Here is a 60,948-nt window from a genome sequence, read left to right on the forward strand (position 1 = left end):
AGCAGGGATTAGAGGAGGGAGGGGGAGAGGAGCAAACTGAGCATGCTCAAGCCCTGCCCTGGAGGTTTAAGGTGAAAAAAGGAAGTCTGATACAGAAGCCCATGTGTACACAATAAAAGGAAAGAAATGCTGTGTTTCTTTTGACAGAGGACTCAGAGCAGCATTACTTTGAGGGTTTACTGGTGTATTTATATAGACCTTTCTGATAAAGCTTACTTACTTTTAACCTTTACTTCTCCTTTAAGTGTAGCAAGATCATAATCAAATGAATGCCTTTGGGAGCAGAGAAAGTAATTATAGGTGTGGTAGGTTTGGTATACACTACAGGTAGGATTGTGATGGGTAGTTGGTATAGCTGCTTGTGAATAAGGGCCAGAAGAACTGGGGGGTAAACAGCAAAGGCAGCAGTCTAGGGAGCACTGGAGAATTCCATTGGAGAGACTGAGTGGATGGCACGGGTGTGTGTTTCAGTACATGACTGGTGGGGAAGAGATAGTGAGTGGAGGGTGCCTGGCAAGGATTCTTTATGGTAGAAGGTCTACACAGAATAGTATTGACTTGGGCAATTAATAAACATCCCAAAAATCAACATCAACCCGCCATTTCCTTACTGGCCCCAACAACAGTTACCCAGACAGCTTGCAAAACAATCCCTTGAGTCATATGTTGTTAATAGTTTGAATTCAGTCAGTCTCAGACTGGGGTGTTCGGGGCCCACTGGGCTGCAACCTTGGGGCCCCCACCCCAGTCACAAAGTCCTCCATCCACCAGCTGCCTCCTCCTCCACCACAACCCTCCCCCCCAAAACTGGCGCGTCAGCTGTGTAGAATTCAGCCAAGGAGAATCGAGATTGTCTTAATCCCATACCAAATCCTTTATTTGGTGCACCCCAGTGCCTAGCCTGGAAGGTATGCAAACCATTTAGGAGCACATCGTTTCTGCCAAAATCACCTTGCAGTTGGTGCTTAGGGAGGTTCTTCCCTTCAGTAGAAAAGTATAGACTACTTTAATGTGTTCAGCCCCAAGAAGGTTTATAATCTCCATAATAAGATTCCCATCAGCAGTAAGTTCACTTTTCAATGCAGTATACTGTAGGTCTGTGTGACAGATGGAACAAAAACAATGATGAGATACAACAAAGTCCTTGGTACATGGGGGGGGGAATGTAAAATTGGCAGTGGAGGGTCACACCCTCTTAAGGGGTATTAACTTACACGTCTCTCACAGAAGCTGCAAAGTCACAAGCAGAAGATCACTTGATTAAATGAAGGCCAAGTCTGTATTGATACTTCAGGCCTTATTACATTTTCTGCACATTTGCTCAAGAGCCTCAATATATTAAAAGCATAATAGAGGCGCTTTCTCCATCTAAAGTGTTTTCCCAGATTGAATTCATCCAATCCCTAAAACTCATGTGATCATGGCAATGATGCAAACTGGGAGCGACATGAAGTCAAATATGCAAAAGCAGATTGTTATTATAAGTCTCACCAAGGTCAGTTCCATAGCTGGACATGCTTAATTATGCAAGAGCACAATAAATCTGCTCTCTCAGTGAGAGATAGTCAATAATTACCTTACATTGTCCCCAGATTGGCCCTTAACCAAGCCCTGTGGGTAGGAACCTTAGACCCCTGAGTAGAAATACAGTTCCACTTTATGGACACATAGCTATAAAGTTATTTGCTGCATACCTGACATTTGAATATTCTTCTCTCTGCTTAGTGCTGATAACCCCTCAGTTGCTGGAATCTAGCACTTTCAGCATAATATAAGCTCCTGGTGGAAAATTGTTGCCCAAGGCCAGTGCATCACATAAGTCTTTATGTGAGAAACCATAAAATGATGTTTTCTAGTGGAACTGAATCAAAATCAGCAAATTTTCCTGATACCTGGTCACTGGAACATATTTTCATTCTGTGGATGTAATCACGTGGATACTACTAAGTTAGCAGGTCCCTCCACACAGGGGTCCTAATTATACTGCTGTTACTACAGTTCCTATAATTTACAGGAAAGTGTCACTATTATCTTAAAATAAAGAAACCTGCTCATTGTTTCACATCCAATGGAGCCTCTAAAATTGTTATTTAGGTCATCCAAGGAAGTTTTTTAATAATTCTAGTAATTCTGCCCAGGGGAGTAAATAACAACAATTTAAATGTGTTTATTTTTTATAAAAGTGTGATTTGTTGAAAAAGAGCCTTTACAATGGCATAGTTAGTTTGTACAAGTTAATCTACATGCTACTGAATCTGGTAAATGTGAACAAGCAAAGCGGTAACATTTTTGGTTTGTTGTAACTTAAAATGGGCTAAAGATGTAGATCAACTAGACGGCTATTTAGGAGGATGCCACTCATCCACACTGCATGAACCACAGAACATCTCTTACACCTACACATCTCCACTGCATTAGCCATGACAAGTTGACAACCTCTGCTTCATATGTAGAATGGTCCAGGGGACATTGATTCTGTCATGTCATTTTGGGTTTGCCTCTATATCATTTGGGTAGAAGTGGTATATTTTAATGAGCAAAGTTTGTTTTACCAAAAATTTGGTGACAAAATAGTCCCTGGTATTCAGCACATCCAGGTGCACTGTTCTACACAAGAAAAAGCAATACTACTCTTTTGGAATCTGCACACATCACCTGCCCTTGTATGATAAAAAATCTAATAAAGAATGAGAACTTCCCCTGCGGCTGTCAGGACACATTTGCTAAAATATATGGACTGCTCACTTCACCGGTTTCACTCTCCCTCCCCCCAACTCCTGTCCACTTCTGTCTTTTCCCCCTCTGTTCTAACAGCAAAATTGTTTACTGATACACATACTGTATCCACTGCATGTGACTGGCAGTTTCTTTTGCAAATAGCGGTTACAGATAATCTGTGTAGACTACAATGGTTTCCAGGTCTAACACAGGAAAATAAACAGGGATTACATGTCAGTCATTGCTCTTTATAGAACTAAAGTAAGCAACTAGAATCACTGGGAGGTGACTAACAATTTGGTGCCCTGCAATTATTCCACCTTTCCTTGGGGCAGACGAGCAGATTCGGGGAGATTTAGTCGCCTGGTGACTATTCACCTCTTCTGCGTGGTGACAATCTCTCTGAACTGCCTTCCGTCTGCCTTCCGTATGCTTGAATGATGAATCGCCTGTGCTAATGCAATCGCGGCTCTTTGATTTTAAAAGTCGCCAGAAAAACTTTGGGCAACTTTGGAAATCGAATCGCTGTGAGTGGTCAAATTATCAGCAAAATGGTGCAAAGGGTGCCTGCTTTAAAGGGACACACAGTTAAACAGAGCAAACAGGGAAATTGTAGCTACTCTATGTTTAGTCCTTCCGAGGCAGATAATTAGAAAAATATACATCCCTCAGCCCCTCACTCCTCTGTTGTGACTGTCTTAGCTTACAGATAAACAGAAGTCCATTATGCAGGGGGATTATCTGTGCACCATTAATTTTAGTATCATCTATCATACTAATAATACTTTCTTGGGCACACTATACCATTTACATTGAGCACTGGTGCTCACAATGCCTAAATGCATCTCTGAACCAAAGCCCACTACACCTCAAAAAGGACAGTGGCACCCAATGGGTCAAACAGAGCCCTACAAGTTTTATTAGTTGAGTTCAAGGAAAACACACAAGCCTATGGGGAAGACTTCTTCATCAGATGTACAGAGTGAAATTAACCACATTTGCATTTCACAATGAAATATCCTTCTTTAGACAGTTATTGCATTGCAAATTTTAACTGCACATAGCTCCCTTTTAAGATGTACTCGAGGTGGCATACTCTTATGGCACAAAAATAACTTTTTCAGTAAAAAGTTATTATTTATTTATGTACAAATTTAAAATGTGCAATTTTAGTGCATAAATACATATTGTGTGTGCACTGAAAGATCCTGCAATTTTGTAATTGAGCACCTATGTTTGTAAATCAGCTCCATAGTGTATTATTCCTTTTATATTCTTTCCAAAATATGATTTGAAAGGTCATACAAATATATTGCCCAAATGAATTTGCAGATATCGGTTAAACAAATTCACAATTCATTAAAGGTATGGTTCACTAAAGTATGTTATAGAGTGTCTAAGTCTAAGCAACTGTTCAATTGGCCTTTATTTTTTTCTTTGTTATAGCTTTTGAACGATATGCCTTCTTCTTCTGACCCCATCATGCTCTGTAAGGCTACAAATGTATTGTTATTGCTACTTTTTATTATTCATGTTTCTATTCAGGACCTCTATTTATATTCCAGTCTTACATTCAAACCAGTGCATGGTTGCTAGGGTAATTTGGACTATAGCAACCAGATTACTGAAATTGCAAATTGGAAAGCTGCTGAAAAAGAGATAATTAACTCAAAAACCACAAATAAAAAAATGAAAACCAATTGCAAATTGTAGAGAATATCATTCTCTACATAAGTGATCCCCAACCAGTAGCTCGTGAGCAACATGTTGCTCTCCAACCCCTTGGATGTTGTTCCCAGTGGCCTCAAAGCAGGAGCTTATTTTTGAATTCCAGACTAGAAAGCAAGTTTTGGTTGCATAAAACCAGGTGTACTACCAAAAAAAGCCTCAGTGTATGTTGACAATCCTCATAAGGGCTACCAAATGGCCAATCACAGCCCTTATTTGGCACCCCAGGAACATTTTTCATGCTTGTGTTGCTCCCCAACTCCTTTTACTTCTGAATGTTGCTCACAAGTTCAAAAGGTTGGGGATCCCTGCCCTACATCATACTAAAAGTTAATTTAAAGGTGAACAACCCATTTACTAAATCATGCATATATAAAATGCATGCATTAAAGTACAAGTAAACACACCTTTTCACACTTTCAAATTCCTTATTTTTATAAAGTATGTTTGAGCCCAACCCAAACCAGGTTAGAGAAAATCCTTTTTATTTTTCCTTTCTATTTTCCAATTATTAACACTAAATTTGTAGCATATTGTGACATTTTCTACAGGAGAGGCAAAGGACAAAGTTGCCTAAACTGATAACAAATGGCACTGTGGTCCCTGCTTGGAAGTCAGTTTATAATCTCTGTTATGTTAATGCTAATCATAAAATCAATATTTACTATAGAAAGTCACCAAGACATTTTTTGTGTTACATGGTTGAATGGTACAATCAGTGGAGATATGAAAGAACTATTTTATTGTTGTTTCACATGCTCAGTTTATGTTCCTGGAATAATACAGTAAGTACAGTAGCCCTAATGTCTGGAAAGAATGTTAAAGTGTTTCTGGTCAAACCTTAAAATGGTTACTTATATCTCCAAATGGCTCATTTACGTAGTGCAGTTGAGTGAGCAAAAAAACAGATGCAACCTCCCTTTTTTTGCACTTTGCACCCAGCACCTTATTTAGTCCATTCTGGAGCACTGTGCCTCTCCAATGAATACAGCACTGCCTATGTTCAGCAGCACTGCATTCATAAGGGGTATGCTGGGGATGTAATGCTTGTTGCCTTGGGCACCCCTAGCTTGTTAAGTACAGGGATGTGCTGCACTCTTGGCACTGCACTTTGAAAGTGTAAGGTATAAGGTGTAAGGGTATAAATTCCCCCACCATTTGTGAATTTGTGATGCATTAATATTCATTAAGGTGCAGAATTTTGCTCCAGCATTTGTGGCAGGGTTTTTTTTTTTTTATAAATGAGACCTTAAATATTCTCCTAAACTACACTGGACTCCCTCAAAAGCAGAAATACTTAAAATGAAGGACAGCGTCCCCACAATAGAGCAGTGGATAGAGCAGGGGTGCCCAAAAGGTAGATCGGGATCTACCATTAGACCTTTAGCTGGTATTCAGTAGATCTCAAGATACTTGTCAACAAACAGTTTGTCTATATCACCCTCCTGTTTCATGCTTTTCATGCAGATATTTTTAATGGTAAGGTTACATAACAAATAGATGTTTGAATATAACACTGTACATTTTCTCATACATCAATATTTAAGTAATATTTTTCATGGAACAGAATGCTTACTATGCTTTTATGGCTGTAGATGATAATGGCACAACATCACTAAAAGAAGACCTGGCATTAGTAAAGTATGGGCACTCCTGGGATAGAGGGTCCAGCCTAAAAGGCAAGAGGTGAGAATAAGCCCCAATGCTGGGATTATCTTTCTTCTTTGCCTCCACTCGGATCCATTGGATACATAGACCCAGTGGTGGAGCTTCCAGGGGTGTAGGGGGTGCACCAGGTCCCACAGGCCGAGAGCAGCTTGCATGTGGCATTAGCCTAATTGCTTGGTAACTATAGTTGCAAAAAAACATATTCATGTATATTCTAGAACACGACGTGTGCCTTTACAGTAGTGAATGAACTTTACTCTTAAATATTGATTTGCAGCCTTTTGTTTGTTTGCTCTAACCAGCCCATGGCTGACCAATGACTTCATGATACAAATGTAGGTTGCTAACTGAACAAAGCCTTATCTACATTGTCTCTAAGCAAAAAAATACCTAAAGTCACTGTGCAGAAAAGATAGTATTGTCTGACTGAGCAGTAAGAACAATGCCTTTGTTTAGAAAACCAAGTGATTCAGGTTGATGTGAGGAGCATATTCAACATCCCTACTATTATAGCAGTGACACACACTCAGATTCGCAGAGATTTAGTTGATCAGCGATAAATCGCCTCTTCTTCGGGGCGACTAATCTCTCAGAAATGCCTCCCACTGGCTAGAATCTAAATCGTCTGCGGATGGCACTCGGAGCACTTGGTTTTCCGAAGTCGCCCAAAGTTGTCACCTTTTTCTGGAAAAACATACCAGCTTTCCTATATTATTTTATTTGTTCCCTATTTATAATATTGGCATCGAGCATCATTTTTACTGACCTGCCCTGTAAAATAATGGCCAGATGGCAACCCTACTTTCTATTACGTCATATATCTTATATAAATTTGAGCAATTGCTACATTTCAAGAAATGCCTGATCAAGTCCAGCTAATTCCACATAAACCCCCAATTTCTGGTAAGGCATTGTCATAGCTATCTGCAATTCAGAACTGCTGATAACACTTTCTCTTCACTTATACTTTACCAGCCACCAAATCACATCAAGGTAAACCCCCATATGTTGTGTCATACTTACCTCCGACTATAAATATCATTCACCTCTGAAAGCTGCAGTGGGTGAGGATCAGTTGGTATGACCAATGCTTCAGTTACAAGAGACACCTTCCTGGGAAATGCAATCTTGCATGGGGATTCCAGCATATGAAAAATATGACCAGAATTCCATATTTAGCAAAAAAAAAAAATACCTAAAGTCACTTACCTAAAGCATTTGAAAATAAATTATTGTCAGGGGCTCCTAAGGTGTTTAATCATGTGCTGGGGGTGCTGTGTTATCCACAGAGGATGAGGAGGCATATGGATTAAGGTGAAGTCTTAATATGAAAACTTTTTTCACATATGAGTGATAAGTGATATCCCTGCAGTGAGCACCAACCATTTGTTTTTTTGGTGTGCTGACACAATTAATGTGGACATGATCTTGTGGTAACATGGGTGTGGTTTAAAGTGGATGTGGTTTAAAAACAGGGAGTTGTCAACACTGGCTTCCATTATCGGCCCTCCACTATGTAGGCCGGAACATTTTTGACCCTCTGTACCACAGAAGTTAGACAGCACAGCATTGATGAATTTCTCTCTGTGCTAAAATATATACAGTATTTAGCAGATGTTTGACAATGCTACACCCAAGTGGTGGCTAAAGGCAAATACATTTTACATACTAAAACATTAAGTTTATTTAATTCCTAAACATAGTTTTTCAGGGTGGGGCAAAAACCATAAACCAAAAATGACCTGTATTTGAAGACCAGTCACATGGTACATTCTTTATGTATTGAATATCAATAACAGAAAAGCATAAAATAATAATTATGTAATTTGGGAAGAAAAGGCCACTTCTTATGCCACAATCCTGTTATTCATGGGGACCTATAGCAGGTCCTTCAGAGTTCATCTAATTTTCCTGTACTTATGGCACCAGCACTTAGGGTGTTAGCTCTGTGGGTGTAACTCACTGTATATGAAAGTGCCATCAGCATTATATACACATTATAGCACAGATGGGAGAAAAAGCACAGCACTTGCCTTTGGTCTTTACTCGGGTAAGTTTCCTCTTGAAATGTTGCATCACTTGCCCTTGTTTCTGACAGTAAATGGGTCTGAATATTTATATAATTAAGAATCAGTTATTTTTATGGGATCCTTTCCTATATAATCCAGGTATGCTTACATAATCATCTTCATACTTCATTATAGGGGATACAATTTATTAAAGGCATAATTCACCTTCAAATTAACATTTGATATTATGTAGACTGTGATATTCTCAGACAATTTACATTTGTTATTGTGGAATTGGGTTGGAATTTTAACTGTTGTCTAGCTACTAGGATTTAATCACCAGAGCAAAAAAAGGCAGCACTGCAATAGTTAGTCTGAACAGAAAATAAAATCAATAAATAAATAAGTATGTCGATGTCTCTGAGTCAGTCTGTAGTTGCTAGGATCAATAGCATTTCAGTTCTAAGCCAAAAATGGCAGAATAAGAAGGTTAATCATTAAAAATCCTACATAATAAAGGCCAGTTGTAAATTTGCTTAGAAAAGGTCCATCTAGAGAAGCTGTGCAAACTCCTCGAATCAATCACTTATCCATTAGGTGAGGGAGGGGTTGAATGATTCAACCTAGATAGGGAATTCCTCCCTGTGAGTCAGAGGCAGTCCATCATGTATGCTGTGGGGGGATGTATTTTTTTCCCTTTAAAATTGCCCAGTATTGGAGATCTACCTCTGATGATCTGAACCTTGTCATAACTGAGACCCCAATTGTTTTATGAATATCCATCAGACCCAGACTAACAGTGTGTAGATTATGGCAAATGCGGTGGCTGCTGTAAAATGCCATCGAAAGTTACTATTTATTGGGACTTTTTATATGCAACGCTAACTTGGGCTATACAGGCCAAAAGGAGTTAATGTCCGGCTAGTGCTTAGAGCATGGGTTACATGTGACTCAAACACTTCAGGCTAGGGCCTTCACTAAGTGGAAGATTTAGGTGTGGTGTAGTGTATCTACAACTCTCACAGGCTACTGTGCAATAAAACAGGAAAAGAATGGGCGCCAGGAGGTTCTTGCAGTCAAACAGAATAAACTTTTATTTGTCAGAGACAAATGATCCACAGGGTACTTACATCAGTACAGAGGCATTTGCAGAATATATAGCACACACATAGCTCACACAGAGCTGGAAGGGCTCACAAAGTGCTTCAGGTAGATGCAGGTGCATTCCATGAGGATGTAGACAAGGCAGTACAGCACCTCCAGGCAGAAATACCCCACACGTGGTCTGGATCCCACCCTTCACTGTATGCAAATCTTAAAGCCTGGGATGCCATGCTGAGAAAGTGTTGGAAGATGAACCATCCCTTAAAAGGAAAGTAATTTTTACTTGGGGTGACAAAAGTTAGGCACCCCCAAGTGGTTATATTTACTTATCTGACACCTCGTGCCGATGCTCCTATCAGCAGAAAACTGCACCGACCCAGGATTCAGGGCAATATGCAGCGATCGTCTTCCTGCTTCCTTATTCTTCAAATTTCCCAGGTCAGACACATGTGCAGTAAAATGAAATAGCCGGTTTTTTCATTAAAGTTTGGCTTTTCACTCTACTGTGTATGCGCACCCCTGAGAGGAAAGAATAAGCCGGAAGTGGAGTGATCCGTGGTGTTCACTACAGTTTTCTGCCGACAGGAGGACAGACACAGAGGGGCAAATTCACTAAGCGCCGAAGCGCCGAACGCTAGCGTTGGGCATTTTCGTAACTTCACAAATTCACTAACGAACGCTGGCGTAGATTTGCTAGTGTTACTTCGCACCCTTACATCTGGCGAATTTTCATACGGACGTAACTACACAAATTCACTAATGCGCGCAGTGTACTGAACGCTACCTTTTACGCTAGACTTCCTTCGCCACCTCAGACCAGGCGAAGCGCAATAGAGTAGATAGGGATTGCTTCAAAAAAAGTCAAAATTTTTTCTAAGTCCCAAAAAACGCTGGCGTATTTTCTACATTATGGGTGATAGGCTGAAAAAGATCGAAAAAATTTTTAGGGCTCCCCTCCTTCCCCCTACATTTCCTGACTCATGGCAACTTACCTATAGAGTGGGCACATGTGTAGGGCAAAATAAAAATTTTATTTGATGTTTTGAAGGTTTTCTAGGCATTTATAGTGCTGATACGTATTCCTCCATTGAAATTTGAATTTGGCGCCGTATGCAAATTAACCATAGCTAGCGTAACTTCGCTTCGCTTGGCGAATCAACGCTAGCGCAACTTTGCAACCTTACGCTACCCCTGTGCGCAACTTCGGATTTTAGTGAATTTGCGGAGTGCTGGCGAATCCACGCCTGGCGAAGTGCGGCGAAGCGCGGCGAAGTTGCGCCTGGCGCAACTTCGAATCTTAGTGATTTTGCCCCAGAGTGTCAGGTAAGCAAATATAACCACTTGGGCGTGCCTAACATTTGGCACCCCCATACACAAAAAAAAAACTTTTCTTCTCCTTTAACAGTTTTTTAAATAGGACCCAGATTGATTGAGAATCTTTACTAAAGTTCTAATTTCTCCTGTTAAAATATACAAATGTGTGCCAATGCTAAAATGATACAGTATGTCAAAACGTATCGTAGTTATATTTTAGTAAATTGCCAGTGTCATTGCAAATTTCCTATTTTAGCAAAATACACTGAGGCATATTTATCAATCCAAATATTTTAATAAAAAAAGTCCGACCATTTAATCACAATTTAATCAGATCGAAGACAAAAGAAAAAAAAACAAGTGAAAATCTGAATCTTTATTTTTTTTTTTAATTTGGATTTTTGCCTGAAAAGTCAGAATAGTCGGATTTTCGGGCTAAATCCAGTGGAGACCACATAAACTTCCTAAAAGCATAGGGACCTCTCCCATTGACTTATATACAACCAGGGTCGCCATCAGGGGGGGTACAAGTGTCCTGGGTCCGGGCCTGAAGGGGGGCCTGGCAGTGCTGCATTTTTGAAAGAGCCAGGCCCCCCTAAGAGCGCCCAAGCCGTGCAGCCATTTCTCAGGTTGCCAAATGCGAAAGTGCCGAAAAGCCAAACAGCCGAAGTCGAAGTCCTGAAGCGACGAAAAGACCCAAAGTCAAGAAAGGAGCCGAAATTAATGTCCTGAAGCGGCGAAAAGACCCGAAGTCAAGAAAGGAGCCGAAATTAAAGTCCTGAAGCGGCGAAAAGACCCGAAGTCACAAAAGGAGACGAAGTTGAAGTCCTGAAGCCTTGAGTTCAATTCTACTGAACAGCAATTTGTGTTTTTAATCCCCTGGCCACCAATGTATTATTTTAATATTCTATAGGGCCCTGCCACCAATGTTTTTGTTTTTTTTAAAAAATTTGGGAGGCCCCAATTTTTTTTTACTTGTAAGGGGGGGCCCTGGCACCAATTGTTTTGAAAAAAAATTTTTGGGGCCCCAATTATTTTGTAATTTGTAAGGGGGGCCCTGGCACCAACATTTACTTGTAAGGGCGGCCCTGGCACCAAGTTTTTTTTAAAAAAAAAATTTTGGGCCCCAATTTTTTTTAACTTGTAAGGGGGCCCCTGCCGCCAATGTTTATTTTTTGTTTTTAATTTTTGAAAAAAAAATGTGAAAATTTTTTGGGGGGCCCAATTTTTTTAAACTTGTAAGGGGCCCTTGCCATCAATGTTTTTTGTTTTTTTTTTAAATTTTTTACAATTTTTTTTTTATAACTTATGTGTGTGGGGGGTTACTTTTTTAGGCGCTGATGTCTGTGTGGTCTTTTAACTGTGATGTGTAGTGGGCGGTATATGGGGTGGGCTTGGGCGTGAGGGTGGGCATCACCCGGCCGGGCCCAGGGGACCCCAAAAATGTTGTTGTACACGGACCAATGATTTCTAATTGCAGCCCTGTATACAACCTTGGTAGGTCTGAGATGCTGGATTTTCGGATTCAGACTTTTTCTATCTTTGGGGTATAATAAATCTCTAAAGATTTGAGTTTTTTTCACTAAAATTTTACAGTAAAAACAAGTTTCAAGTTTTTGGCATTTGGAATTTAATAAATAACCCCCTGAATATTAAATTTTGCCCTTTAGTAAATATTGTGTCATCTTTCCTTCAGGACCCAAAACTGGGTGTGAAAAATGTGACCATAAAATCCAAATTTTTTTTTATTATACCCTGAGGAAGAACAGACAGGCCAAGGTTGTATATAAATCAATGGGAGAGGGCCTTATCCGATTTGGAAGTTTCTGTGGTCTGCGCTGGAATTAGCCTGAAAATCTGACTATTTCTGGGCAAAAATCCAAAAGAAATCATACTTTTCAGGGAAAAACTCAGAAAAAAAATCGGATTTTTGCTTCATTTTATATAGTTTTTCCCCAATCCAACTAAATTGTGCTTTTTTTATGAATAAATAAGATCAAAACAAGAATCAGATAAATTCAGATTCTGATAAATAACTCCCTGAGTGTAGAATTAATTATCTCCTTTGAATTACTATCCACACAAGTGGACCCAACCCAAATTTGACCCATGAATTAAGAAACACACAATATACAGGGTATCAGCTGGGAATAACAGAGCAAAGGAGTTGTTATGGCAGGGTTTCCCTGGGTTAGGCCATTTGGGAAGTTCCCAGAGTCTGTTTAAGCTGAAAAGCAGAAGTAAATGAGCAGAAGAAGCAGAGGAGAGAGGAGGAGTTACACACAATGCTTATTGCTGGGAGGAAGAGGAAGGCTCAGAGTTTCAGAGGAGTGCGGGTGTGAGCAGGTCAGTACTGTGACAGTCACATTTGTATCGCTTGTAACAACCATTTATACTAACATTTTCCCCTTTATCATGGCATTGTATTTAAACAGGAGTTGTGTATAGATTGTGCTAAAATCACTGCGACCCCGATATCTTTTTAATTTGTTTTAACATTTGTTCTTAGGAACATGCTTCACAAGTAACTTGTTGTGAATAAAAGCATCCCATTGTTTCCTATGGGCAGTGTCAGAGCAGCCGTCTGCAGTGTGACTGGCTCAGCAATAAGTCTCTGGTGTGGATATTTTAGGAAATGTTGGTGTGTATGTATTCATTAGATCGTTTACAGTTATGTACTAAACATTACAGATCATGTTGAATTGAAATACAGCCCGTAATATGCATTTATTTATTTAAAATGTCTCTGATTTTTGTGATCTGGTAGCTCCTGTATCTATTAACTTCTGTTATTATCACTAGGAGCTGTCCTATTGTCTATGTGTTGCTTATGGATTATTCATAAAGACCTGTTAGATCTGTTAATATGAACAGTACGATCTTCACTTGTTGCTTTATATGTTTTATTTATAATGTCACTGTGTTCAGAAATCAATGAGATTAAAGGGGTGGTTTACCTTTATGTTAACTTTTAGTATGTTATAGAGTGGCTAATGTTAAGTAATTCTTCAATTGGTCTTCATTTTATAGTTTTTGAATTATTTGCCTTCTTTTTCTGACTCTGACCCCCATTTAAAAAACAAATGCTCTGTAAGGCTACAAATGTATTGTTATTGCTACTTTTTATTACTCCTATTTTATTCAGGTCCTCTCCTATTCATATTCCAGTATCCTATTTAAATCAATGTGTGGTTGCTATGGTCATTTGGACCCTAGCAACCAGATTGCTGAAACTGCAAACTGGAGAGCTGCTGAATAAAAAGCTACAAATAATAAAACATCAGAGTCGGACTGGACATGGGGGGGCACCGGGTTACTAATTCTGGCCCCTGTGCAGCCTGAGATCTCCCAGAGGGGTCCAGGATCCTAGCAAGAGAGTGCAATGGTGATCTCTTTGCTAGAAAAGACAACGTTCTGGTTTTAAAAACTGAAATTTGTCTCTTAAAGTTAACAGAAGATGCATTATTGCTGCCACTGGTAACCAGTGGAGCGCTGCTACCTGAGACAAGTTTCTCCACTCTCTCTCATTGGCGCAGCGCCCCTGATGTGCTGCAATTGGGGACAGTCCCACTTTTGACAGCTCAAACCGCAGTCCAGCATTAGTACTGGAAAGTCCCGATTTAGCTGCACTGAAGAGAAAGGTATCTATTTCTCTGCACTGAAGGGGAAAGTCCCTATTTCTCTGCACTGAACAGCCAAAAGAGATACAATGTTTCTAACTTAATTGTCTCTTGGCAAAGAGCTCAGAATAGATATTTGATACATTTGTAACAGTTTTGCCCATTAGGAGAAGTTAGACTCACAGCTTAAAGGGCAATTCACCTTCACTAGTAAAACTATAATAAAACATAAAAACTACAGAAATGTGTTTCATAAACTGGCAAATTTTGTAAAATGGGCATGGTAATTAGGGGGTGCTGGTGCACTCAGACCCTCTCTGCAGCAGACTTAATTTTTTAACCACAGCGTAACTTTTTTTTAGATTTATTATACCCCAAAGCTGCTAAAAATCTGAAAATACTGCAGCTAAAATCTGTTGCGGTCATGTAGAAGTCAATGGCAGATGTCTGTTTTATAATTTGAAGATGTTTCTTGACATTGTGATCAGCGCTGGTTTTTGTACAATAATCAAAAAAAGTTGAGGTTATTGGGCGACAACTTGAGAAAGTCTTACAATTTGAACGCCAAATTAGAAAAAGCAGAATGATTCGAATTTTGTAGAGACTTTTCCCGCACCGACTTTTTCCATCTTATTGTTTGATAAGTTAGGTAAATTCATGGAGGGGAGTTAGGTCAACTTTGTTTTAATTATAAATGGGAAAATTTTAGGTTTTAGTAAATACACCCCCAAGTTTCACCAATGCAGTTACCCATAGCATCCAATTAGATCTTTGCTTTCTTTTTCAGTCTGATGATGTTAATTGATTCCTAAGGATAAATCCACTTTTTGTTTTAGCCCCTATGCTTTGCAGTTGCTCTTCTAAAGTTTTTGACAGGAGCTGCTAAATTTGACTGTAAGATAAATACATATAATATCTGCTCCTAATAATGTTGATACCCTGTGCACATGACACAGTCGGCCAAGGGGGTGGCTATTTGGTGCAGTTATATATCAGTGTGTTTACAGATTTATAGTGCCTATAGTATATCTCCTGCAGAGCTCTAGACCAAGCATGGGCAAGATGGAAGCTTTTTTTAAACCTCCAGCATCCCATCAAAAGTCTTGGACTGGAATGTTGGAAGCTGTATTGAATAAGAAAATACCCTCAGCACAAATCTGTGCTAGAATAAATATTGCTGCCCTCATCCTCTCACTCCAGTTGCATGTGTATTGTAAACATCATCAGCAATAAGTATCCAGTGACATATAGTTGTACTCTAGGACAGTGCTGTCCAATTTCTATGGTACAGAGGGCCGGAATTTTTCTAATCTACATAGTGAAGGGGCAAAAACGGAAGCCAGTGTTAGCCATGCCCTGTTTTTAGACCACACCCACTTTAAACTACACCCATGTTACCGCAAGACCATGTCCATATTAATAGCACACCAAAAAACCAAATGGTTGGTGTTCACTGCAGGGATCAGGGCTGGAACTAGGGGTAGGCAGAGTAGGCAGCTGTCTAGGACACCATCATTGAGGGGTGCACTTTTTTTTCGTTTTTTAATTTAATTTTTTTCAAGTGTTTATTTAATAATTTGTTTCAGTAATCATGGTCACCCAGTTGGGTGGAATCCATCTCCTTCCCCTTCTCCCTCTTGCCGGCAAGTAATAGCTCCTTCTGTGCGGTGTAGCGCGACGTGCGTACATGCGTCAATTACGTCACTGATGTGTTGGGTGACAGAGAGAGGCAGAGAGCTGGCGGCCTGCTTGGTGTGGCTCGCTCTCGCTGCTATCCAAGAAAACACTGGCACTCAAAGGCAAGCAAAAGCAGGGTTATACCCATGCGTATTTATTCTGCAAACGTTTGCAGAATAAATACGCAAGGGTATAAACCTGCTTTTGCTTGCCTTTGAGTGCCAGTGTTTTCTTGGATAGTTTGCTGAGGAGGGTGCCGATCCCCCCAACACCGTGCACCAGGCGCTGAACTGCCGAAGGCCAAGGTGTGCGAGCGGGCTACAACACATTGCATCGCTCTCGCTTCTCTCAGCCTTGCACAGTTGCAATGAACTGAAGACATTCTTTCTATTACTGTAAAGTGTGAAGCTTCCTGCTGGCACAGCCAGGTACAGATTTGGGGGCCATATGTTTGCTGTTGCTGCTGGGCTGGGCGCTGGCACAGGTACATAAATACTTGGGGGCAATATGATGTGATCAGATTTATTTTTGGCTGCTGCTGGCACAGGTAACAATTGGGGGCAATATGATGGCTGCTGTGCTGCTGTATGATGGATGGCTGCTGAGCTTGCTGGTACAGGTATAGGGGGCAGTAATATAAATGAAAAAGTGTTGTACACTTTCTTGCTCTCTTTATTTAAAAATCATCATGATTATGAGGGAAATGGTAATGCAGGACAGGGGGGCACTGATTGAAGCTCTTGACTAGGGTGCCAACTACCTTGTGCCTGCCCTTGCAAGGATGTCACTCATATGTGAAAAAAGCTAAGTCATATAAGACATACCCTTAAATCCATATGCCTCCTCCTCCCCTGTGTATAATACAGTAGCCCAGCATATGAATAATAAACACCTTAGGGGCCGCTAATAGTAATTGCTAACAAACCCCCAGAACAAATACCAAAGTATGACAAACACAGGGAGCATAGGGAAGGCAGAACAGAGTAGGAGACAGGAATCAGGTCTAATATGTACGACATACAGTGACACAGTGCTGGTGCTCCATTAGCATTTTGAATAAAGTGTGAACAGGAGAACAATGTGGCAGTTTCAGTCTGGGTCTCAGGTGGAACAGTACAGGGCTTTAGGATGTGAACAAAAGAGGTGTCACAAGTGTGAACAATACAGGGGATTACAGTGTGAATTTGAGGTTTAAACAATGCAGGGGCCAGTTAATCTCTGTAGTGATACCTTTTAAATTTTACATATGGTAAACAGACACAGCAGGCAGACTTTGATGTGGAGGGCCATATAAAGGGGGGTCGCGGGCCGCCAGTTGGACAGCCCTGCTCTAGGACATAACATAATGACAGAGAACTAAAGCACAGGCAAGGGTCTGAGAAGGAGCAAATGACTTTTGATTTACACCAACATTTGCTGATTTGTATTCATCAATGATGTCATGCAGGGCCGGAATTAGGGGTAGGCAGAGTAGGCATGTGCCTAGGGCGCAAAGCTGGGGGGGCGCCAGGCACGTACCTGCTCTGACGCCTACCCCATTGTCCGGTCCGTCGCTCCCCGACTGCCACACGCATGTGCGCATGCGCACTCGAGCGCATGTACTTTCGCGCATGCACTCCCAAGCACACACGCAGCCGGCGCCATGACCGGCCAGGTTGCCTAGGGCGCCTGGCTGGGTTGGCTCGGCACTGATGTTATGACTCGATGTTTCCCTTGCCTTTTTCCAACTTGCCTTGCACGTGATACATTTCCCTGTGTGCAAAAGGCAGCTGTGCTTTAATTGGAACCTTCTCTTAACTTCTCTAATCCAAATGCAGCTAACGCCTGCAGATAGGAGAATGTATCAGATGAACAGTAAGCAGGAGAAAGGCAGTTAAATGGGCTTGCTACCATGAGTCTGGTCCATTGTTACTACTTGCTCCCAAGAAATTGGCAGGCAGGAAACGAAGAATAAAGATGGACATTCAATAGTCAATATTATCTGTCTCCCAGCCCAGGGCTAGGACTACTGGAAGGAAGTAGTGGCATGTGCCTGGAGCAGGGGTCCCCAACCTTTTACATCCATGAGCTACATTCAAATGTAAAAAGAATTGGGGAGCAACACAAGCATGGAAAAAGCTTCTGTGGTGCCAAATAAGTGCTGTGATTGGCTATTTGGTAGCCCCTATTTGGGCCTAACTGCCTACAGGGGGCTCTGTTTGGCAGTACGCATGGTTTTTATACAACCAAAACTTGTCTCCAAGCCAGTAATTCAAAAATAGGCACCTGATTTGAGGCCACTGGGAGCAACATATAAAGCAATGGTGAGCAACAAGGGTGCATTGAGAAAAGGCTGTTAAACAGTGTCCATAATTATCACCCTATCTGATGTACTAGATACTACTGGCAGCCCAAACTGAAGATCATTTAAAGTGATGTATTGGTTGTACATGTATTTGTTGCCCTAGATGTTCTTGGAACGATGGCGGAATAACTGTTGAAATGAGATATGGTAGATCAAAATGTATTGCTCAGTAAAACAAACCAAGCAATCTAATAAATGTGTTCTTCTTTTATTTGGCAAGAAAAGCCATAAACCTAATAATATGTTCATATCATTTATTATATTTTTTCTTTGGTTTATTCTGTAGTGCTGAATATCTTATTTAGACCATGGAAATTCTGGGGAATGTCTTGGACATAGCACAAACTATCTATGGTCTGTGTGATCAGGCCAGTTCCAACAAAAGGCAATGTTCTCGTCTGAGGAAAAGAATTGAAATCTTGCTGGTGGCTGCTACTAAGATCAAGAAACAGCCAGAGAAGTCCAGTGAGCTTAAGGTTGTTTTGAGGGAGCTGCAGCTCACTTTGAGGAATGCCAAGTCCTGGGTTCTTAAATATTCCAATCAGGGGTGGTGGATGAAAATCCTCAAAGCTAACTGTATAAAGGAAGAGTTTGATCTAATAAATGATCGCCTTAAGGATGCTGCTGATGACATCTCTGTACTGCTTGCTATAGAACATCGGGAAAGCTTTCTCAAATTTTTTGATGAAAACAAAAGGCTAAAACAGAGCCAGAAAGACATCGAAGAAGACATGAGTGAACTAAAAGAACGCCTCAATAGTATGTTTGAATATGCTGTAATGTATATTATTATACCTGAAAAAAGGATACAAAGTAGAATCATCTATGAGAACTTTGTAGAGTATTGTTTTATCAACCTTTTATAAATATATCTTAATGATATGGAACCGTTTTTTCAACTGAAATTTCTAAAAAATGTTAAGGTCTTGTCTACGTCTTGTCTAACGACAACATTTTCTTTTGCTTGTCTTCTCCATCTCTTTTCCTTGGTTTCATTTCATACCTTCACCTTGAAATCAAAAAATGAAGTTTTTTTTTTTGTTTTTTTTTTTTACAGTATTTCAAATATAATGTACTGATGCTCTGAACTGATACAACTGATGTAATTGCTTCAGAAATCCCACTATAGTTAATATAAACAAGCTGCTGTGTAGCCATGGCGGGAGCCTTTCATAGCTGAAAAAAGAGAAAAGGCACAGGTTAAACAGCAGATAATAGATAACTTCTGTAGTATATAATGGGATTCTGCACAGCTTATCTGTTATCTACTGTGTATCCTGTACTTGAATGACTGCCCCCATACATACAAAGCAGCTTGTTTAAGCTATAGTAATGTTTCTGAAGCCAACACATCAGTTTCATCAGTGCATAGCAACAGTATATTATATTGTCTTTCCTTTAAAACACTTTCACTTTTAGGGTAGAACAACACTAATGTTTTCAGCGCGATCCGCCAAGCTGCGACAAACCGTCGGCCTCAAATCGCATGCAACGTAAATAAGGTAAGTGAACGCATTGTCAGATGGTGTCGCAGCGTTGATCCGACGCGTCTCGACTGTCGGATGCAGGCGCAGCATGCAGGATCGCGTCGAAAACGCCTGTGTAGTTCTACCCTAAGATGTTATTGTTTCTTTAAAAGTATATTAGTATTGCTCTTTAAACTCTAACCTGTTCTACCTACTTATGCATCATAAAGGTTGGGAATCATACAGCAGGCAGAATAACTGCTAATAGGCTTTTATTTTGTGCCCACACTACATGTTTCGGGCTGCAAAGGCCTTTGAAGCCCGAAACATGTAGTGTGGGCACAAAATAAAAGCCTATTAGCAGTTATTCTGCCTGCTGTATGATTCCCAACCTTTATGATACATTTATATGATTTGTGGATGCCAGGACGGAGCATCCAGGGAATATCATACAAACTCACAGCTGATGGTGTGCACTTACATTGGACTGTTCTACCTACTTATTTCTCTCGCCCCCTCTTTGACTTCTGGTGTATCCGCTGCATCCAGTAGCATAACAAGAGCGTGCCAAGCCCTCGTACCAAAAAAATAGCTGCTCCCCCCTTCAACTCCCCTCCCCCTCTGCTATAGAGGAAGCAGTCCCCTTGCCGCTGGTAACATCTGAGGTTTCTTTCTGCCAAATTGCCAATGCTAATATTGAATAACTTTTAGATTATTTATTAATTTGTGAAATTTGCATCATGGCATTTGCCGTCTTCTTTCTGTGCTGTATTTTATTTTCTTTCTTTCTTACATTTCTTCTTTTCTTTTTCAGCCATACTAAATTAACTCTGGTTGTAAAATGATACTTGAAGATTATTTTGAAGCTAATATTTAGAGATACACCAAATCCAGGATTTGGCCTTTTTTAGCGTTGGAGAAATCCTTAAAATGACGTGACTTTTTGTCACACAAACAAGGAAGTTAAAACTTTAACCACACAATTAGAGTGAGGTTCTCTTTAACCCATAGTGCCCGAATCTCATAAAAGAATCAAAAAATACTAATAGTGCCAAGTGAGGCCAAAGTTTGAAGCCTTGTCCTTTATATTTTTTTTATTTATTTATTTTTGCCATAAAAAAAGGGCTTTACAATTCTATATTTTGTAAATATTTATAAATGATTGATGGGGGGGGGGGGGAATTACAACTGTTCATCTATTTCTTAGTATGACCTAGAAAAGAAAAAGCTGCTGTTGAATAAATATTCCAAGCAGTAGTTCAGCTATTTCTGGTGGGCATATGGAGCACTTTCCTGTTATATACAGTCCTAGGGACATCTACCATGGAGCAATTCAGCCAAACAAGTTTTCCATTTTTGGGCTAATTATGGGAGTTGCAGCTCTAAAAGATCTGCTGGGCCAAGGGTTGGAAACTCTGGTTTTGTGACTGTGCTGTGAAATAGCTATTATACTTCTTAATTGTCTGCTGTTTCTGACTGTACACTTTGGCTCACTCAGGTGGTGTTGGGAGTCTGACTAAGGACATCAGTCATGTGGCGGAAACGGTGGAAGATACAAATTCTGGAGTAAAGAACATACTCAATCAAGTTGAAGAAATAAAGTCCTTGTGTAAGTATTTTATAATGCTGCACTGCTACTCTGTGCCATGTATTGTACCATCCCAACAGACACCAAAGTATAATCGGCTATGTTTAGCTTTAGAATTTTCTCCAAGAATTTCAAAATGCTGTTGAACCAGTTGTTGGCTCCCATCTGACCATAATGGCCTCCGGGAACTGTCAGGCTAAGGCTGCGTCGGTGCGCTAATGTAGTCCTTGCCTGACTAGATTTTCAAATCTGCAGATAAGCTATTAGCCTGATTTTCATCCAGATATTGATTGGACGGGTTCTCTTATGAGCCCCATACACCTGCCAATACAGAACAATTTGGCGATCATAAGGTTAATGCCAGATGTGGAAGATTTCTGGCCTGAGGAAAAACGTAGGCTGAGAATTTGCCCCTTCGATGTCATCAGCCGTCTTCTTTGCCTGCACCTGAACTTACACACCTACACCCAAGTGTAGACACATGATGTATTTCAATGCCGAAATGCAAAAGTTTTCATTTCTGAGCCAAAATCCACCACAAGTGCCTGACACAATGGTTCTGGGGTATAGGCAAGGAGAAAGACTGATGGTAGGGTAGGGGCTTCTTGTCTGCCTGCATTTTTTTCCACAGGCTGAGAGCAGCCTGGATTTGTGGCATGAACTACAAGGCCCAGGCCTGCATAAATAAAGGGGTGGCAAACCGTCCAGCCACTTGATTCCGGAGCACTAGCGCCTAGTCTCTAGTGCTTCTGTACAAAGAAAGGATGCGCGCAATCCTATGAGAGGGTGACAGAGGACGCCAGCCCCGGGCACCCTCAGGGTAAATCTAGCTGAGAATCCAACATGTTTGACATTAGCCTAAGTTGTTTCCTTTGCCTTAATAAACTTTTTTTATATTGGGTTCTCTGCTAATTAAAGGAACAATAACATCAATAAATTAAATTGTTTTAAAGTAATAGAAATATAATGCAGTGTTGCCCTGCGTTGGTAAAACCGTTGTGTTTGCTTCAGAAACACTACTATTGTTTATATGAATAAGCTGCTGTGTAGCAATGGGTGCAGTCATTCAAAGGCAAAAAGGCTCAGGTTACACAGCAGATAAGCTCTGTAGAACATAATGGTGTTATCAGTTATCCACTATTTAACCTGTGTCATATAGCCGTTTTTCAATTTCCACCATTGCTACTCAGCAGCTTGTTTATATGAACTATAGTAGTGTTTCTGAAGCAAACACATCAGTTTTACCAGTGCAGGGCAACACTACATGATATTTCCATTAATTTAAAACACTTTAATTTTTTGGTGTTACTGTTTACCTTTAAGCCTGTTAAGGGCTCATATGGATATAACAGGATATAATACACAAAAGCCATGAATATCTTGTAAATTATATCCTTATAAACGGTGAGTTCTGATGTCATCAGTTATAAACGGTGAGTTCTGATGTCATTTCTGTCACATGACTCACTAAAATTTGAGTATTATAATAAATAAAGTACCCCCAGCTGTAAAATATGAGGATATTAGAAGTTACCTCGGAGTTCCATGACCTTTATAAAAACACTCGGCCTTCAGCCTCGTGTTTTTATATGGTCATGGAACTCCTCGGTAACTTATAATATCCTTATATTTTACAATAGGGGGTACTTTATTCACTATATAAACAATGAATGTCAGATAATATCTCAGCCAATCGATTGCTATATTACAAGCTAGTATCATTAAGACTGAAACTCGGCATGCTGAAAAACACAAGCGAGAATCAGCTCATATTCTGGAATCAGCCACTTACCTTGTCTGCACTCGCAATGATTTCAGGTGCAGGCAAGGTATGGGGCTGATTCCAGCATAGAGGATGGTTCTTAACCTGTGTTTTTGGGCAGGTTGAGTTTCAGCCCCATGTGGCATGAGCCTAAGGATAATGTCAGACAAGGCTTCTTTCTCGGCTGGCAGAGAGAATGTGATTCACACTCCAAACTCAGTGCATTTTCTATCTGAAATCTGACTAGTCTTTGCAGTGACAGGTGGATTTTAGATGGATTACATACAGGTATGCACACTGGGTGGTAGGGGGCAGAATCAACATTTTTTTTCTTCCAACAGAGAAAATACCATGAAAATGTCATGTCTATCATTAGTCTAAAGATTGAATCTGAGCAAAACAGAACTGCTATTTTTTGAGGAAAATTATTCTTCACTATTTAATTAAACTTCCATATGCAATTTTTTCATTTATTTATAAATACTACTCTACTTATATGACAAGTTGTTTCCAAGTATAAATGCAACTTTATTTTATATCAGTGTATTTTAAAGGTTAGTTCACCTTTGAGTTAACTTTTAGTATGTTGACTAATTCTAAGCAACTTTTCATTTGGCCTTTGTTTTTTTTATAATTTTTTTAGTTGCCTTCTTTTCAGCTTTCAAGTGGGGAAACCCATCTAAAAAACATTAAAGCAATAAATGCAGGGGCATAACTACCGGCCGGGGGAACAGGGGGTGCAAATGGGCCAGGGCCAGCATCCCCGCAGGGCCCCCCGGGAAGATCGTGCGCGCTGCAGCCGGCTGGAGTCGGCTGCAGGCGCAGAGATACATCGCGCAGACGAGGGTGGGGGCGGGCCCGTCTGCACGGCCCACACCAGGGCCCGCCCCCACCAAGTTACATTACTGAACAAATGTATTGTTAGTGCTGCTTTTTATTACTCATCTTCATATTCAGGTGCTTTCCTATTTTTTATTCAAATCAATGCATGGTTGCTAGGGTAATTTGGACCCAGATTGCTGACATTGCAAACTGGAGAGAGGCTGAATAAAAAACCACAAATAATAAAAAATGAAAACCAGTTGCAAATTCTCAGTGTATAACTCTCTACATCACACTAAAAATTAATTTAAAGACGAACAACCCCTTTCAGCAAACTGCTTGTCAGGGTCCAAATTACCCTAGCAACTAGGAGGGGCCTCAATAGAAAGATGAGTAATGCAAACTAGCAATAACTACAAATTTGTGGCTTTACAGAACATTTGTTTTTTACATTTGCAAGCTACGGCTAAGAAGGGAAATAATTAAAAACGATAAAAAAAATAGTGACGGCCAGTTGAAAAGTTGCTTAGAATTGGCCATTCTATAACATATTAATAGTTTAAAGATGAACCACCCCTTTAAAGCATCAGTTAGATTAAAAGTGTTTACATCTAAAGTAATAAATAAAAGTTATAAGGTCGAGACTAATGAATTAAACATACATAATGTTTTTTAGTATCTTCAGGAACAAGAACTCCACGGCTTTGCACAGAGATAAAGTCTGAGGATCTGATATGGGGAGCTCTTGTGATGGAGAAGCCTAACTTTGACCTGTATAGAGGACAGTACTATAAGAGTCCAGTGGCTATAAAGGTTTTGAAGGGACAGCCCTTGGAAAATGTTGAGTAAGTTACTTTCTGCATGTGAAGGGGAGCTTTATTCCTCTGGACTATTACAGGGACATCCTGCTTTTTAAGCGACATACCTGTAAAATACAAATACAGAGCCAACAATTCTACCATCTACCCCACATAACTTAATCTTCAGGAAATTGTAGCATGACTTTAAAATAGACAGGAGGCTGCAATGCTTTTTAGCAATGCCTCCTGTCTGGCACTGCCAGGGTGCTTTTGTAAAAGGACAACAATCCCTTGTTTTTTCCGAGAGAGATGAAAGGGGTAATTTGCAACCTCCAAAGCAGTGTGCAGAATGCAACAAATTGTGTTTGTAGTTTAGCAGCACTGTAGTCTAGAGTTGCCATCTGTCTGGTTTTGAACCGGACAGGCTGGTTTTCAAGAGAGCTCCCTGGGTCTGCCCAATTTTCCTAATTTGAAAACTGGGCAGGATTTCTTAAGATTGCCATGTCATAACTCCACCCATCGGTGTCACAGACCCACCCTTGCAACATCATCATCCCGCCCAAAGTTACTGGCAGGGAAAAGTGGCAACCCATACCTCTTAACTGTCCCGTTTTCAGTGGGACAGTCCCGCTTTTGACTGCTCAACCCGCAGTCCGGCATTTGTACTGAAATGTCCCAACTTTCTCTGCACTGAACAGCCAGAAAAAGAAACACAGTTTCTAACTTAATTGGCTGTTGGCTGAGAGCCCAGAACGGCCACCAGATGCAACTAAGATACTTTGTAACAATTTTGAGATAAGCAAATAAGTAATTGTTACAATTTAGAGAAGGAGGTCCCTTGGGAAAAGTTACTCACTTTAACAAAACTGTAATAACTGGGAAAAAAACAGAAATTTGTTTATATTTTTATAACCTGACAAATTTTGTAAAATGAACATGGTAATTAGGGTGTGTGGTCGAAAAAAATTCCGCCACTCTAAGCACGCCAACTTTTTTTGTCCATCTTTTTATTTCTAAAATGTTGGGAGGTATGCTACTCTATTCATGTATCCCCCAAACTTGGTCATCATTCAGATGCACATGGAGTGGCAATTCCCTGACTGAGCCCCCTGACACTGCACTGTGCATCTCGTGCCTGATTCTCTTTTATCTGGTGTACAGTGCACAGCATGGCCATTACCCCAGGCATAAGTGCTCTGTGCATGAGCACCAGGGGGTCGCCCTCTTGCACTTCTGTCTGGGAAAAAATAAATGAGCCCTGAAGTCTTTCTTTAATTAAATATTAATTTATCTAGTACAAAAAAAAGAATAAAAAAAAAGGACAGCATATATTTTAGCTTGGAGTAATGACTGATTTATTAGGTATAGTGGAAAAGTTTAAAACTAAATGGAAATGTAAAAGCAGTTTGTTTCTCCTTCCATGGAAATTATGACTGCTACAATTAAAGTTATGCCGATTTATATAGCTCCATTTATGCTGATTTATATGTAAACAGATAACTGATTTAGTATTCCATTCCCGTTATGTAGTAGGCTTTATGTTTTCTTTTAAGCATATCATAGACTTAGAATATTACTGTTATAATGCAGGCAGCAAGCAAAATATTGCTTCCTTATTATATACTGATTTGTCCTTGTTTTCTTCCTCTAGAAAAATCAGAGAAATATTTAATTTGGAGATAAAGACAATGAAAAAATATGAATGCGTGAATATTATACGTGTATTTGGCATATGTATAGACAAAGCAAGTAAGTACAGATCAGTTTTATTTGTATGTTTTGTGCCTTCGTTTGGGCTGGAATGCTCCATTCTAAGTTATTGCTACGTTTTTCTAATTTCTTCCAGCATCTTTGGTGCGGCTCTTGTTCATTCTTACAATTTTATCTTTCCCTTGCCTTTGTATTAGAGAGTGAGCCTTACTACTGTATGGTGACTGAGTTCTGTGAAAAGGGGACTCTCAGAGAGCTGCTGAGCAGAGAGAAGAACCTCCCCTGGAATCGGCGTATTCACATGACATTGGATGCTGCAAGAGCATTGTACAGGTGTGGTCCTAGAAAATGAAGCTGAAGGACAAGGAAATCCCCTGATAAAGCTATAGGGGCAGAAGATAAACTAATTTTTACTTATCTCTAGCGCTGATGGTTTTTTCCAAATAAACCATGGTTTCCCTGACCACTGACCTGCACATTTAAGATCTTCCCATCCATGCACATAATGACAAAGATAGAGCCTCCTCCGCTCACGTGTTTAGCGCTCGTGTATTTCTCAGCTTACAAGCAGTGGGGCATTCACACAATATATTAGTCGTGAAGTATTTGGAATAAATATGGCGACCTCAACAAGCAATGCAGACACAGATTCTTAAGAAAGTAAGTGAACTAGGAGCCAAACAACTTAGTGGTTGAGAAGGGTAGGTAGGTAGTGTACAATTAACAGCACTGGTGTATCTGAGGGTTTCCTTGTCCTTTAACTAGAAATTACATTTAGGGGGTTATTTATTAAAGGTCGAGTTTGTGAAGTTTTTTCTACCTCAAATAAACTCACAACTCGAATGTTTGCTTACTTATGGAAAAAACCAGTGGCGGAACTACCGTGGGAGCAGGGGGTGCAAGCACTGGTTACGGCACTGGAAAAAACCCTAATGTAATCAGGGCGAAAACTCGAATACTTGAATTGATTTAGTTATCAGCGAAAAAAACTCAAATAGCTCTAACTGACCGAGTTTTTGAGCGCAAACCATCGAAAACCCCCAAAACTGGGCTCCTTTTATGAAGCCAATGGTTCAGATTTGCTACAATAGTGTACACCTGCAAATACATAAGAGAAAAGAAGAGACCAATTCCACAAGTTGTAATGCATTATCCAAATAACACAAAATACAATATTTATTATGAATTAATTAGCCAGAAAAAAATAGACTAAGCCATAAAAACAAAGCGATCTCTCTTAAAAAGGACCCACTTATTTGTAAATCAGACATAATCCCATGACAATAAACAACTTCATGAATTACCTTAGAAATCAATTAAAGTTCATATTTTAAATATCTCAACAAGCTTTAGTAGTTTTGAAGGGATGTCTCTGGTCAGACCAGTTGTCTCCACTTTAAAATTCTGCACATTGTTGTAATCTGCATTTTATATCCAACTGAAAGAGCCAAGAAAACGGTGTCCTTCAAACAGACTGTCTTTTTTTCTTGGCACTTTCCATTGGTTATAAAAAGCTGATTACAACATTGTACAGATTTTCCAAGTGGAGAAAACTGGTCTGACCAAATAATATGCATTAGGTTTTGAGCTTTCCAAAGAAGTCGACCAATGAGCTTCTGTGGTAGTCAACTGACCAGGCTTGGACTGGGAGTCAAAATAGGCCCTGCCATTCCAAGTACACAGAGGCCCAAACTGCCCCCTACCAGCCCAAATAGCCCCCTACCAGCCCACTATATGGTAACTTTCTATGGAACCATACAGCAGCCCCTCTGGCATTTGCTGACCATACTTTTTATCCAAATAAGGTAGGACAGGATTGATAGAGTGTATTAAAAATGTCTTACCAGAGGCCCCACACAAGGAGCAATGGTTGCGGTTGGTCAAATGATAGCTCTTGGTGTAACCCCAGCAATTGTGTGCTGGTCCATGTCTGGATTTATGTGAGAAAACCTGGATAACTGTGTACACATGATGAAATTGGGGATAGAAAACAACCAATCAGGTGTCTGCTTTCAGTATTCTAATTGCATTGACTTTGTTACGGGTATATTCTGTGCGTTAGTTGTTCAAATAAAACAAACAGAGTATATCAAAAAAATCTTGCCTTTAACCTAAATTCCTTCTTATTGTTACCCAGGTTACACCAGACAGAGACAAAACCTATGCTTCATGGGAGCCTGAGCAGTTCAAAGTTCTTGGTAGATGGCACTTATTGCCTTAAGGTATTGGATATTTGTTTCTCCTTCTCCCCCACTTTTTTGAACACCGCTCCCCCCCAATTAAAACTAAGAAAGATGATATATTACCATAATTCCAGAACACATAATCTATAGCTTAAAGAATAAGTGAACCCTTTTTTTTTCTCTAAAACTACTCTAGACAGCCCTGAGTATGATATACCTTTCTCTCTGCTTTGGGTATTATTTAGTGAGTCCCTATTAGAGACAGCGCAACTGCAGCTTTAGTTTACTTCCTTGTCTATCAAGAAGCTCCATCTCCACTTTTCATTTCTGAGATCTCCTTCTCTCTTTGGGGCAGATTTACTAAAAGGCGAAGTGGCTAACGCCAGCGACTTTTCGCCTGCGTTACCACTCGTGACAACGCTAGCAAAAGAGACTGGTGCCAGCGGACATTCACACTCTATCGCCAGGTGACTTTTCGCTCTGGCGAACGGACGCTACTCTACAAATTCACTAAAATGTGGATTTTACTAAACGTTACCTCTTTCGCCAGAGTTGCCTTTGCACCTCCGACCAGGCGAAGTGCATTAAAGTAGCTAGATCTTCCTCAATCTTCTGTCACATTATATTCTGTGAGGCAAAAATGCATCAAAGTCCAAAAGATGCTGGCATCTTTTAGTTTTTTCAGCCTGATTGCCTGCAAAAGACAAAGTTTTTTTGGGTAACCAGTTTTCCCCATACATTTGCAAACATATGGAACATTAATTTTACAGTGGGCACATGTGTAGGGCATTAGAATAACTCTATTGCCTTTATTAAGGTTCCCTGGACATGTGTTTTTACAAGTGTAATTTGTAAGCATACGCACCAACATATAACATAAAGACGTCCATACAACTTTAAATTTCCCACCCTATGCAAATCCACCTGAGCGCAAGATCCCTAGCGAAGTTTCACTAGGCAGAAATGAACGCTATTGCATCTTCACTATCAAACGCTTGCATTGCCGAAGTACGCTAGAGAAAAGTTATGTAAATAAGCATTGCCTGAGCACATTTGTGCCTGGCCAAGTGTAGCGATGGTTGTGAAATGTAGCGATGGTTGCGACAATTAGTAAATCTGCCCTTTGACTGTGAGAGAAGCAGTTTTATTTGATCAACATGATACATGCTTCTGCCTTTTCCCTATGTTTCAACAGTTAGTTGTATGTTTTAATGATTTACTGAAGTAAATCATTAAAATGATTAAATTGCTTATATAAATGTATTTGTCATACTTTTTTACTTTTAGCTATCTGGATTTGAACTATCAAAGACAGAGTCCTCCATGAGAAGACAACCTAATGTTGAGAAGCAAAAACAAAACATAGAATGGTCGTACATTGCCCCTGAAACAATGCAGAATATCAACGCTTACGATAAACATAGTGAGATTTACAGGTCAGTGACTATGGAAACAAACAGTGTACTTCAGACTATTACATGGTTTAAAAAGGAAATATTAAGATTTTGCAACATTATAATTAATCATCCACTGTGCTTCCAGCTGACGATAATGGAAAGTTAACCAGTGATTTTTCCAAAGGAGAAATGAAAGCACTCCACAGAATCTTAAATCTATAGTCACACGTTGCCTTCTCCTCTAATCCCCAATTTGTATGTATCATAGTGGTGGGTAGTGTTTAATATTGCGGCCTAAACCGTGGTATATACTGTTGTATATAATTAACTAAAGAATAATAGTTTTCCTTTTATACAGTGTGGTGTAACTTGTATGATTTCCTTAATAGGAAACCGACGAGGATTCTCTAATAATAAAGTGCAGTGCTAATAAGTGAATAACCCAAAATTAATTATAAACTTAAGTACAATTTAATTATTGCTTATTATACAAGTTCATCCCCATCAACTAGGATCACAATTCATCCATATCAAGTGCAGTGCAATAAATACTCATATAATAAAAAATCCCCAGTTAAAAATACAAATGGTAGTAGGAGAATAAATAAATCAATGTGACCAGCACCAATATGAGATGCAATTATTACCACTTGCTCCAGTTCATGAAAATAGATTGGAAAATGGAAAAGAAAGAGGTGAAGTTGTCCTAAAGTTTAACTACCTGTATTTTTTCTATCAATGGACATCACAAAGCAAAGGCAGGCAGGATAACCATGACTGTGGTCTCAAATGTTAACACTAATCTATGCTCGAATGAGAGACTGTCTAGAGCTAAAAAAACACAAATCAGAGCCCCTTGTAAATTCAGTGCAGTAAGGAGAAGGATTAGAGCTGAGCAATGGGTTATAAAAAAAGCCCCCCCACAAGACTGGTTTCAAAGCTCAGTCTTGTAATTTGAATAATAAAATAATTCCTTAGAACAGTTAAAAATAGCACCAAGAAAAAAACACTGACGCGCATTTCGCAATTGTGCTTTGTCAAGGCGAATGGCAAGCCGCGTGTCAGTAATGACGCTCCTTCCCTATCGCAGAATTCTTTTCCTCTGTATATTTTACTTCACGCCCATTCTGACGTGAATTTTAATATATTTCATACAATATATATTTATATAAAATAATCTATTAGAACACTTTTTACAAGAAATAGTTGATGGCAGCTTTTTGATTTTTATATATATTGATTTATATATACAATAAAGTTTTCCTCATGAGACCGTAAAATAGATTTTTTCAGGCTTAATAAGAGGCACAGGGTATATACCTAATAAATAAATATAGATGGGACAGGGTTCTTAAATCCAGGTCTGTCCTTTAAAGATAAGTCTGCCCGTGTATAGTGAAGGGGAGGCACCCTCAGGCCTGCCACGTCAGAATGGGCGTGAAGTAAAATATACAGAGGAAAAGAATCCCGCGATAGGGAAGGAGCGTCATTACTGATGTTCCGACGTCCTAAGTGACGCACATGCGGAAGTACTTTAAAAAGAACATTTTGCATGCGGCTTGCCATTCGCCTTGACAAAGCACAATTGCGAAACGCGCGTCGACGTTTTTTTCTTGGTGCCCGGTCTATTTTTTTTATATATATATCTCAAGGATCCTTGAGAAAAGTCCCAAGGAGGGACCGAAACGTCGGATTAACATGTAACATTATATAGTGAATAAAGTGCCCCCTTTTGTAAAATATAGGGATATTATAAGTTACCGAGGAGTTTCATGACCATATAAAAACACGAGGCCGACGGCCGAGTGTTTTTATACAGGTCATGGAACTCCGAGGTAACTTCTAATATCCTCATATTTTACAACTGGGGGTACTTTATTTATTATAATACACAAATTTCAATGAGTCATGTGACAGAAATGACATCAGAACTCACCGTTTATAACTGATGACATCAGAACTCACCGTTTATAAGGATATAATTTACAGGATATTCATGGCTTTTGTGTATTATATGAAAATAAATCACTTTTTCACTTCAACTACAGTGTGTGCTGATCCTCCATTTGCTATTTACCTCATCTTTGATCGTGCACCATTGGCTTCGCATTGTTTTGAGTGCTGGTACTGTCGAACACTTTATTGATTATATATATATATATATTCTAGTTGATGGGGATGAACTTGTATAATAAGCAATAATTAAATTGTACACCTTAAGTTTATAATTAATTTTGGGTTATTCACTTATTAGCACTGCACTTTATTATTAGAGAATCCTCGTCGGTTTCCTATTAAGGAAATCATACAAGTTACACCACACTGTATATAGGGAATCTATTATTCTTTAGTTAATTATATACAACAGTATATACCACGGTTTAGGCCGCAATATAAAACACTAATCCCCAATTTGTATGTATCATAGTGGTGGGTAGAGGAGAAGGTAACGTGTGACTATAGATTTAAGATAAGTTTATGTGGGGTGCTTTAATTTCCCCTTTGGAAAAATCCGATTATAAATAGGGAATTGGGAGTACTGATTTGCTCTGCTATTACGATAATGGAAAGTTTCCAGCTGCAAATAACTGGTGTTTGATCCACAATTAATTTTTTAGAAGTGGGTAATAAAACATAAGATATAACATAAGTAAGGGTTTTATTACATGCCTTTCAACGCGTGTCCTTTAAGGTACTAGTGGGCCCAGGGCAAAGATGTGTACCTGTCTAATTAAATAACTCCAGAATTACTTACATTTTTGTTACTCTGCAAGATATTATACTGCATATTTTCTGGATATCATAAAGATCAAGCCAAAGCGTGTACTCTCACATACATGCACTAAAATACATCAAGCACTTATCATTTGTATTGTAGTTTTTTTTTTTTTTGTTTAATGCAAATAATCGTTTTAATCTGTTTGTTCTACTTTTTAGCCTGGGAATTGTGTTTTATGAAATTGCAACTGGCAGGATTCCAATACAGGGTAAGGTCTCCTTTCTGCAGCGTTTCATGTTGGTGGAGAATAATAAATCACATTTGATTTCACAACTGTGATATCATAACAGGATACTGAAGGGTTGTAGTCGCAGAAGGATAACTATCTTGTGGCCTTGTCATTCTTCTGATGGGGAACTTTATTATGTTTAAAGGGGTAGTTCACCTTTAAACAACTAGTTGGTTTCAGATAGATCACTAGAAATAATGACTTTTTCCAATGACTTCCTATTTTCTATGTGTGACCGTTTTTCTAATATTGAAGCTTAAATTGTAATTTTTCACCTTCTGAAGTGGCTCTGGGAGGGGGGGTCGCCAACCCTGTAAACTGTTCTAAATGGATACCTTTAGTTGATACATTTGTTATCTCTGTCCCTGCTGAGCAGAATCTCTGGGTTGCATTACAGGCAGCTGTTAGACTTGAGAAAGCTGATGAGTGGTGTAACATGACAGAGTTTAGGTGCATGTATATTCCACCCCTCCCCCCTACCACCACCATATTGCACATTTGATTTAAGCAGCAGAAGGGGCTGGAGAGGGGGAGCCATACAGGAGACCTTGGGACCATCCAGGCCATAACATTAATTGAACCCCTGACCTCATGTTAGCAGTATGCCAGTACTTGGTGTAACCCATGGTTGGTTTTTTTCTGTCTTTTCTAAATATCAAATACATGTACAGGTCTTTCCGGCACAAACCCAAATGACATGTACCAAAATCTAAGTAAAGATATGAAAGAAGGTCTGCCTGCTGACTGCCCATCTGTCCTGTCTGATCTAATTGTACAAAGCACAGGAACTAATCCCACTGAACGACCCTCAGCTGGAGGTATGGAAATATATTAAGTTATAAAGTTATTTTTTTTTAATACTATTATTATACTACATAAATGAGTTTATAAAAATGGATCTCAAACCAATTACAACACTACTATTAACCCAAGTATCCAAAAGATTAATGTAAACCATACTAAATATGTCTTTTCAGGGTTCTGTATAGCATGCTATCCTTTACTGCCTCGCTGTTGTTGCATATGTTAAAGATGATCAAGGCATGTTGAGATAAGCAAATATATAGTATAGTACTGTACTTTAAAAATACCAGTTCTCTAGTAGATTATTGCTTGTGTGTCTTTCATACCTAAGTTACCAGGGGAGCATCTCTGCAATAATCAACCAGTGAGCTGGTATTGTTTCTGATGTTCATTTGTGTATAGGAGGCTTGGGAGAGGACTGTTCCTTTACTGATACTTTATAGTGAGCGGATTTTTGTTTATTTACTGCAATGGCTTACAATATACTTTTTTTCTGCAGTTATTGTGGATTTACTCATGGACTATTTAAACCAACAAGAGGCCAGTGAGGCTGCTGCATTGATCGGCAATATGGGTTTCACTGAAGAAAATTGAGATAAAGGACTGTTCATAAATGTATAAAAGTTGCAGTCAGACATTCAAGGTTCCAGTAATAAAAGCTATTGTCAGAAGGTTTAAAGAAAACCCTCAAACTGAAAAAAAAAAACAACTGTGTTCAGAAATGTCTTAAGTATATGTCCATTATTTCTGGCCTATATTCACTTTTATATGAAAAAAAAACTACTATAAAAAACTAATTAAGAATCTGGCAATAACCCAGAAACTTTACCAGACTCTGGAATACTAGTGAATAAGGTTTCTCACTAACAAGCCAATATGGAATGAGGCTGGTTCCTCTACATGAAACTGCGAATAGAGCAGCACCGACAAACATCCATGATCATGATAAATTTGTAAACTCAGGAAGAATGATTTATACATGCCTAAAATAATAATCATATTAGTTTAATTTTGTACACTTGATTTATATATATATATATGGAATATTGTGCAGTGAGTTTTTATTGTATGCAAGGTGATAAATGAATTTTTTTTTTTTTTTTAAAAAACGCGTTAGTTTGAATAGGAACAGCACCCAATGTTTTATACATAGCAAAATGGGTGGGGGGGGGGCAAGAGTACTAAGGTTTTTTTTATCCCCTACATGGAAGGAGGAATTCAACCTTTCTAGTCAAAGTCAGGGAGCAGGGACCCTGTGAATGAAGTTCGTTATAGGACTTTTGAAATGGCATGTTCTAGATATGTGAGATAGTCATGAATAGCTATAAAGCTCAGCCTGTGCTCCAACAAGGATTGAAAGCAGGAGGTAGCTCTCCCGTAGGCTCTGCTAGCCTAAGTGAAGGGCACAAAACTTGAGGGATTCAATCTATATTCTCCCTGATTCATTTCTGCTGTAAGGGATCTGGACCACATTGACTAGAAATCCTAGAAGGTGAACCATAAACCTACCAAGCTAATCATCCACAGGTGTGACACAGAAATCCTGCTCTGCCTTGAAGTTACTTGACACTGAATATGCACTACCTGGTTTGGCTCTGTGAGCATTAACCCTCTGGTGCATTACACAATAAAAACTGATTTGTTCTGCATGAATCTCTGGTGTCCTTGATTTTATTTTTAAACAACAGGTGTAGTTACACCACAGTTGTAGTTGTACAACACTTCACTCTTCCACTTAGTGACGGCCCATCCTAGGTGAGAGAGTCCAATATAACCTGGGTTCTATCTTTACTAGCGGGGGAAAGCCTGTTTTATCCAAGATAGGGTTACAAATACTTAACCTTACATGAAAAAAATACATTTGAAAAATGTTACATTGCACCAGTGTACAAAATTATCTAGTTGCATAACTGTATGATGATTTATTTCTATATGTACCTTTAATGAATGGCATCCATATTCTTACTGGTTGTGTCTATATGCAGATACAGTTGTAAATGAGACCTATAGTGCCCTTTTTAACATAAGAGAATAATAAAAGGGTACCTATCCCTGGTAATGTTTAATCCATTGGTTGTGTGAACTTACACAGCCAACTGTCTGGGTAGGGTAAACAATAACGTGACAGCTGAAAACTAGGCAGGCTTTTGCCTGGAGCCATTATAACGTGTGATGCCCTACATTTTAACTGGGTAATAATTTCTGTGGAATATGTCTATATCATGACCTGGTTCATTCAGGTTATGGTATATCCATAGTTAAAGTCAAATCAGCTGGACTTGCTGTATATATTTTTCTCTTGAAGACATTGCGTTAGTCATCCAACTGGCTTTCTCAATTCAGTCAATTCTGACTATAGATATAACTCCTGTGGCCTGTGATGTCTGCATACAGTGGGGCATTGTGGGTAACATCTGACAGTATTATGACATCTGTAGATTATGCTGGGATATCCTGCAGCTATGTTGAGGAAATCATTTCCAGGGGAATATTTGCCCTTTCAGTTAAAGTTAGTGGGTCCTCCAATAAACAATGATTTCACCTGTCTTATCTCACTTAAAGATGGGCTAATACAATTTAAGACCATTCACCATCTCTATGTAACTCTCATCCAGCTTAAGCAATTGGGTCGAACTCCTGATGACTCCTGTCCTAGGTGCCAGGAACCAGCAGCCAGGCCCAGACTGGCAATCTGTGGGTTGTGGCAAATGCCAGAGGGGCTGCTATAAGGTGCCATAGAAAGTCAGTATTTAGTGGGCTGATGGGGGCTGTTTGGGCCTCTGTGTACCTGAAATGCCAGGGCCTATTTTAATTCTCAGTCCAAACCTGCCAGCAGCCAACTTCTTCCATTTAATGTGGGAATGTCCACAAATACTTTATTTCTGGACCCAATTCATATATTAACTGATGGATAACCTGGACTTCCCAAGTGTAATAGCACCAACTGTCTGCCTTCTTGGTGTTGTAGAGGTTGTAATCCCTGCCAAATACGCCAGGCTAAGATCCCTCATTTTACTATTTTATGCAAAGGAAAAAGCTGCAATCCAATGGATGGGTAAGTCTTCACCTTCCCTCAGAATTTGGATCCAGCTGGTTAACAATACTGATCTGCTCTTCAAACATATGAAATTAGAGGATCACCCACCAAATTTGACGTCTCTACACTTTCTGATGAGGCCTGAATTAGGGAAGCTTCCTCACACCGCTACACAAGGTAGTCATGCGATTTCTCAACCCAGTGTGGAGCAAACTGTGCCTTAAACTCCCAATGCACAAAGACTGTGTTCAATATGGGCAAAGGCACACAAAACATTGGCTCCGCCCCTCTCAACCTGCGTTTTTTCTGCGGGTACTCTCTTCCACATCTCTGTGTATCTGCACTGAGAACTGCAGCTTCTGTCTGAGAGCACGGATATACAGGCTCGCTCCATGTTTCTACTGTCAAATGGAAGCTGTACTTTTCAGTGCCCTCTTAAAGGAGAAGGAAAGCTACAGAGGCATTTTATTGCCAATAGATTGGCTGCAATAGTGCAAGCTAGAATGCTATATTTATTCTGTAGAATGTTTTACCATACCTGAGTAAAAAGCTCTAGAAACTCTCTGTTTGTTTAGAATAGGAGCTGCAGTATTAATGTGGTGTGACATCACTTCCTGCCTGAGTCTCTCCCTGCTCTGGGCTCAGATTACAGTAGAGAAGGGAGGGGTGGGGGGAGAGGAGCAAACTGAGCATGCTCTTGCCCAGGGCAATGAGGTTTAAGATGAAGGCAGGAAGTCTGATACAGAAGCCCATGAGTACACAATAGAAGGAAAGAAATGCAGTGTTTATTTTGACAGGGGACTCAGAGCAGCATTACTTTGGGGGTTTACTGGTATATTTAGATGGACCTTTCTGATAAGGCTTAATTAGTTTTAACCTTTCCTTCTCCTTTAAGCTCCACTTCTATGTAACTGATTTGGAGTGCCACTGCTCAGTTTGTGTTTAAATTATGTTGTTTTGTGTATTACTCATGGTAAAAATAAGTTTGTACATTTATCTCAAAAGAGTTTGTAGATCCTTTATATCAATGTTTTTATGTTTGATAGGCCCAATGAAAAACACCAGCTTCACATTGCATAATGGGATGAGAAAGGAAAAAATGGGAAAGCATAAAAAGAAAGAAGGGTGAAAAAGGAGGAAAGAAGATATAGATAAAATGGATGAAGTCAGAAGGGGTACTTTCTGAGTGTTTTGAACTATATTGTGAATGTCTTTTAATGCCTTTCTTATGTTGCAGTGAAATACAGGGCATATTTCAAAGACCTTATTTTGCTATTAATAGGTGATTTTCTCATTTTGGTGAAAATTGAGACGCTAGTTTATTCTCTCCTCATATGAACAACATTGGCATCTGTTGTAGTTTCAAGAGTCAAGAGAGAGTTTATTGTCATTTCGTCCATATATGTTTGTACAGTACACAGTGAAACAAAACAACGTTCCTCTAGGACCATGGTGCTACACACAACATACAGTAGATGTAGCGGACAACAGATAAAAAGTGCAAGTGCAAAAATATGCAACTCCTGCAAGACAGGACAGCACAGTGCAGGGACAAGACAGTGCACACTCAGCAGATGTAATATGTTAAGTAAATAATGCTAAACGTCAGACATGATGGGTGTATCAGTGTGACATGACAGTAGTAAGAACATGATAAAGTGCAGATGTGCTCATAGAGAAGAATTATATCCAATGGATATTTATTTATACAATGGCATACAGTGGCTGTGTAACATTGTGGTATATAGTAAGGTCAGATGGAGTGTGTGTGTGAGAGAGATCTGTCCGGTCCCTGAGTATTCAGGAGCCTTATGGCTTGGGGGAAGAAACTGTTACACAGTCTGGTAGTGAGGACCCTAATTCTTCGGTACCTTTTTCCATATGGCAGGAGTGTGAACAGTGAGTGTGAGGGGTGTGTTGGATCAGCCACAATGCTGGTGGCTTAACGGATGCAGCGAGTGTAAATGTCCGTGATGGAAGGAAGAGAGACACCTATGATCTCTGCTGTCTTCACTATCCTCTGTAGGGTCTTGCGCTCCACGACAGTGCAGTTCCCAGCCCAGACAGTGATACAGCTACTCAGGATGCTCTTGATAGTCCCTCTGTAGGAGGTTTTGAGTATGGATAGTGGGAGATGGGATTTCCTCAGCTTGCACAGGAAGTAGAGGCGCTGTTGGGCTTATACAAGGCTGTATGTTATACAAGTCTTAATTTAAAGGAGAACAAAGACAATAATAATTCTCAAATGGCATTCACTTGACTCAGCAACTTGGAACAGTGTTTAGCTTTATTTAAAGGAGAACTAACGCTTAACAAAGAAATAGGGTAGATATACTGCACATTATGTTTGGGGCTTCTGTACCAGCCCAAGGCAACCACAGCCATTTAGCATCAAAGATCTGTGCATTCTAATATGTCCCCTGTAGCTTCCAATCTTCTTTTCTGATGATTCCCACCATATCCTCTGTTCTGCTGTCAGTTACGTGAGCTTATGGACAGACCAAAAAAAGGTGCAGTTGTGGGAGCACTCCAAGGCCAAATAAAAATACAAAGGAAGTGCAGCGATTTGGCCAGGATAGTTACAAACATACAAAAAAGAAAAAATTGATCAACGCACATTTCCTGGTTGACCTGTTTCATAGATTAATTTAGTATCTAAGCGAAAGCATGTATTTTGTAAAACAGAGTTTTTTAAATTGCAAAATTATGATCATAAAATTGATAAGCCACCATACCACGTCAAGGTAAACCCCATATGGTGGTTCTAACTGTCCCCAGAGCACACTGAGTATGTCACAGATACTCCTAACAAGATCCAAGTTGGGGGGCTCCTATGAAGGTCTGTCATTACTGTTATAGAGATGCTGAACAAGGGTTGCCACCGGACAGTTCAGCTGGACAAAACAGGCTATCCAGTTCAAACCATCCAGCCTGGTTTAAAGTTTAAAAAACGTGGGCAAAATGTAAAAAAAAAAAAGTGATTGGTTCTGGGGTGATGTCACTAGACATGCCCTAACATCACTAGGCAAACCACTAACACCAATAGGCATGCCCCTAACATTATTGCTCAGCCCTCCAACATCACGGGGGCCATCCCTCTGATGTCACCTGCCCACCCCTTTTTTAGGAATTCTATACCACCGAAGGTGGCAACCCTATGCTGAACCTCTGGGTTGGAACAGTAACTTCATTATATAAAATAGAGTATTTCTAGCCATATTAGTGTATAGGCTTTAATTCTCCTTTCAGAGGATAATCAATCCCGTTCTACCTAACAAGACACAGTATTAATAACACTAAAGTATGAGTTGATGTGAGAAAAAGAGAAACTGAAAGCGTCACTAGGTGAGTCACAGGAAACAGGATACAGGAAGAAATATCACAGCTCGAGAAAAAACTTTTGCCTTTTGTTCTTGGACACGCTGGCAGTAAACTGAAAATTTTAAGGTAAGCGCAAACTGCCTTTAAGGAAAACATTTAGTTCTGTCCTGTATGAGGAATGTATACAATGTATGAGTAATGTTTTGAGTGTATATACATAAAAGCGAGTGTTAAGAGTTCTTCGGTGTGACACTGTGATGCTGTTGGTTGGAACATGTTTTATGTGCGTGACTGTGAGTCTGTCAGTGCATGGAAGTCAAGAAAGAAAATTACAGTTTGCCATTCTGTCTCCTATTAATCCTGTCTGCTATCAACACAGCAGACAGACAGTACAATACACTATATACAGAACATTTAACAGCAATTTAATCTTTTTTTTTTTTAAACTCCGTAGTTTATTGAAAACATAAAAAGACAAAAATCATAGACGTTCTTACATCAGGAGCACAGAAAAACATATCACTGTCCAACAAGTCAGTAATGGGATACATGCATGTAGTATACAGATGTTACACTATACATCAACATCAGTGCAAAAGAACAACACAAATCAGAACGGTACAGAAATATCAAGGAACATGCAGTAAGATAACTTTACAGTCATAGTAGTACCATAGCTCCTAAACAGGGATTCACCCAACAATCGAGCGGCTATGTGGAAGGGGGAAGACATCCAACCAAGGACCCCAAATCCTACTAAATTTAGTAGGGACCCCCCGTTTCAAATAGACCAGTTGTTCAATGTTGGATACATCTATCATAGTCTGCTTCCAACAAGCAAACGTAGGGGGAGCAACTTTCCTCCAATTCTGAGTAATAAGCTTCTTGGCCAACAATAAAGCCTCCTGTAAGAAAAGCAGCTGATGCTGATTGAGGTGGAGATCTTGTAAAATAGCCAAAACACACACTTTTGGCGACCTATCTATCCGTATTTGCAAAAACCTATCCAAGGTGTCTAAGACAGACCCCCAATACGTTACAAGCTTGCTACAACTCCACAACATATGCAAAAGAGACCCTCTTTCCAGGGCACATCTAGTACACAGGTCGGGAGCATCAGCATTAATAAGATGTAACCTAGCAGGGGTATAATATGCTCTGTGGAAGATATAGAATTGAATGGTACCAAATCTATAATTAGGGGAAACCAAAAGGATAGAGTCTTGCGCTTCCTGCCATTCCTCCTCAGAAATAGCACCCACATCGGCCTCCCATTTGTGACAAAGCTCCTGAAGACTACCACCATGAGCACTTTGTAGTAGCCTAGCATACAGCATGGTGATTAGACCTTTAGTATGGCCCCTGTTGATATAGATCAGGAACGGGTGAGTAGAGAGAGAAATGGTACTATGTTTGTGAGCTGCTTTAAGGCCAGGGCTAAGTCTATAGTAATTCAGCCACTGGTTCTGCGGGAGGTTATGGTGATCCCGCAAATGAGCAAAAGGGATTGGCTTGCCATCCCGCCAGACATCCCCCAGAGTCGCAATACCACATTGTACCCACTGAGGCATGGGCCCGAGCTTGACAATGGCTGGGTAAGACTGATTATTCCAAAGGGGCGTAATAGGAAGTAATTTGGCAAGTGTGGGGACAATTACTTCCTGGAAACGTCTGTAAATTTCAATTGGAAGCCCATCGGGACCAGGCACCTTCCCAACTGGAAAAGATGCGATGGCCGCGATCAGCTCTTGTTCTGTTATGTCCGCTTCCAAAATATCAACCTGGTCAGGGTGAAGAGTGGGTAGGTTCACACCCCTGAAATAGTTTTGTAATTCCTCTAAGGAAGCAGTTAACCGCGAAGTATATAGAGAAGAGTAATAATCATGTAAAACAGACATAATGTCAGTGGGGCGATGGTGTAGCACCCCGTGTGAATCATACAATTCCGATATTACCGGAGGCGAGGACTGAGCCTTAGATAAATAGGCCAAAATTTTACCTGCTCTTTCTCCATGTTCAAAGAAATTCGCCCTGGAAAACAATAATTTATTTTTAGTTTGGTTGTGCATGTGGGAGGTATAGGCCTGTTCAGCAACTTTCAAAGCAGCCAAATAGGTAGGAGAGGGTTGGTAATTAACCTGTACAGTAAGAGCATCCACCTGCTCAGCTAATTGCTTTTCCATAAGGTGGGAGGCTTTCTTAACTGCTTTAATTTCAGAGTGTAAAGTAGATCGTAAAGTGGCCTTAAATGCCTCCCACACCACTGCAGGAGACGCAACATCCTGGTTCAAAGTAAAATATTGCTTAATGGAATTAGCAATAGCAACATCATTATTAATTATTGTCAACCAGATAGGGTTAAAGGACCATCTCACAGCGCCCCGTTGTAATAGGTCAGTGTGCCAAGTTAGCTTGAGAGGGGCATGGTCTGATATACCTCTAGTTTGATATCGCACAGTTTGAACAGCAGGTAGCAGGTGTTTAGACAGAAACATCATATCTATTCTAGACAGTGCCATATGGGATACTGAGAAACAAGAATAACCCAGTTCCGTCGGATGCAAGTATCTCCATACTTCAGTTAAGGACATATCAGACATTAGAGCAGCTAAGTTAGTTGTACGATTAGTAGAAACAGTACCCTACCCTTTCAATCGATCCAGCTGTTCATTGAGAACAGTGTTGAAGTCACCAGCACAGATTATGTGGGCATGGGGGAAACCAGCTATGTACGATACAAACTGCACTATGCAGTCATCAGTGTAGGGTGGAGGGATATAAATGTTTGCTAAAATAGTGTGAGCAGAATCAATAAGACAGTTAAGGAAAAGGAATCTCCCTTTGGGATCAGATTTCAAATCGATCAGCTTAAAGTTAACTGTTTTCCTAATCAGAATCGAGACACCACCAGTATACGGGGAGTGAGTGGCATGAAATGCCCAACCGACCCACGGACGCCTAAGGGCCAGTATCTTACTACCAGTGAGGTGGGTCTCCTGCAGCAGTATAATCCCCGCTCCCAGTGACTTGACATGGTCCAAGACCAATTTACGCTTAACCCTATCATTTAGCCCCCTGACGTTCCAGGAGAGAATTTCAGGTCTCAAAGTAGCAGACATTGTGATAGAAAGGCATCATTAACAAGAGTCGCCAAGAACTGACAACCCCAATCAAGGTAAAAATAGGCCTGACAAGAGAACAGAATAGCACTACCTGAGTAACAACCAAAAACATTCAACAGAACAACACCCATACCCTTCCCGACATTTGGGAGGGTTCCCGACATTTGGGAGGGTCCCTTCCCGACATTTGGGAGGGTCCCACCTTTTCTGCCTGGCCCAAACTGAGGCAGAATTTGTACCCAAAACTGAAAACTAAAACACATTTAGTAGGGCAAGATTAACTACTCAAAGGCTGTATTTTACAGCCGTAGAAGAGGCAATAAAGTACTTTGTATGACCAAAGTCCTTTGGTCCGCCGGCCAAGTTCACCTGAGTGGCGTGAGCTGTGATAAAGCATAGAGCTGGAACAATAATGGTTATATAGCCATATAGAAGTATCCACTGGTAAAACAATCAAAACCATTTAGTAATAGAGAAGCATGCTCACGCAGTTATAATGTTCCTGAAGAGGATCAAAGCAGGTAAGTATTCATTATACATTGTTTTCCCTGTCATCCTTTGTATCCGTTGAGGGAAAACAAGAAAAAACAACTTGTATATCCCGAAGGAAAAACTGTATCCAAGGTAAGTCCTATGGTGCCGAATTCTCAAGCCACGCTGCAGCATCCTGAGGAGTGGAAAAGAACTGCGTACTGCCGTTGCGTTGAACCCTCAACTTGGCAGGGTACATCATGGCGTATTCAATCTTTTTATCCCGCAGCCTTTTCTTGATTTCTTGGAAGCGCGACCTCTGGCGTTGCACTTCCAGGGAAAAATCAGGATACAAGGAGATTCTTGTGTTTTCAAACAATAAATGTGGCTGGGTTCTCGCCATTCTAAGAAGGGCATCACGATCCTTAGCGTTAAGCAGCCTCGCTATGATCGCCCTTGGCGGGGCCCCTGGAATTGGCGGGCGCATCGGAATCCGGTATGCCCACTCCACAGTAAACGTAGATGAAAGCAGGGCAACATCAAACGACTCCCTCAGCCAGTTTTCAATAAATTTTTCCGGTTCTTGCCCCTCCACCCTCTCAGGGAAGCCCACAAACCTGACGTTGTTGCGACGAAGTCTGTTCTCCAGATCGTCTACTTTGGTTAGGGACATCGTGAGGGACTGTTGGAGGTCACAAACTTGTTGTGGTAACGGAGCAGCCAGATTCTCCAAGGCACTGATACGCTGTTCCGCTTCCACCGTGCGTTCTCGGAGTTTCTGGATGTCTTGCTTAAGGATAGAAAATTCCACCTTGAGTTCCTCCGTTTTTGCTGTAATCAAAGTAGTACAAGAGTCTCGAGACGCTTTTATTTCAGCGAGTAGGTCAGCTAATGTGGGTTCCGTCAGTGCAGCCGGGCTGTGCAGAGGTGACGAACTTGGCGATGAGGTACGTGAGGCCGCGCCATCTTTAGTAGGCCGCTCACAACGAGCAAACTTTTTAAGCCACGTCGTAGCCTCTGTATTCTTCTTAGGCAGTTTACCGGGGCCCATTTCACAGCACTAGGTTACCAAGCTGCCAATGAAGTAAGTAAGTCCAGGTTTAGCAGGGAATTAATCCTCTTTTCCAGGAAATAATAGCAGAGGCCGGCGGAGCCACACGAAAACCCGTCTTCTCACATCAAGAGAGAAACCACGCCCCCAACAGCAATTTAATCTTGACGTGATATATGTTGTAGTTTTTAAATGGGCTGTAAACCCAAAAACAACAGTTTATCCAATGAAAAAAAAGGTAATTCTAAGCAACTATGTCATATTCATTGTAGTTTAAAAGTTATTTGTAAAGGTAATTGCTATTAAAAGCTTTATATGTCTGTCCCTTGCTGTTCTCTGCACTACTGGAAGTGGAAGTAGAAGAAAAAAGTGTCTATTATGACTTGAGGGTTTGGACACAAACAGGGAAACTCACAATAAGTGAAAATAAAAAAGTGCAAAAATAAGTGTAGATTTTGGTAGACCCTACAGTGTTCTTGATAAACTAAAAATAAATAGTTGATAAACTGGGGTGTATATCCCAGTACAAGAAACCTGTTGCTGGTTCCAGAAGGGAGATAACTAGAAAGGAAACATATCCTTGCTGAGCCTTGCAACATACTGTGAAATCAGGAGTTCAGAAATGATTACTATTTAGTAGTAACGTGTGTGTCTGTGGGACAGTTGGCTTTCAGTAAAAAGAAATACTCATTGGGGGAATTCACAAAGATGGTGCTATTTAGCAAAAAATACAAGAGATAGAGTTGTCTCATTTCCCACCATATTCACAAACCTCTATCTCCACTTCTGTGAGTGTGTCTATTAAACAGACAGTTTTTAGTTGTTGACTGTTGCACAACATTTTACTAACATTTTGCAGATATTTTTCCTGAATTTGTCTTTAGCTCTTCCTAAACCTGTCAGTTTACCATCAGGTTAAACTCAGCTGTACCTGTGCCTTGTACTAATGATTGTGCCTTTCAGAGTAGAAATCCCCGGCCTCTTTTCAATTTGGAAAACAATGCTTTATCACCTAACATTTTGTTCATTTGGCATTTGCCAGAACCAACAGATTGTCAGTCCGGGCCTGGGCCAATTCAAAGACCCTGTATATGTGCTGTAGAGTACAGTAATGATATGAAATGCTGTTCTTCCAAGCATTCTCTCCTTGTAGAGTGGACTCATGCAGTTGAGATCACGTGGCAGTTTAGTATGAGATATCACTGTGCATTGGACACATGTAACATCAGCTGCCACTTTTTGAATTCATGTGAGGATTAGTATATAAAATACAAACACATAAAATACATAGGCAGATTCAACCCGCACAGGTCTCACAGATTTCAGGCCGGCCCGCACATCACTAATTCACATTTACATAAGTAAAGCAAGTAAAAAGTAGAAAATCTTCCCCTGGAAACAGTAAAGCAAAACATATGTACTGTAGGTATTCAGAATTAATTAAATAAACCTTCTAAAGTTTTAGAAACTACATACATGCATACATGTGGAGACGTTCTTGCTGCTACTCCTAATGTTTCCTTATTCCACTTTGCACTGTTTAATTGTCTGTAACAATCAAATTAAACTTGATTTAAATAAATAGTCAAAGCCTATCCTTTGTTTCCCAGCACCTTTTATGCGCCCTAGTTTTTTACTTTTCAGCAGTTATAGAACTGCTGAAAGAAGAAGAATTAAGGGGGGCATAAGAGACACTGGGAAACAAAAAAAAAGGAATTCTTGTTCATGTATATTCATGCCTGGTCATCTCTTTTTGTCTTTTCTTTTTAGCAAATGTTCAATACATTAAGGAAATTTTATATCACTGGATTTTTAATTAATACAATGTATATTATAATACTTGTCTTTATAGTATGGAATTACTGAAGAGTATCCTTAAAATTGCACACAATATATACAGTCTGCATGAAAAAGCCAGCTGCAACAAGAAGCAATGCAACAGACTGAGAAAAAGGATCGAGCTCCTTATGGTGCCTGTGGAGAAGCTTAATAAACAGGCAAAAATGCGCAAGGACCATGATGACATTTTGCAAGAACTACTGTGTACCATGAGCAATGCAGAATCATGGATCCAAAAATACTCCAATCGAATGTGGTTGCTAAAGTTTATTAAGGCCAACAGGATTAAAGAAGAGTTTGATCTGATCAATGATAGGCTGAGAGATGCTGCTGAAGCCTTGATTATGCTGACATCAGTGGAACACACTCAAGATTTTCTAAAATATTTTGATGAAAAAGAGTGGAAGAAACAGAATATTAAGGCTATTGAAGCGGATATAAATGACATAAAAGAATACTTAAAAGGTAGGTATTATAAGTCTATTTAATGTCAGTTGTCAAGCAAAAATAGCAGGCACAGGAATGTGGAAGGGATGGAAGCAAGAAATGAGTGATTGGAACTGAAAGACAGATATAGTCTTAGGGTAAGGCCACACTAAGGGTAAGGCCACACTAAGCGATAGCGCGGCGATTTGACTCGCCGCGACTATTCGCCGCGACTTTTAATCCTCAATCGCTGGCGAAACTTTGGCGCTGGCGTCTATGGGGAATCGCTGCGTAAAAACACACGCGGCGATCTTTTTTCTATTGTCGCTCGAAATCGCCTCGCTAGGCGATTTCGAGCAACAATAGAAAAAAGATCGCCGCGTGTGTTTTTACGATGGCGATTTTGCGCGATTTCCCATAGACGCCAGCGCCAAAGTTTCACCAGCGATTGAGGATTAAAAGTCGCGGCGAATAGTCGCGGCGAGTCAAATCGCCGCGCTATCGCTTAGTGTGGCCTTACCCTTATGCAGGGGTCAGCAACCTTTACTATCAAAAGAGCCATTTTGCCCCCTCTTCCAGTAAAGAAAAATAGTCTGGAGCCGCAAAAAATAAAACAGAAAACTTTTAAAAGTTTTAACCTTTTTTAAATTTTACTGTTACAGAATACAACAAACAGAAGTGCAGTGTGTATATGCAGGGCTACTTTGAGATAAATTAAACACTGAATAGACCTATTAAATGCTATTGTTCTCATCTGTTTCATGTAAATTCTGTTGCTGAAGTTCAATGCTGATCTTCCATCTATTCTATTGTCTTGAGTTTGTGACCACGGTAAGGACCATGATGAATCATCTTGCTGCGGCTCGGTCTTGCCTGTCACTCCTGGGACGTCTATACAGCCCTCGCACCTGCTGGCGGCTTCCTGAGTGTGTGCGACTGTGGTAAGCTAACCGTTAACTTACCCCGGTCACACACTCAAACAGCCGCCAGCAGGTGCAAGGGCTGTAAAGCCGCAAGACCGAGCCGCAGCAAGGAGGATGAAGAGCCGCATGAGGCTCCGGAGCCTCAGGTTGCCTACCCCTGGTCTAATGTTTATGCATTTAATGTGACTTCTGCTGAGTGTAAGCACTTCCAGGGTAATTTATAGGGTATTCTTGGGAGAATAAAATTAGTTATTAAATTCACTAATATATTGGCACTTCCCAGTGAAATATATTGGCACTTCCCAGGCTTTCCTTGTCCTTTAAGTGACAGGAATTAATCTGAAGCAAAATCATGAGTTATTTAATTGTGCCCCTGATTAAAAAGAAAATGTCAAGATTTGCTAATGTTTTATGCAGGTGAGATGGGCTCAGTAGCAGAAAACGTTGTCTATGTGGCTGACAAAGTGGACTCCATGAGCAATAAATTTGATAATATGACTACAAAGATGGACAGACTTGAAGATCTATACAAAAATCTTGAAGCACAATGTAAGTCACTTCTTGGTTTGGCCTGGGTGCTATCAGCAAAAAAGCATCATAAATAACCAGAACCAAAGTGAGTGCTTTCAGGTCTTATTAGTCCAATAAAAGTGTTTTTATTTAGCAAACATAAGCTGACATTTCGGCTAGCACTCTAGCCTTTCTCAAAGAGTGCTCGCTTTGCTTCTGGATATATATATATATATATATATATATATAAATATATAACCGTGTATAATATACGTGGGGGGGGAGGGTGCGGGCCCTTGACCTCTTGGTGTAGTTTCACTAGAAGAGAACAATTTCTTTGGTGCTGTTCTAAGTGCACAGTGAAATTTCTATGTTTCGAGCACTGGAAACAACACTAATGACAACATATCATATTTTGTGTAAATTCTCCTAATTACTTTCCTGATTCTATTTCATATCAATGTAATCTGAAATAGAATGCAAAAGGAAGCGCACACATAGAGTAGTATTGTCGCAATTAAGATCAATGAATAAATCAAACTGCTCCAATATTCATTGATCACGGATATTGGAGCAGTTTGATTTATTCATCGATCACAGAATCAACAGGAGAAACCTTCCAGGACCCAGAGAACTCTGGACTTTTATTTTGCTTTGGGTACTACGTGCTTTATGATCTGGCGATCCTTGTGAGTAGAAAATCGTTTGTTTTATGGTGATTTTTAACATTTATTAAAGCAATATTATACTATATTTTGCTTATATCTTCATTATACCACTTGGTGGATGACTGGAGAAAACTTATAAGGTGAAGAACGAACATTACTATATGCATCAGAAATCCAAGAAATCTTGTGAGTATATACCCGAAAGGGGGAATCTTGAAGAAAATCACACTGGTGGATCTTCTGCAATATAGCTCTCCAGGCACCATTTTCAAACACTCTGTGGCTCTAGGGGCTTAATTGCTTATCTTAATTGAGACAATACTACTCTATGGGGCAGATTCACTAAGGGTCGAATTTCGAAGTAAAAAATACTTCGAAATTCGACCCTCGAATTGAAATCCTTCGACTTCGAATATCGAAGTCGAAGGATTTAGCGCTAAACGTTCGTTCGATCGATCGAAGGATTTTTCGTTCGATCGAAGGAAAATCCTTCGATCAAAAAATGTTTAGCAAGCCTATGGGGACCTTCCCCATAGGCTAACATTGACTTCGGTAGGTTTTATCTGCCGAAGTAGGGGGTCGAAGTTTTTTTTAAAGGGAAAGTACTTCGACTATCGAATGGTCGAACGATTTTTACTTCGAAACGTTCGAAACGTTCGAATTCGAACGAATTTAACCAATTCGATGGTCGAAGTACCCAAAAAATACTTCGAAATTCAACGTTTTTTTCATTCGAACCCTTCACTCGAATTTAGTGAATCGGCCACAAAGTGTGCGCTTCTTTTTGCATTCTATTTCAGATTTCCTGTGTTGTTTTAACCTGCTGTGAACGGTGATGTTCAAGGAAGCAGCCCCCCCCTTTTTTTGTCAATAGTGTATTTGCGCGGTATTGGTATAAATTAATTATACCTCTTTCTACATATCAATGTAATGTTTCTTACTTTACAGTGTTCTCAGGAATCCGCATGCCCTGGAATCCTAAAATAATTCAAGCTGCAGATCTGGTTCAAACAGAGCTGTTAATGGAGACTCGTGACTGTTTACTTTATAGAGGCGATTACCATAAGAGTCCAGTTACTATAAAAGTCTTAAAAGGAGAACTGAGCAAAGACAATGAGTAAGTTTCAGAATTTCCCAACAATTATAAAATCAAATGTTAATAATGTCAGGGTTACATTACGAGTGAGTGAGGTGAAAAAACTTTTTAACCATCATGTTAAACCTTTGCATAGTATTTGTATTCATAACTAGACAAACAGAGCAACTGCTTCATTATTATTATTAATAATACTCGACTACTACTACTACTTATAATAATAATAATACATATTTATAAAGCACAAATATTCTGCAATACTGTACAATAAATGACTTATAAACTGAACATACAGATTATATACAAAAACACAACTGATAACGGATACATGAGGTAAAAATGGCCCTGCTAAACATCGGAAGGAGGTCATATTTTTATGAATCAAAACCATTAGTACTCAAGTGTTTCAGCAATGCACATGTGCTCAGGCCAGATTAATGTCATGTGCCATATGCATTCTACACCTAGTGCTGACCAACACTGGAATCCTGATTTAAAATCCAGCTATGTCACTATCTGCAAGGAATTTGTGTCTTGGATGTGTTTTCGCCCACTATCTAGAAACATACGAGCAAGTTAGTTGGCTCCTTATTAAACTGATATGGATCTTATATTGAAAGCTCCACTGAGGACTGATGAAAAACAATCTCTGTAAAGCCCTGTTTACCATGTTGATACTATATAAATAAATAAGAAAAGCAATATAGCACATTGGCTTGGTTCTAGTCCGTAGTAATTTAAAATGATGCAAAAATGTATATAGGCCATAAATGTTTATAAAAGGCCATAAAATTCATCCCCACGTTATCTTCCCTGTTCTTTACCATTTACAAATGACATTAATAAAAAGAAAAAGGAAAGTGACCTTGTGGGGCAAATTCACTAAGCGCCTAAGCGCCTAACGCTAGTGTAAATTCACTAGCGTTGGTCATTTTCGTTACTTCGCAAATTCACTAACGAACGCTGGCGTACATTCGCTAGTGTTACTTCGCACCCTTACGCCTGGCGAATTTGCGCAACTGACGTAACTACGCAAATTCACTAACGCGCGCATTCTACTGAACGCTACCTTTTACACTAGACTTCCTTCGCCACCTCAGACCAGGCGAAGCGCAATAGAGTAGATAGGGATTGCTTCAAAAAAAGTTCAAGTTTTTTCTAAGTCCCAAACAACGCTGGCGTTTTTTCTATATTATGGGTGATAGGCTGAAAAAGATCGAAAATTTTTTTGGGGCTCCCCTCCTCCCCCCCTAAATTTCCTAACTCATGGCAACTTAACTATACAGTGGGCACATGTGTAGGGCAAAATAAAAATTGTATTTGATGTTTTGAAGGTTTCCCAGGCATTTGTAGTGCTGCTACATATTTCTCCATTGAAATTTGAATTTGGCGCCGTATGCAAATTAACCATCGCTAGCGTAACTTCGCTTCGCTTAGCGAATCAACGCTAGCGCAACTTTGCAACCTTACGCTACCCCTGAGCGCAACTTCGGATTTTAGTGAATTTGCGGAGCGCTAGCGAAACTACGCCTGGCGAAGTGCGGCGAAGTTACGCCTGGCGCAACTACGAATCTTAGTGAATTTGCCCCAAAGTATTCCATAGAATTCTATAGCACAGCCTTTCTAAAGTTGTTTCTTACTCTTGGCTGTAACCCTATCTATAAAGGTTAGCTGTTTATCTCCCTGCCAATCTCATGATATTTGTGTTCTCATTTATATATCTGAAAACTCTGACAGATTTCACAATCCTTTGTTTGCTGTTTGTGCCATGAGTTCTAGCTCAGGGATAAGAAATGGATCCCTTTTTTCCCTATTTACAGAACAGTAAGAAGATCATTTGACAGTGATTGTAAAACCATGAAGAAATTTGAATGCATGAATATTTTGCGTCTGTATGGTATCTGTATCGATAATTCAAGTGAGAACAACTTTTATGTATACATTTCTACTGTAACTGTAGTATCTATCTATCTATATATTTTTTTTTTAGCAAATGCACCCGCACTCCTTTAATCGTAAATCAAACGTGTTTATTTTCAATGCATATCCATTGGATATGCATTGAAAATAAACACGTTAAACACGTTTGATTCACGATTAAAGGAGTGCGAGTCCATTTGCTAAAGTGTATGATATATTTTGATCCACGCATCCGAATTCATCTGTGATCCGGTAGGAGTGCGCATACTGAACATACAATATATATATATATGGGCACCTATCACATAAAAGGTTCTCCCAGCAGCAGAGCAAGCTACCAGAGTGCACTTTCCAGATAGGGGAATCAATAGTATATTTTAAAGAAAAGCCGCCATCGAGTGCCTCCCAGTTCTTATGTGATAGGTGCCCTTAAACATTTAACATATAATATCAATCTTAATATACTAATAGTAAACGAATACTCTAATTTTTTTAAATATTCTTTTAAAACTGTGCTTCTAAACCTATGAGTTGGGAACAATGGGGCACAATTAATTCTAAACCAGGGTTTTGGAGCGCAAATCAAACTCCCATGCTTAATTTTTGTCCCTGAGAAACAAAGTACTTTAAGGTCATTAAATTTTACAAAAGAGGATTCCTGTATCCCTTCATCTTTAAATTATCGCCTGTATATTATAAACTACACTTTTAACTAACTTACAGGTATGGGACCTGTTATCCAGAATGCTCTGGACCATGGGTTTTCTGGATAACTTATCTTTCTATAATCTTCATACTTTAAGGGGCAGATTTACTAAGGGTTGAATATCGAGGGTTAATTAACCCTCGATATTCGACCAGGAACTAAAATCGTTCGACTTCGAATATCGAAGTCGAACGATTTAGCGCAAATCCTGCGATCGAACGATCAAAGGATTATTCGTTCGATCGAACGATTAAATCCTTCGAATCGAACGATTCGAAGGATTTTAATCCAACGATCGAAGGAATATCCTTCGATCAAAAAAACGCAGGCAAGCCTATGGGGACCTTCCCCATAGGCTAACATTGAGTTCGGTAGCTTTTAGCTGCCGAATTAGGGGGTCGAAGTTTTTCTTAAAAAGACAGTACTTCGATTATCGAATGGTCGAATAGTCGAACGATTTTTAGTTCGAATCGTTCGATTCGTAGTCGAAGTCGTAGTCGAAGGTCGAAGTAGCCCATTCGATGGTCGAAGTAGCCAAAAAAACACTTCGAAATTCGAAGTTTTTTTAATTCGAATCCTTCACTCGAGCTTTGTAAATGTGCCCCTAAGTCTACTAGAAAATCCTGTAAAATTTAATAAACCCAATAGGGTAATTTTGCTTCCAATAAGTATAAAGTATATCTTAGTTTGATCCGAGTACAAGGTACTGTTTTATTATTACAGAGAAAAGGAAAATTATTTTTAAAAATTTTAATTATTTAGATAAAATGTAGTAAAAAGGAGACAGCCTTTCCTTAATTCAAAGCTTTCTGGATAACTGGTTTCTGATAACAGATCCCATATGTATAAGTTTTAAGGACATCAGCCAGTTATAAAGCAACAATATAAGAATTTATTTATACATGTCATAGAAAAATATAGAAGCTAGAATACATGAGAATAACACTTTTAATTTATGTCAAATTTGGTAAAGCTAAATTAAATTTTATCCCATATTGACCCTGCCCCTCATATTTTTCACTGCCTACATTGTCCCTAAAAATAAGTGATATTTGTCTGCTCTGCTCCAAAATATGCATTTTACATGCATTTGCTTTTCATAGAGAAGTTTCACCACTGTCACAAGGTTTAAATTAGCTGAATGGGTTTTCAAGTTAAGGAGAAGGTTTTTACAACAAGAATAGGAAACCTTGTCATGTAGAAGTTCTTCAAGTTAAAATTTTCCTATCAAGGCCAATTATAACCAATGTAAAACTAAAAAAATGTAATGTTTTGTACTCATTTTCTCCTAACTTACAGTTTGCTTTCTTGTTTCAGAGAGTGAGCCTTACTACTGTATGGTGACTGAATTCTGTGAGAAGGGGACTCTCAGAGAGCTGCTAAGCAGCGACAAGAACCTCCCGTGGGAGCAGCGTATTCTTATGGCCCTGGATGCTGCAAGGGCATTGTATAGGTTGGTAAATTACAACACTGCAAAATAATGATGAAGGCTTGCCAGTCAGTAGAAACTGAAATATCTGGTCTTTTTTGTAAACTTTATTTTATAGGTTGCATCAATCCGAACATAAAACTGTTCTTTATGGGAATCTAAGCAGCTCCAAATTCCTAGTGGATGGAAATGGCTGTTTGAAGGTATTAAATGTTATTATTCTCTCAATGGGTGTCTGTCAGGATGCCCGGCCTTTAGCATGCCTATTGGGGCTCATTTATGTTGTAAAAGGGAAACTGTTATGGTCATGCAAATTATGCCTTTGTGGTCATGCAAAAAAAATTCCATTCATTAAAGATACTACAATTTGCATCTTCACACAGTTGCGCTTGGTGTCACTCAGATCATCCCATCCCCTCTCATGAATCGCTCACTATGCACTTATTAACACAGGGGAACATGGAGCTACTCCAAAGATGTGTGGTGAAGTGCAAGCAGAATTATGCGCATTTTAAATGCATTGGCTGTAACTGCGTAAGGCATATCACCAACTCAATGCTGCTATTAAACTGGATTTATGGAGAAAAACGCTGCTTTATGAATAAAAAAAAAACATGGTGAAGTTGCACTTGGCACGCTGCACAATATGTCCAAAATCCCTCATAAATGAGCACTGTTGTGAGTCACCTAGGGGCAGATTTATCAAAATGGGAGATTAGAGTATACCACAGAAAAATTCACCCACTTTCCCTATAGGATCTTTAGAAGCATGTTTATCAAATAGTGAACTCTAACTTTCACCCATTCATAAATACGCTTCTAAAAATTCCATAGGAATGACTAAAAAGTAAGTGAGTTTTACAGTGCTGAGCTCTAATTTCACACTTTGATACATCTGCCCCTTAAGGTGGACATGCGCGCTACAATTACGATCTTTCCCACAACCATTGGTCAGACGAAAGATCTGTCATCCGCTGATATGCAGGTAAAAACAAAAAGAATTCTTTAGCTCTATCTGATGATTCACTATTAATGCTATGATGTTTGAGCACCTTCAAAGGTGCCCAATTAAAATTTTCAGTCTTGCCTAACTGATGAGACGACTGATATCCGAGGCTTTTTACCGATATTGGTTGTCTTGTCTCCCACCACACATGCACAGATTATCGTACTAAAGATCTTTCAAATAAGTATTCACCCAAAATCTTGCCCTAAATGACCATCAAGTTGGTTCTAGGACAGCATTTTGCCAAATATACCCCTTACTAGCCTTTTGGTTAGGCTCCCAGCTAAGGCCAGGAGATTGCCTATGGGTGAGAGTTTGTGCACCAGTATGCTACTGCATTTAGATAGTGCCAGCTAGATAGACAGGCAGACAAATGCAAGACTCAGTGCTTCAATTTGTGCCTGGTCCTGACAAACCTTTCTAGCACTGGCATAATGTGTTCACTCGCTGTTATTTTTCAAAACAATGTGATACCTCAAAGCATATTTATAAATGGCAGATGAACAAACACTGGCTCTCATTGGAGCCTTGACGCAGTCTCCTCAAGCTAAATAAAGATTCACCTGTTTGGTCACCTTATCAAATAAGCAGATTTTAACTTGGTTGCCCACTTTAAGATCCACTGTTTAACTACAGTCTACCTTTTGGGCACTGCTGTTTAAAACTCACCTACAGGTGCGCTCCCCTGAATATGAAAAAAGAAAATAGAAATTATCTGTAGCACTGCCATATGTATTCAGCGCTTTACAAAGATTATACATCATATACAGCAGGTTCTGCCCCAGTGAAGCTTACAATGTAAGGTAAATCAGTGTATGTGTGGTTAGCGCATAAATACTTTTACTAACAGATAAAGTTACAGACATAGTATAGTGCAAACAGTAATATAAACAAAGAAGGAATCCAGTTTCCTATGGGTTCATACTTAGGGAATTAAGGGACACCCCACCTGCAGGCTTTAGACAGGAATACTAGAAGTTGTATGAGTGATACTTACACTGTTTCTGCATAAAAATATGCACAGCCAAACCACAGGTGGACAGAAGACATACCTTTCTAGGGTGGAAAAAGAGGGAAAAAAGTAGCACACCATTTAAATAGCTCATCTTTAGAAAAGATCATTCCTCATCGTTCCTGTGTTACCTGGTCAGGGTCAGACTGGGCCGGCGGGACAGTAGGAGAAAACCTGTTGGGCCTGGCCATCTGCTGCCTGCCTGGACTCTATATGGCCCCCAAATCAGTAATTTTTGAGTAATCACAAGAGGGTGGAAGATACGAGGTTGGAAATGTGGTACAAGTTTGGGTGGATTGTAATGGAGGGGCAGTTTTTGTTGGTTGGAGAGTGTGCAATGGGGTGGCAGTGGTGGGCCCTTTAAAGTGAGAGCCCCACTGGGCCAAGGATCCCACAGTCTGATTCTGCCTGATCTGGGCCCATCACTAACTATTCCAGACAGGGTTAATGGTGTGGTTGAACCATGTGAATGAGGGGACTTGTATGCTAAGCGCCTTGGCCTGGCTCTGAATTTACATTATACAGTATCTTAAAAGAGATTCTTAGTCCAGTTTCCTAAAAGTAATATATGTATTTTCTCTGTTTTTCTATTATCATTACGGTATGTGCTTTCTTTATGTAATTATTATACAATCAAATGAATACCAAAGGTTACATATATATTTAGCTATTTCTGAAATGTCAGCTTTAATAGAATAACCTACACAGCACATTCATATGTGCCTTGATTTTGAAGTTCAGATTAAAGCACAAAAATATAAAAAAAAAAATTAAAGTATATTAATTATACGAAACAACCTCATCTTCTCTGCATCATGTGGAAGGGAAATCTGCAAGCAGAATTCAATCAATATAAGAAAAATGTTTGCTGGGAGCCTCAATTTGCTTTGTATTTAAATATTTTATTCTTTCCTTAGCTTTATGGGTTTGGGCTTTCAAAGACAGAGTCTTCCATGAGGCGCAGCTGTAATGTGAAGAAGCGGGAGAAGAACACAGAATGGATATACACTGCTCCTGAAACTTTAAAGGATATCAATGCATATGATAAGCATAGTGAGATTTACAGGTCAGTCATGTCCAGTAATGAGGCAAAATACAACAGAGCCTTACTTTTACACCCTGAAATACGCTGTAGTAGAATCGTTGTATTGTTAATTACATTCAGACTGTTTGGCCCTCAAGTGTCATTCATATGCCAAGTTCCTACTATTCCTCACTTGTTTGCATTGCAGTACTATAAATATGTTTAATGCTAGGCTAAAAGGATAGAGACAGGGCATGCACAGACACTGCCATGACTGTTCCCTTGCTGTACTGGAACTGACATTGCTTAACTCATAGCATTTGAGATTCTCAGTTATATATTGAAACTAGACTATATTGCTAGAATGGCTGTTTTAGCATTGTTATAAAAAATTTAACATCCTCCCCTTCATCTATGTTTTTTTTCCCCTAAAGCCTAGGAGTTGTGTTTTATGAGATTGCTTCTGGCAACATCCCATTACAAGGTAAGTCTGACCCTCTGTATATTGGCAAACAGCTCATATGCCCACACTAAGTAAAAAGAGAACTCTAACTGGAAACTTGTGGGTACTTTGGAAAGCAGCAACACTTCATACAGTATGTTTCCCCAGCGTTGATTCGCATGATAGCTGCTGGAGAGGACACAAGGGACCTTTTGTCTCCTGCTATAGCTGTTATTAATCGACAAGACATCCTGACTGTCGTTGCCCTTAAAGGAAAACTATACCCCCTAAACAATGTAGGTCTCTATAAAAAGATATTGCATAAAACAGCTCATATGTAAAACCCTGCTTCATGTAAATAAACCATTTTCATAATAATATACTTTTCTAGTAGTATGTGCCATTGGGTAATCATAAATATAAAATTGCCATTTTAAAAAATAAGGGCCGCCCCCTGGGATCGTAGGATTCACTGTAATCTCAAACAAACCAACAAACCATACATGTTAGGTCACATAAGCCAATTAACAGACAGAGTTGTGTCTTTTGCTTCCACACTTCTTCCTGTTACAGTTAGAGTTGTAGTATTTCTGGTCAGTTGATCTCTGAGGCAGCACACAGACCATCAAGAAATGGTGGCTCAAGGCAAGAGATGTAAAATGGCAATATTTACTTAAATATATATTCCAGTTTGGTAAGATTCTTTAATATGCCACTTAATATGATATGAACTACCTGTTGCTTAAGTGTTCATTTTGGGGGTAAAGTTTTCCTTTAACTTTGAACAGAACAGATGTTGCAGGGAGTGAGCTTTAAGGGGGACAGTAAAGGGGAACTGATGATGGGCTAGGGTTCAGTCCTCCTTTATGGCAATGACACACGATGCTATTTGTCTCTAAGTGCCTTTTAGTGGCTCATCGTGTATTCTCGCAAAAATCATTCAAAAATGACTGCACCCTGAAACATTATCTCCACACTGTGGGAGGCAAACACTGCAGATTTTTGTGTGAAATGCAAAATCTCTTGTTTCTGGGTGCAGTCACAGTGGGCAGCAGTGGAGGATTGGATTCTCTACCTGTGTTTCTCCAAATTGTGTGGCCCTAGCCTTATGTCAAATCTGGGAGCAGAGCGGATGGGGTTAGGGCTCTTCCATGCAGGGGCCAAAAGAGTATTTAAGGGGAAGTTAAAAGGGCATGTATCTAGTGTGCACCTGAAATTTACTACTACATATACAGTACAACCCAGAATTGTCTCATTTGATGGAGAGAGGCAGAAGCTGAAGAATACAATGATGCAGAAGCTCCACTAGTTACAGACAGGAAGTTTGACAGACACTAGGGACACAGTTGCCCCCCCTAACAGCAGCTATTTATGGAAAGACTTAAAGGAGAACTAACCACTCCTCCACTGCCCCCATCCAATCTCCCTCCTCACAACATCTATTCTTCTGAGAAATCAACCTGTATCCTGACCTGCTATAAATCTGCAGAGTTGCACAGAGGAGTTCAAAGGTGCAATCGTATCTGATCCTCTTCTGTTAGAGCGGTGAAATTAATCTTGGAGCATGCTCAGTAAAAGCTGATTCAGGGCATAGATTCAACTGTGCATGATCCTCCAAGATCTGCAGATGCTGTAGGGAGGGAGCTTGGAGGGGGGCAGGGGGTGAAGGAGGGCTAGGGGTTAGTTCTCCTTTAAAGGGGTAGTTTACCTTTGAGTTAACTTTTAGTATGATGTAGAGGGTGGTATTCTGAGACAATCTGCAACTGGTTTTCATTTGTTATTATTTGTAGTTTTTGAGTTGTTTGACTTTTATTTAGCAGCTCTCCAGTTTGCAGTTTCAGCAATCTGGTTACTAGAGTCCAAATTACCCTACTATCAGCATTGATTTGAATAAAATACTGGAATAAAAATAGGAAAGACCCTGAACAGAAAGAGGAGTAATAAAAAGTAGCAATAACTTAATCAATTTATAAATAATAAATAATGAAAACCAATTAAAAAATTGCTTAGAAATGGCTATTCTAATAGTAAAAGTTAACTTTAAAATTCCCAAGTTACTTGCTGCCCACAGTATTGCATTCACATTTTGTTTTTGTGTGTGTATGTATATATATATATATATATATATATATATATATATATATATACAAACGAAACATTGGAGTGCGGGTCCTTATCCAATGATTGTATGCTGAAGCTTTGACCCAGCACCCACAGTATCTCCAAGACTGGATCAGAGTGCGAGCGTTTGTCTATATATATATTGTTACATGTAGGGTTGCCTGTCTCAGAGAAGTTGGAAGAAGTATATCAGCTGCTGTCCACAGAGATGGAAATGGGAATTCCTACTGATTGCCCAACAATCCTACAAGATCTTATCAAGAAGACAACAGACATCAATCCAAAAAACCGCCCTTCTGCTGGAGGTAGTATCTTAATTTAATGTTGCACAGTTGCTAAAATGTTAACATAATTTCCATGGACACCTTGCACATTAAAAGATGACAAAATGTGCCTAACTTAATATATACAGTATGACTTGCTTAATGGTAAGGTTATAATAATCTATTTAAGATAAACACTGGCATATAGGTCATAATGCAAGTGGGATTGACCCAGCATGTTTATTCCAAACGTTGAACATAGGTATTCTGACAACTATGGTCTAACCTCATGCCTTTGTGTCTTGTTTCAGCTGTTGTGGATCTGCTGCTAAATCACCTAAACAAGGAAGCAAATCATGAATGAAAATTCATACATGAATTTTTTTTAATAAAGTGACAACACCCATAATTGATTGGCGCAAGTTGACTCCGTCTACTAGTCCTGGTGGATTGGGCCTAACAGACCTATATCTGTACTACTTGGCAAGTCAGATCTACTACATAAGATGGTGGTTTGAGACAAACCCTTATAATCCCAAATATGACTAGATCATTAGAGGGACTTAGATTTTCCAATATAAAACAGCATCTGATTACAAAAAAACTCATGGCAGTAATGAGACTGGACTCATCTATACTTGTAACAGCAGATTAAAATGACAGCCAGATAGATGCCTTGGGAATTCCACTTTTGGTAGCTATGAATTTTTTTGTATAATTCTTTTTATTTTAGTAAAGAAACAAGTTGTGATTTACAGGAAGAGCGGTTACTGGACATCCCAGTCCGCAATGCAAATTCAGATGTTAATAAACAGACATTCCTGTGTATAAAATGGAAT

General features: G+C 39.6%; 2 protein-coding genes across 2 annotated transcripts; both read left to right on the forward strand.

Moving 5' to 3' along the window:
- The first annotated feature begins 12,773 nt into the window (after positions 1-12,773).
- mlkl.L (mixed lineage kinase domain-like L homeolog) lies at positions 12,774-34,452 on the forward strand. Its single transcript, XM_018258067.2, has 11 exons — positions 12,774-12,887; positions 18,469-18,941; positions 21,147-21,257; positions 24,497-24,665; positions 26,272-26,369; positions 26,528-26,663; positions 28,468-28,552; positions 29,801-29,949; positions 32,848-32,897; positions 33,590-33,736; positions 34,222-34,452. The coding sequence occupies exons 2-11, from the start codon at positions 18,491-18,493 to the stop codon at positions 34,314-34,316; spliced, it is 1,491 nt and encodes a 496-aa protein (XP_018113556.1). The 5' UTR covers positions 12,774-12,887; positions 18,469-18,490; the 3' UTR covers positions 34,317-34,452.
- A 5,432-nt stretch (positions 34,453-39,884) lies between these two features.
- Positions 39,885-60,705, forward strand: LOC108714144 (mixed lineage kinase domain-like protein). Its single transcript, XM_041590245.1, has 11 exons — positions 39,885-40,206; positions 46,577-47,028; positions 48,330-48,461; positions 50,039-50,207; positions 52,007-52,104; positions 54,130-54,265; positions 54,360-54,444; positions 57,177-57,325; positions 57,718-57,767; positions 60,002-60,151; positions 60,421-60,705. The coding sequence occupies exons 2-11, from the start codon at positions 46,578-46,580 to the stop codon at positions 60,471-60,473; spliced, it is 1,473 nt and encodes a 490-aa protein (XP_041446179.1). The 5' UTR covers positions 39,885-40,206; position 46,577; the 3' UTR covers positions 60,474-60,705.
- Positions 60,706-60,948: the final 243 nt, after the last annotated feature.

Source organism: Xenopus laevis, chromosome 4L (genome assembly GCF_017654675.1).
Source record: "Xenopus laevis strain J_2021 chromosome 4L, Xenopus_laevis_v10.1, whole genome shotgun sequence".
NCBI lineage: Eukaryota > Metazoa > Chordata > Amphibia > Anura > Pipidae > Xenopus > Xenopus laevis.

Excerpts from the sequence above, each read along its gene's own strand:
- mlkl.L (XM_018258067.2), top strand. The coding sequence starts at position 18,491 with ATGGAAATTCTGGGGAATGTCTTGGACATAGCACAAACTATCTATGGT. Across the intron at positions 24,666-26,271 it reads CAGCCCTTGGAAAATGTTGA|AAAAATCAGAGAAATATTTA; the intron begins GTAAGTTACTTT and ends TTCTTCCTCTAG. Across the intron at positions 29,950-32,847 it reads AAACATAGTGAGATTTACAG|CCTGGGAATTGTGTTTTATG; the intron begins GTCAGTGACTAT and ends TCTACTTTTTAG.
- LOC108714144 (XM_041590245.1), top strand. The coding sequence starts at position 46,578 with ATGGAATTACTGAAGAGTATCCTTAAAATTGCACACAATATATACAGT. Across the intron at positions 54,266-54,359 it reads GCTGCAAGGGCATTGTATAG|GTTGCATCAATCCGAACATA; the intron begins GTTGGTAAATTA and ends TTTATTTTATAG. Across the intron at positions 57,768-60,001 it reads TGGCAACATCCCATTACAAG|GGTTGCCTGTCTCAGAGAAG; the intron begins GTAAGTCTGACC and ends TGTTACATGTAG.